Source organism: Schistocerca piceifrons, chromosome 6 (assembly GCF_021461385.2).
Source record: "Schistocerca piceifrons isolate TAMUIC-IGC-003096 chromosome 6, iqSchPice1.1, whole genome shotgun sequence".
Lineage (NCBI taxonomy): Eukaryota > Metazoa > Arthropoda > Insecta > Orthoptera > Acrididae > Schistocerca > Schistocerca piceifrons.
In genome coordinates this window covers 509,931,553-510,003,641 of record NC_060143.1, presented here as the reverse complement: position 1 = coordinate 510,003,641, position 72,089 = coordinate 509,931,553, and positions in this window count along the sequence as shown.

Below are 72,089 nucleotides of genomic sequence, written 5' to 3'. Positions count from 1 at the left end.
CTCACGCACTGTCTTCAGGCATCCATTTTTACTGCTTTGTGTGACAGCGTGAGCGAGGGAGTCCCAACATTATTATTTACATTTTGTTGTATGCTCATAACCACACTTGTACTCTTTTATCTGAGTACGAGCGCTGACAACCTCGCTGTTGAGCGCACCACCACCACCACCACCACCACAACCACCACCGGATGCGGAAAATGACCAGGCGTGAATAAGGACATCAAAAAAGAATTAACGAACGTATTTAACGTGGCCACATGGAATATACAGGGACTAAGATCAAATGAAACGGAACTAAAAAGAATTCTCAAACAATACAAAACGAAGTGGTCACAGAAACCAAGAGCAAGCTTACAGGCACAAAAGAGCAGGAGGACTATGTCATGCTTTAAGCGAAATGACAAAAAAGAATAACAAAAATACTTTGGGAATAGCAGCTTTAATAGACAGGGAATGAAGGGGTAAAATAAGAGAATGTTTTTTCGTTAAAAGAAAGTCTCTTAACAGTAAGATTAAAATTCTACAGCGGACATTTAACAGCAATAGGAACTTATGCACTAGACAAAGAGGGAAAGGAAGAAACAGACCTAAATTACAAAAAACTTCACAATCATCTAAATAAAACAAACAATAAGAACCACGTACTTTTAGTGGAAGATGTAAATGCTAGTATTCGTGAAGAGACAATTACCTATTTAATAGGCACCAATAGGAAAGATACTATACATCATATGGGGCAAACTTAAGGGAATTTGCAACATTTAACGAATTGAAGGCAGTCTGCACGAGATTACCGTTCAGTACCAGATTATATCGTAATTAAAGCAAAAGTTTGCTCCAAGGATAACAGACAAGAGAGTAAATGGAGATAGAAATAAAAGCACAGACCACTACCGTGTAAATTGAAAATTTCAGCTGTGTTTGACATGGAAAAAAGTAAAAATAAAGATGAAAACAATTTAAAGAAAGGTTCAAGGTACATCTTTTACAAGAAGAGAGTATAAGTAAGCTACATCATAACGGACTCACACAACTGCTCAATGAAATACCTACTAGTGAGATATAAACGAAGAATTAAGCAATATAAAAAAATCAATAAACCGGTAGGAAATGAAGGGCTAAGTGAAAAGCGTAGAACAAATCGGGAAACAGGTTTGAAAACTTGGAACGAACAGATACATAAAATCATAAACGATAAATAGAAAGCAGATAATGAATACTTACAGGAGAAATATTTAGGAGCTTAAGGACACTATCATCAGAAAAGAAATGAAGCAAATCCTGTATTAATATCGGCAAGTAGAACATCGTGGGTCAAGTTTAAAAGCAGAGTCGAACATAATAGCTGGATAGCTGGGCATAGCGAATGAGAGAATATAAGAAATCTTGTATGTGGATTTTAAGATTATGGGTAGCATAAAACCCATACGTAGAGGCAGCTGACACACCGTAAAACAATTTATTACATCAATATCGCTAAACAACTACAATGTACACATTAATAGTTTCAGCAGCTGATTACCATCTTCAAATGTGATTAATCCGCTAACAGCTTCGTCTTGATGTATAACGATGCCTGCTATGCACTTCGTATAGCATGAAGTAGTGTAAAATATGTCAATGAATTGTACAGTTGGTCGTCACGTAGTAAAGGAGACTGAAATTAAAACCGGGAAAGAAAGGAATCGAGCTCTTAACAAATAAACAGGATGAAAGCTAGTGTGTTAAGACATGATGGAACAGAGTCCATGGTAAAATAGGGAACTGTAGAGTGTAAAAACTGTAGCGGATGGTGTGGTGTCACCGCCAGACACCACACTTGCTAGGTGGTAGCCTTTAAGTCGGCCGCGGTCCGTTAGCATACGTCGGACCCACGTGTCGCCACTTATCAGTGATTGCAGACCGAGCGCCGCCACACGGCGGGTCTAGAGAGACTTCCTAGCACTCGCCCCAGTTATACAACCGACTTTGCTAGCGATGGTTCACTGACAAAATACGCTCTCATTTGCCGAGACGATAGTTAGCATAGCCTTCAGCTACGTCATTTGCTACGACCTAGCAAGGCGCCATTATCAGTTGCTATTGATATTGTAAAGAATGTACAGGCAAGAGCTACGTTGAACATTAATGGATTAAAGTTAAGTATTCCACCATCTGCGTCCGTTTTTCTAAGTTCTCATTTCCTTGTCCTGTTCCAGACCTCACGCCAGCCTGCGTGAGCTTAAACGCCTGCCTTTCGGCTTCCTCCAAACTCCGTGGGTTGGCTCCTGCCAATCCACAACAGATGGCAGAGATTGAAATATACACTGAAGCGCCAAAGAAACTGATATAGGCATGCATATTCAAAAACAGAGATACGTAAACAGACAGAATATGGCGCTGCGGTCGGCAACGCCTAAATAAGACAACAAGTGTCTGGTGCAGTTGTTAGACAGGTTACTGCTGCTACAATGGCAGGTTATCAAGATTTGAGTGAGTTTGAACGTGGTGTTATAGTCTGCGCACAGGCGATGGGACACAGCATCTCCGAGGTAGCGATGAAGTGAAGATATTTCCTCAGGATCATTTCACGAGTGTACCGTAAATATTAGGAATCCGGTAAAGCATCAAATCTGCGACATAGTTGCGGACGGAAAAAGATCCTGCAAGATCAGGACCAATGACGACTGAAGAGAATCGTTCAACGTGACAGAAGTGCAACCCTTCCGCAAATTGCAATTTAGATTACAATGTTGGGCCATCAGCAAGTGTCATCATGGAAACCATTCGACGACACATCAGCGATAAGGGCTTTCGGAGCACTTGGTTAATGCACGACACAAAGCTTTACGCCTCTCCTGTGCTCGTCAACATTAACGTTGGACTGTTGATAACTGGAAATATGTCGGACGAGTCTCGTTTCAAATTGTATCGAGCGGATGGACGAGCACGAGTATGGAGACAGCCTCATAAATCCATGGACACTGCATGTCAGCAGGTGAATGTTCAAGCAGATGAAGGCCCTGTAATGGTGTGGGGCGTGTGCAGCTGGAGTGATATGGGGCCACCGATATGTTTAGATAGGTGACTCGTACGTAAGCATCATGTCTGATCACCGGCATCCATTCATATCCACTGTTCATTACGACAGACTTGGGCAATTCCAGCAGGACAGTGCAACACCGCACATGTCCGGAATTGCTACTGAGTGGCTCCAGAGGCACTGTTCTGAGTTTAAACACTTCCGCTGGCCACCAAACTTCTCAGACATGAACATTATTGAGCATATCTGGGATGCCTTACAACGTGCTGTGCTCCACCTCCTCGTACGGATTCACGGACAGCCCCGCAGGATTCATTGTCTCAATTCCCTCCAGCACTAATTCAGACATTAGTAGAGTCCATGCCACGTCGTGCTGCGGCACTTATACGAGCTCGCGGAGGCCCTTCGCGATATTAGGCAGTTGTACCATTTTCTTTGGCTCTTCAGTGTACAGCAAATAGTTTAGGACGTAGGATGAAATTTCTGCGTCGGAGAAAAAAAAGAATAAGAAAGAAAGAAACAACATCCGAGTTATCATATTCCGGGGATTCTGATCGATATAGTCTCACACATTTCAGCGGGTGTTTCAGTTCAATAAGTCAGTCGAGGTGCAATAGAGAACCTGAGTTTTCGTGAAACTAGGAACAGGTGGGTGCAGTATCGTGAGCACGGCTGTCATCAGCTTGAATGATAGGAGTGTCTACAGCAAGATATCGGTGAAAGGATAACATTAGGACACTGAGAGTGTTGAAATAAACATGTTGATTCAAGCTTAATGTAACCGGAATGTGCCCCGAAAACACGCTCTACACGCTGCTGGTTAAACGAGCAAGTGGGATGTCTATGTCTTCCTCTAAAGAGGGAAAAATCCCCATTCTTCGGACACTACTACGAGCCTCTAGTGAGATGCTGTCCAGCCTCTGTGTTGTTTCGACCACTGTAGGTATGCAGCTTCACGGGCCCCTGTGAGTAATGGCTTTTTACAAGTTACTCGACTACAAATTTACATTGAAAGCTGTTTTCTTTGCAAATTTTGGTCCTCGAAATGGATAAGATGGACCTGCATTCACTGACGCCAGAAATTCCTATAGAGTCTGAAGCCGAATGCCATTGACAAGTAGTGACACTCATCTCTGGTAGGCCACTTTGCATGGCTAAGAGCGGTGCAACTACACCGTCAGAACTGCCTCTCTGGAGCTTTTCCCTTTCCTAAAACTAAGCTGACCGCCATCAAACAGATCCTCAACTTTAATTCCTATTCTTCTGTATATTATTTTTGTCAGCAACTTGGATGCATGAACTGTTACGCTGATTGTGTGGTATTTCTCGCACTTGTCGGCTCTTGCTATCTTGGGAAGGGTGTGGATGATGTTTTTCCGACAGTCTGATGGTACATCGCCATTCTCATACACTCTAAACACCAAAGTGAATAGTCGTTTCGTTTTGTTGCCATTTCCCACCAATGGTTTTAGAAACTCCGATGGAATGTTGTCCACCCGTTCTGCCTTAATAAATCTTAAGTCTTTAAAAGATCTTTTGAATTCTAATTCCAGTACTGGGCCCCCATCTCTTACTTGTCGACTCCTGTTTCTTCTTCTGTCGCAACGTCAGACAAGTCTTTCCCATCGTAGAGGCCTTCAGTGTACTCTTCCCGGCAAAGCGCTCTCTCCTCTGCATTTAACTGTGGATTTCCCGATGAACTCTTAATACTACCACCACCCTTTTAATTTCACGGAAGGTTGTTTTGACTTCCCTATATGCTGAATACGTCGTTCAGATATTCATTTCTTTTTAGATTTCTTCACATTTTTCATGTAGCCATTCTGCCTTAGCTTCTCTGCACGGTTTCTTTTCTATTTTTTTGTTTTGTTTCTTAGTGACTTGTATTCCTATATTCCGGAATTACTCTGAACATTTTTGTACTTCTTTCATCGATCACCTCAAATATTTCATCCTTTATCCATGGTTTCTTTGCAGCTGTCTTCATTGTAACCACAGTTTTCTTTACAACTTCCTCTTTAGACATAATCATTCACGTTCAATCGTAGTGCCTGCTAGGCGTATCTCGTCATTCTGTAGTACTTCCGTATTCCATTCTTTCCGAACTAGTTCTTCCTGACTAGTCTCTTAAACTTCAGCCAACGCTTCATTACTAAATTGCGATCCGAGTCTATTTCTGCTCCTGGGTACGCCTTAAAACCCAATATCCGATTCCGGAATCTGTTCGTGACCATGATAACTGAAATATTCCCGTGTCTCCCGGCCCTTTTCACTTACACCCCTCGTCTTGCGATTCTTGAACTGAGCATTCGCTACTTTTTTTTTGACCATCAATCTACTGACTGGTTTGATGCGGCCCACCACGAATTCCTTTCCTGTGCTAACCTCTTCATCTCAGAGTAGTACTTGCAGCCTACGTCCTCAATTATTTGCTTCACGTATTCCAATCTCTGTCTTCCTCTATAGTTTTTGCCCTCTACAGCTCCCTCTAGCACCATGGAAGTCATTCCCTCATGTCTTAGCAGATGTCCTATCATCCTGTCCCTTCTCCTTATCAGTGTTTTCCACACATTCCTTTCCTCTCCGATTCTGCGTAGAACCTCCTCATTCCTTACCTTATCAGTCCACCTAATTTTCAACATTCGTCTATAGCACCACATCTCAAATGCTTCGATTCTCTTCTGTTCCGGTTTTCCCACAGTCCATGTTTCACTACCATACAATGCTGTACTCCAGACGTACATCCACAGAAATTTCTTCCTCAAATTAAGGCCGGTATTTGATATTAGTAGACTTCTCTTGGCCAGAAATGCCTTTTTTGCCATAGCGAGTCTCCTTTTGATGTCCTCCTTGCTCCGTCCTTCATTTGTTATTTTACTGCCTAGGTAGCAGAATTCCTTAACTTCATTGACTTCGTGACCATCAATCCTGGTGTAAGTTTCTCGGTGTTCTCATTTCTACTACTTCTCATTACCTTCGTCTTTCTCCGATTTACTCTCAAACCATACTGTGTACTCATTAGACTGTTCATTCCGTTCAGCAGATCATTTAATTCTTCTTCACTTTCACTCAGGATAGCAATGTCATGAGCTAATCCTATCATTGATATCCTTTCACCTTGTATTTTAATTTCACTCCTGAACCTTTCTTTTATTTCCATCATTGAGTAGGGGCGAAAGGCTACAGCCTTGTCTTACACCCTTCTTAATACGAGCACTTCGTTCTTGATCGTCCACTCTTATTATTCCCTCTTGGTTGTTGTACATATTGTATATGACCCGTCTCTCCCTATAGCTTACCCCTACTTTTTTTCAGAATCTCGAACAGCTTGCACCCGTTTATATTGTCGAACGCTTTTTCCAGGTCGACAAATCCTATGAAAGTGTCTTGATTTTTCTTTAGCCTTGCTTCCATTATTAGCCGTAACGTCAGAATTGCCTCTCTCGTCCCTTTACTTTTACTAAAGCCAAACTGATCGTCACCTAACGCATTCTCAATTTCTGATGGAATGTTATATATCCCTTCTGCCTTATTTGACCGTAAGTCCTCCAAAGCTCTTTTAAATTCCGATTCTAATACTGGATCCTCTATCTCTTCTATATCGACTCCTGTTTCTTCTTCTATCACATCAGACAATTCTTCACCCTCATAGAGGCTTTCAATGTATTCTTTCCACCTATCTGCTCTCTCCTCTGCATTTAACAGTGGAATTCCCGTTGCACTCTTAATGTTACCACCGTTGCTTTTAATGTCACCAAAAGTTGTTTTGACTTTCCTGTATGCTGAGTCTGTCCTTCCGACAATCATATCTTTTTCGATGTCTTCACATTTTTCCGGCAGCCATTTCGTCTTAGCTTCCCTGCACTTCCTATTTATTTCATCCCTCAGCGACTTGTATTTCTGTATTCCTGATTTTCCCGGAACAAGTTTGTACTTCCTCCTTTCATCAATCAACTGAAGTATTTCTTCTGTTACCCATGGTTTCTTCGCAGCTACCTTCTTTGTAGCTATGTTTTCCTTCCCAACTTCTGTGATGGCCCTTTTTAGAGATGTCCATTTCTCTTCAACTGTACTGCCTACTGCGCTATTCCTTATTGCTGTATCTATAGCATTAGAGAACTTCAAACGTATCTCGTCATTCCTTAGTACTTCCGTATCCCACTTCTTTGCGTATTGATTCTTCCTGACTAATGTCTTGAACTTCAGCCTACTCTTCATCACTACTATATTGTGATCTGAGTCTGTATCTGCTCCTGGGTACGCCTTACAATCCCGTATCTGATTTCGGAATCTCTGTCTGACCATGATGTAATCTAATTGAAATCTTCCCGTATCTCCCGGCCTTTTCCAAGTATACCTCATCCTCTTGTGATTCTTGAACAGGGTATTCGCTATTACTAGCTGAAACTTGTTACAGAACCCAATTAGTCTTTCTCCTCTTTCATTCCTTGTCCCAAGCCCATATTCTCCTGTAACCTTTTCTTCTACTCCATCCCCTACAACTGTATTCCAGTCGCCCATGACTATTAGATTTTCGTCCCCCTTTACATACTGCAATACCCTTTCAATATCCTCATACACTTTCTCTATCTGTTCATCTTCAGCTTGCGACGTCGGCATGTATACCTGAACTATCGTTGTCGGTGTTGGTCTGCTGTCGATTCTGATTAGAACAACCCGGTCACTGAACTGTTCACAGTAACACACCCTCTGCCCTACCTTCCTATTCATAACGAATCCTACACCCGTTATACCATTTTCTGCTGCTGTTGATATTACCCGATACTCATCTGACCAGAAATCCTTGTCTTCCTTCCACTTCACTTCACTGACCCCTACTATATCTAGATTGAGCCTTTGCATTTCCCTTTTCAGATTTTCTAGTTTCCCTACCACGTTCAAGCTTCTGACATTCCACGCCCCGACTCGTAGAACGTTATCCTTTCGTTGATTATTCAATCTTTTTCTCATGGCAACCTCCCCCTTGGCAGTCTCCTCCTGGAGATCCGAATGGGGGACTATTCCGGAATCTTTTGCCAATGGAGAGATCATCATGACACTTCTACAATTACAGGCCACATGTCCTGTGGATACACGATACGTGTCTTTAATGCAGTGTTTTCCATTGCCTTCTGCATCCTCATGTCGTTGATCATTGCTGATTCTTCCGCCTTTAGGGGCAATTTTCCACCCCTAGGACAAGAGAGTGCCCTGAACCTCTATCCGCTCCTCCGCCCTCTTTGACAAGGTCGTTGTCAGAATGAGGCTGACTTCTTATGCCGGAAGTCTTCGGCCGTCAATTCTGATTATTTATCAAAATTTAGGCAGTGGCGGGGATCGAACCGGGACCGAAGACGTTTTGATTATGAATCAAAGACACTACCCATAGACCACGGGTATTGACCAGTTGCTACTACTAACTGATATTCATTGCAGAAGTCGATTAGTCTTAGTCCTCTCTCGTTTCTGTTACCAAACGAATATTGTCCCGTAAACCTTTCTTCCCCTGCAACTGTATTCCAGTACCGCATTTTGATCTCCCTTTAGGTACTGAATTACCCGTTCAATATCCTCATATAATTTCTCTACCTCTTCATCCTGGACTTGTGACGTCCCATGTATACTGTCTTGTCGCTCTCGGTTTGCTGTCAAATCTGACTAGAAAGAGCCTATCACTGAACTGTTGACAGTAACATACCCTCTGCCCTACTTTCATATTCATACAAAATGCTACTCCCACCACATCCTTAGCTGCAACTGTTGATATTACCCTGTACTCGTCTGACCAGAAATCCTGGTCTTCCTTCCATTTCACTTTACTGACTCCCACTATATCTAGACTGAGCCTTAGCATTTCTCTTTTCAAATTTTCTAGCTTGCGTACCACGTTCATATTTCTGACATTCCACGCCCCGACTAGTAGAACTTTATCCTTTCGTTGTTTATTCATGGTCACCTCCTCCTTTACACTCCCCTCCTGGAAATCCGAATAGGGCTATTCCGGAGTGTTTCGCCAATGGAGAGATCATCAGGACACTTTTCAATTAGAGGCCACATGTCCTGTGGACAAACATTGTGTCTTTAATGCATTGGTTTCCATTGCCGTTCATCACTCCTGAGTCTTCCGCCTTTGGGAGTAGTTTCCAACTTGAAGGACTAGAGAGAGCCCTGAATCTCTACCCGCTCCCCCGCCCTCTTTGACAAGGCCGTTAGCTGAAAGAGGGAGACTTCTTGGGCCGAAAATCTTCGGCCGCCCCATTGCTGATGATTTTTATTCAAAGTTCAAGCGGCGGTGAAGTTTGAACCCGGGGCGCCGAGCGTTGTGATTAGTAATCAAAGACGCTACCCTTGCACCAAATGTGCGGAGTAAGAACGCCGTACTGCTCATCAAACACACAGTAGCGACGGTACCATGGCCCCATTTTTCAACAGGACAATCTTCGTCTAAATTTGGTACTTGTCTCTACGAGCTGCGTAACGCTTGATGTGGTTGTACACCTGTGCCCAGCAAGATCCTCAGGTTAATATCTGAAAGTAGTTATGTCGAACCAGCTCTGTGCCATGCCAGTTACCAGATATCAAGGGCCAGTTTGCATCAGTTGTGGGAAAGTTTGCCTCAGGAGAGGCCATTGCGGTTTATAACACCGTTCCTAACCGAATCAGTGAATGGATCAGGGCCAGAGGGGGTGCAAAGTCATATTGATACGTGGTCTCATGTTGCCAAGTTTTTTTGTAAATTTGATTCCATTATGTAATTATTGAAATAAAATTACAAACCCTCTCGCCATGTGAGGTTGCTTTTCGTTCCCCCCTCTTCTTCTGGATGATTAATTTTTTCTCACACAAACACAAACACCACACACTGTTGGGTGGCTTGCGGAGTATAAATGTAGATGTAGATGTAGACACACACACACACACACACACACACACACACACACACACACACACACACACACACACACACATAAACGCACTCACACCTATTCCACACATTCCTCGCCTGATTCGGTTACCTTTACATGTTACTGTGTTCATACTTGCACCTTACCTTACTGGCACTACGGGTGCCTTAGCCCAACTGTATTTTTCCTAGTAGTAAATGATGTTTGATGGAATTGCTCGAGATGTTCCATAGAACGACATGTTCACTTCTCCCTTTCCCAGTCCCAGCCACAATCCCACACCCACCCCAGAAATACATATGCTAGGTGTTTTCAGTCCCACAGCAGTTGTCTCTGGTACTAATTCGTAGTGTACCAAGTTATCTAGCCAGTTCATTATGTATGCTGCAACATACAGTCCGACTATAGGTGTTACGTACAACGTAAAATAAGACTGGGCAAAACTTCTGCTCAATCGACCAACGACTAGGTGATTTTAAATGACATGAATTTACAAGGCAGTATACAAAGACGGTAATTCTGGTCAAATGTGGTAAACCATTTTCTGTTTTACTGTAAATGAAATATATGCGAACGCTTTCAGACCGCTTCAGCACTTGCATAAAATATTCTGAGCCAAATTTTTCAGAAATCTGGAGGTACATGAATAAACTAAAGAAATTAGGGTTATTGTTAATTCTGTACGCAAATATTATAAGGAAAATGTGTTTTTATTTGTAACTTCAATAGAAACGAAATATAAAGTGAGAGTACCGACGCAGAACATTATTTTTGTTAAATGGTTCAAATGGCTCTGATCATTATGGGACTCAACTTCTGAGGTCATCAGTCCCCTAGAACTTAGAACTACTTAAACCTAACTAACCTAAGGACGTCACACACATCCATGCCCGAGGGAGGATTCGAACCTGCGACCGCAGCGGTCGCGCGGTTCCAGGATATCTTTAGCAAGCACCTATAAAACAAATTGTTCTCACTTTTTTCTTTTGAAGTAATATTGTAACTTTGTATGAGGTAGATATCACTTTCTACAACCCCGTTTGCAACACTCGTATGAACTTCTTCACTTACACTTTAGTAACCAGAATCATCTGTGTAGAAGCGTTTTGATGGAGGAAATCGATGCAGATAGAAGATAGCCTGCAGAAAAGTTTTACCAGAAACTGAAAAGACGAAAACATGCATTTGTGAAAGAACAAAATTCACTTTTATGTAGAATGCACCTATTTAGTTGATGTTTTCCTTTCTCCTATTCAGTTTTGACTGCTTGCTGCGAAATTTACCTTAGGAGGTGGAGAATCATCATCAAAATAGAACCACAGTGTTACAGACTGATCGCAGGTTCGAATCCTGCCTCGGGCATGGATGTGTGTGATGTCCTTAGGTTAGTTAGGTTTAAGTAGTTCTAAGTTCTAGGGGACTGATAACCACAGCCGTTGAGTCCCATAGTGCTCAGAGCCATTTGAACCATTTTTTTTTTTTTTTACAGACTGAATACTAAAGATTATAGGAAACAATTTTAGCAGTGGCCTTTCTCGTTCCCAACTCAATATTATGAAAATTTATCAGTTCACACGCGAATAGGAAATTACTTCTTCTGTGGCAGGAGCCATGCTTGTGTGTGCATTTGAACACTAAATATTCTTTTTAAAGAGCTCTTCTCTCCATTACGTAAACATCTAAACTGCATTTGTGACCCAACTAAAATGACTTACATTTCCTGGTATACCAAAAGATGTCCCACTCGTTGGATCTGAGCCGAGAAAGATCATTATCAACCGAAAAAGTTCTCGGTGATTATGTCTCCTTTGTTTCTGGGTGGACATCATCAGGCACTTCACACTACCAATCAGCGATGTGTCACTTCCGTTCTCAGAAGAGGTCTGAGAAACATTCCGACATCTGTAGATCAGGTTCTGGACGTCTGCATGGTACAATGCACATCAAGATCAACACACTGTGTGAGCACCAGTGGCCGATCTAAAATCATCCGCGGAAGAAATCGAAGCACATGTTGCACCTGCTGTCACACCACGAATCATAAGGAACCGTTCTCTACTTGCAGCAGTACTAAGATTGCGTGTGCCTCTGGCCAGGCTACTACTGACACGAGACCGCCAAGCAGGCCTTCTCCGGTATCGTGAAAGAGTTCACTAGAAAGTGATGCGGCGCGATATTGTGTTCACTTGTAAAAACAGGTCCCGCCTGAATGCAACTGATGAACAGACACATGTGCGGTGTGGATCTGGGGAGCGGCCTGTTCCAGAGTGCATTCACCCACGATAAACGGGTCTCACCCAGTGCTTCATAATGCGGGGGGCCATCAGTTACAACTCCCGGTTAGATTTGATGTTGCAGAATAAAGTAACCAGTGTCCCTTACATAGCACAGGACCTTATCCCCGTGCTACTGCTACTTCTTCGACAGGAAGGTTGCGTGCTTTCACAATATGTGTCCATATACGGCTGCTGCGATACAAAATGCTCTTCGTAGTGTACAACGATTGCTCTGGCCACTAAGATCACTGGATCTATTGTTAGTGGAACACGAATGGGACATGGTGCAGCGGGAACTTACTCGTTCACCATGACCTGAAGAATCAAGGCCGAATCGCAACAAAAGCAGCAAATTGCTGGGACAGTCTATCCCAGGATTCCATTCGGCACCATTTATCATTGTTTGTACGTGAGTGCACACCCTTGCATTACCGCCAGAAGAGGGTACACAGTGTACTGATGGGACCGGGCATTGTTTACTGCGACCTGTTTATTTCGTTTGTCCTGAATCTGTTGTGATATACTCATACAACGATGAACTATCTGTCACGTGACGTGTCAATAAAATGGCCTCGTTTTTGAGGGTGTTGCACTTTCTTCCCGCAGTGTATATGCGGTAAGTAAAAATGAATGTGCGCGAGAGTGAGAGCATTACCGTGGTCCTCATTTTTCTGCTTTCTAGAATTGAAGGTTCCTCCTCCTCTTCAAATAGTCTCCTAGTCAACAAATAAACGATCTCTATAGAATTTTAGCTCAGTGCCACAACTCGAAAGCAAGCCCCAATGACCACAAAATTTGAAATTTTCATGTAGAAGGTAATTCTTAGACACAATTTTTTTTTTTTGCTATTTTAATAGAAAAGTTCCTGCAGACATAAGAAATGACGATTAATGTGAGCTTTAATTTTTTACTAGCATGTTATGTTTAATTACAGTCATAAATAATACCTCTTCTCAACGCTTCATAAGAGAATTGTGAGAAGTGAGAAGCAGAAATATGAGGCACAAATCTCACCTGAACGTCTGTCCAGAACTAGAGTGTCTTGCAGCCCTCACAACTGTTGAAAAGTTTAAGTGAGTGACGACAACAATAACTTCTTGAGAAGAGGAACGATTGCTGGGAGTTCTTGATATCTCAATTGCTTGAGGAGGAAAGCAAGTTACTGCTGTGTTAACGAGCAGTGAAAGAGTATGGTATAACTGTCAAGAGTGAAGCAGTTTGCTGCTACACAATCGCAAGTAAACCGGATTCACTTCATGGTGGCTGTACAAATCGACAAATTTTTGAGTCGTGACCTATTTTACATCTCCTGCAGTCCTCCAGTTTTTGAGTTAGTTATGTTGATCTTCTTTAGCACGTTGACGGATGTCAATCAGGTCCAGAAATCTTTTGAAACGATTTAGAGATCTGGGCGAAACTGGAGACGATGATTCACTTATTCATCCAAAAGATCTGCCATCTTATATTGCAATTCAGCAAAGTTCTTGCATGTTCTGTAGATAGGGTCAGTTCCCACTTCACCATGTCCAATACTTGTTCCGCTGGCGAAATACCTGGTGATCTTAGTGACCAGAGCAGTCGTTGTGCACCACGAAGAGCACTTTCCGTCACAGCAGCCGTATGTGGACGTGCACTGAAAAAACACCTCTCCCTCCAGTAGAAGAGGTGGCAGGAGCAAGGGGATAAGGACCTGTGCTACGTAGCTGGCGCTGGTCACTTTATCCTGCCACACCATATGTCACCACCACTTGTAACGCATAGCCCCCCACACTATGAAGCATGGGGTGCGACCTGTGTGTCGTGGGAGAATGCAATCTGGAATAGGCCAGGTCTACGTCGTATAAGCGTGCGTCTGTTTCTCGCATACAGACAAAATCTACTCTTATTACTGAAGACAACAGGGCGCAATTCCACTTTCCAATCAACTCTTTCAAGACACCAGAGTAGCTGAGCTTGGCGGCGTCATAGTGTCAGAGGCACTTGTCGCCTTAATTCCCAATGGTCCTTGATGACACAGAGGTGCAGCATGTTTTCGAACTTCTTCCCTACGTGATGTTCGGTTGACCACTACTGCGCCCACAGTGCTTCTGCTTTGATGTCCAGAATTTGGCCTACGGATGTGAGAATGTTCCACAGACCACTGAAACCAGCAGGACATCACCGATGTATTGTGACCATCATGTAGAGTAGTCCGTCGATACGTCCATCAACCCTCCCATAGGCCCACAATGCGACCCCACTAAGAAGTCAGAAGTTGTTCAACAAGAATACGTAGTCGTCGGCTGGGCACACTCGTATCCTGGGAAGCATGTCACACACTGTTCACCTCTAAACTCAGCACAGTTATTGCCTGCAGATTCAAAACAGAGGGTGCGAACGACAGGCCCCGTGGGCGCCACCCGATCGCCGATGACCGTGACAAATGAATAACTACAACCTCTCAGCATCTCGCATATTACACCCTGGCGCCAGTAAAACGGTCCTTGAGGACAACACACATTCTTTCCGGCAGTATAAGTTATAAGCAGTTATTGTATTATACCTTTATCAGCCACATCACATTTAACTAGGAGAGGTTAATCGGCTAATGGATAGGGTGCAGCGACAACTTACTGAATGTAATAATAAGAAGGAAAATCGCAGTATTGTAAATTTTTCGGCTTACGTCGGTTCTCTCTTAAAACAAATATGCTGCCGACAGGGGTGATAGAAATTAAAATAGCTGCCTGACTTACAATTCCCAGTTAACAGGTACAACTGGCCTTACTTTCTAATCTTCTGCTGTCTAGACCATGGCCAGCATCGGACATCATCTCTTCTAATAGCGGTTCCTGATTATTTATTAAAGGGCTGCAGGGTAATTCTCAGACCACAAACCGGACAGATCTTCTAAAATCTTGCCTGTATGTCCATAAACACACACATGGATATGCGGGATTGCCTGTTAAAATTAAAATATCAACTACTGCACACATAGGAAACATGACACAGAAAACATTTGCTGCGGTAAAATTGGAGGGAACAAATTGCAATACAATCGAGCGTTCTGTTAACTAGTCCTGCCCTAAATTAGAGAGAGACAGAGAGAGAGAGAGAGAGAGAGAGAGAGAGAGAGAGAGAGAGAGAGAGAGAGTGTGTATGAGAGAGAGAGAGAGGACTGTGAGATGAATTATAATGATTGTTATCCACGAGAAAGAATAGGCTGAAGTCCAATAGGACAAAGGATTATCGCGCAAGCATGGTTAGTATCGTCAGGTCTACCGATCGATATGCAAACTGTTGCATTGGTTCACGGCCGAAATGTTCGCGGTTGCATTACCTTTAATGCGGAACAGTACAAATCACAGTTGTATGGTCCATAGCTGCTACTGAGAACAGTAAGAGAGCACAAAGACACGCAAATGGTTGTGCTGCTAAACTCCAACGATCTGTCCCAACGAACGATGGCCAACAACTGTGGACGAGAGGACCTCTCCCATCAGTTTTGTTACTGAGACTATCGCAACCCAGTCACCTCCGTCAGAAGAAAGAGGAGCCCGTATTCAATCTAACCAGAGTGATGATTAAGTTTTATTCTGGCCAGCAAGGCCTAATTTCATAGTTGTGAATATGGCTTTCCTGGAATAGCAGCGATTCGTCAAAAAGAGGAAGGACTGACTGGTATCCCTCCGTCAGAGAAGCCGTGGTCTGGAATTCAAATTAACGCTTTCAACAGCCTTTGTGGCTGTGCAGATTACTAGGAATATTGAAGAAGAGGTTCAGAAAATCACATTGGCCGCTCAACTGTCCCCTGGTTTGACAAGCCTATGGTGGTATCTGAGCGATAGGGAAAATTAGTTAGATATGGTTTGACTCACGACTGACTTCATCGACTTTCTGAATATTAATCGGATACAACTTTTCGATACATCGAATTATTAGTAAATTTGCGTATACTTTTAAACTACCGTTAGAAGAGTAAGATGTACACTGAAGCGCCAAAGAACCTGGTATAGGAATACGTATTCAAATACAGAGATATGTAAACAGGCTGAATACGCCACTGTGGTCGCCAAAGCCTACATGAGACAACAAGTATCTGGCGCAGTTGTTAGATCGGTTACTGCTGCTACAATGGCAGGTTATCAAGATTTAAGTGACTTTGGACGTGGTGTTATAGTCGGCGTACGACCGATGAGACGCAGCATCTCCGACGTAGCGATGAAGTGAGGATTTTCCAGTACGACCATTTTACGAGTGTACTACGAATGTCAGGAATCCAGTAAAATATAAAATCTCGAACATCTCTGAGGCTGGAAAAAGATCCTGTACGAATGGGACCAACGACTACTGAAGAGAATCGTTCATCGTGAAAAAAGTGCAACCCTTCCGCAAATTGCTGCAGATTTCAGAGCTGGGCTATCAGCAAGCGTCAACGTGCAAACCATTCAACGAAACATTATCGATATGGGCTTTCGGAGAAGAAGGCTCTCTAGTGCACCCTTGATGACTGCACGCACAAAACTCTACGCCTCGCCTGGACACGCCAACACTGACATTGGAGTGTTGATGACTGGAAACATGTTGCCTGGTCGGACGAGTCTCGTTTCAAATTGTATCGAGCGGATGGACGTGTATGAGTATGGAGACAACCTCATGAATCCATGGACCCTGCATGTCAGTAGCGGACTCTTCAAGCTGGTAGAGGCTCTGTAATGGTGTTGGGCGTGTGCAGTTGGAGTGATACGTTTAGATACGACTCTGACCGTCTGAATCCATTCATGTCCATCGTGCATTCCGACAGAGTTGGGTAATTCCATCAGGACAATGCGACACCCCACACGTCCAGAATTGCTACAGAGTGGCTCCAGAAACACTCTTCGGATTTCAAACACTTCCGCTGGCCACCAAACTCCCCAGACATGAACATTATTGAGTATATCTGCGATGCCTTCCAAAGTGCTGTGCTCCCCCCTCCCCCCTTCGGTGTCTTACGGGATCGTAGACAGCGCTGCAGAATTCACGGTGTCAGTTCTCTCCAGCACTACTTCAGACTGTGGTCGAGACCATGCCACGTCGTGTTGCGGCACTTCTGCCTGCTCGCGGGGCCTTACACGATATTAGGCAGGTGTACCAGTTTCTTTGGCTCTTCAATTTATTTTGTTACGACCCTCTCTTTTCGTCAGAAAGAGTGGACAGCGTAGCACTCGTTCCTTCCGCCATCTTGAGGAAGGCTACAGAAAAGTCTCTGGTCTGTAGTATGTACAGGGTTATTACAAATGATTGAAGCGATTTCACAGCTCTACAATAACTTTATTATTTGAGATATTTTCACAATGCTTTTTCACACACATACAAAAACTCAAAAAGTTTTTTTAGGCATTCACAAATGTTCGATATGTGCCCTTTAGTGATTCGGCAGACATCAAGCCCATAATCAAGTTCCTCCCACACTCAGCGCAGCATGTCCCCATCAATGAGTTCGAAAGCATCGTTGATGCGAGCTCGCAGTTCTGGCACGTTTCTTGGTAGAGGAGGTGTAAACACTGAATCTTTCACGTAACCCCACAGAAAGAAATCGCATGGGGTTAAGTCGGCAGAGCGTGGAGGCCATGACATGAATTGCTGATCATGATCTCCACCACGACCGATCCATCGGTTTTCCAATCTCCTGTTTAAGAAATGCCGAACATCATGATGGAAGTGCGGTGGAGCACCATCCTGTGGTACGTTTAGCTCCCTGCTTCCTTTATTCGTCGACTTCCGCGGGCTACGCGTGAAACTTGCCCGCACGCGTTCAACCGTTTCTTTGCTCACTGCAGGCCGACCCATTGATTTCCCCTTACAGAGCCATCCAGAAGCTTTAAACTGCGCACACCATCGCCGAATGGAGTTGGTGGATCTTTGTTGAACTTCGTCCTGAAGTGTCGTTGCACTGTTATGACTGACTGATGTGAGTGAATTTCAAGCACGACATACGCCTTCTCGGCTCCTGTCGTCATTTTGTCTCACTGTGCTCTGGCGGCAGAAACCTGAAGTGCGGCTTCAGCCGAACAAAACTTTATGAGTTTTTCTACGTATCTGTAGTGTGTCGTGACCATATGTCAATGAATGGAGCTACAGTGAATTTATGAAATCGCTTCAATCATTTGTAATAGCCCTGTATAATAAGAAAAAGGGATGGGCTAATAAAAGCGGTCTTAGAAGAGTTTGTGGAACGGATGAGACGGCGAGAACTGAAGAGAGTTTCGGATGCTAAACAAGAAGCCGTTTAAAATCACATAGAGCAGCATTAAGAAGGAAACGACAGTCCACCAGAAATGGAGACGCAATGGGCCTACTGACATAGCAGAAAAATGATGAGGGTGTATCGAGTTCATCAGATAGACGTTTCTCCACTACTGGTAACACACAAAGCGTGTTGAATACGCACACACAGGACAGCATTGCATCTACGGATACTCCACAGAATCCTAAAAATCTTTATTTCTTCCTTCCCACGCGTTCCACGCAATAAAATTCTCCCCTTAATTCCTCCTTAGGTTCAAATTCCATGTAGCGTCAAGCGCCACTGTAAAATGAACCAGAGAACGGAAAAACTATTAAAATGCCCTGCGGGTAAACGAACAAACAATGTGCGGCGACCGTAGAGTGCAGTAGGCCACCTGTTTCTTCCGACGCGCGCCTCCGGTATGGCGACGTGTCAGCCGTGATTCCGTGCCACATCCGTCTCCACCTGCTGTCACGTGTTGCAGCGGCGCTAATCAGATTACGCCGCCGCGGCCAGTGTTACCACAAAACAGTGACAGGCGCAGTCTACCTTGACTCAGCGTTCAAACAAAGGAAAAACCCGCGACGGCTATCGCTAAGCGTGTGCGGCGACCGACGCGAGACATTAAAAGAACACAATGGTACGTTCTTCTGCAACGGGAGCGTTGCTTGAGTGGTTTCAGAGGGAGATTCCAGATGGGAAAAATTGTCGCTCGGCTGCAAGAAGCTGCCTTAAATGCTGATCACATACTGCAATTGTTTCATTGACTCGTTCACGCGCCAATACGCTCTAAAATATTAGAAGGAGAAGCGTTTTGTTTATTTTCTTCGGTTTCCGTGTATTATGAAGTAGGGACCAATAAACTCCCCGCGTATCCGATCGTTGATGGCCAGTTGCTTCTTTGCCTGCTTATGGCCAATTGAATAGGAGCTAGCGGCTTTGTTCGAGAGAGCCAACCCGTCGCCACGGTGAACGGAATAAGTCGATTTTCATGTGGCCGGAATTCCCGCATCCATTGTGCTTCCCATCGAAATAACAACTGCCAAAACCACGTTAGGGAGTTTATCCCTCTCGCCAACTGGGCAACATTTAGTCAGGTGTGGAGGTATTCTCGCAAAGTAGGGACCCCTGATACGTCTGCCCCCTATGAGTGTCACGAGAAGAGAATTTGCTGCAGGAAAGAACAGTGTTTCCACAGTAGCAGTCAAAACGATATGGTTTCAGAAAAAAAAAATGATTTTACCAGGTACACTTATTTCACATAATGACACAAATTAGAAATATGTAGTCAACAAGATAGACCTACAATATCTTAACTGCAGCCTTACAACGAAAGCAATGAAACATAACACTAGATTCTCAAACTTAAAAGTTCCCTTTCATAAAGACGGATTGTTACGGCGCAAATTCAAGCGCCAGCACGCCGGTCGGAAACGAGAGGGCAGAGGGGACTGTGTTGCACGCTGACCGACCCCTCTCCAGGACAACAACGCGACGACAGCGGCCTCTATGCGATGATGACGTAAGCGCCTCGCTGACCGGTCGCGGCCCAGTTCTGCAGCAGCATCAAGATTAGGCACATCAAGACCAGCAACTTAAGAGGTGTGTATAATGAAGAACATTGTTTATTTGGTCTGTCGTCCTTTGCTTATGACACATCTGTTTATTGTCATGTACTGTTTGTAATAAAACACAGCAATACGATTTGCTTGAATTTTTGTTTAGCGATCCGAGAAGCAGATATCCTAGACACCTCATATTTGACAACTAGGTGGGATTCAACACGGATGAAATGGTGAATGTTTTTGGCAACGGATGTAATTATGGAACTAAAACGTGCTCTGAGAGAAAAAATATTGTACAGTGTAATTGATATTGGATGATTGTATTTGTCATGTTCTAGTAGGATTGTGCATGTCCTCGTTGCTAGCCAGAGTGGTCGAGCGGTTCTAGGCGCTTCAGTCCCGAACCGCGCGACCGCTACGGTCGCAGGTTCGAATCCTGCCTCAGGCATGGATGTGTCTGATTTCCTTAGGTTAGTTAGGTTTAAGTAGCTCTAAGTTCTAGGGGACTGATGACCTCAGATGTTAAGTCCCATAGTGCTCACAGCCATTTGAACAATTTTTTGTCATTAATGCGGCAGAAATCACAGCTTAGAGAGGAAATTATTTTAACAGATGTCACATTTTATTATGTGATCTGTTTTTAGAATGCTAACAGTAATAGTTGTTCTTCTCGTCAGCGTCGAGTTCAAAAACCTGCGGTGGCATGGCATTTCTTGCTGAATCGGTCAATGGCAAGTGCCTTTGACGTCACGGTCCATGTCTATTAGCTTCTTCCATTCTGTTTTTGCTTCTTAGGCAAGAATACTACCAAAATCATTGTATTGTAGGGGTAGGTCGCTGGTAAGTAGATATCATACTATTTTCGCAGTTGGTCTGCACGTTCGTTGCCCCTAATTACAAAACGTTCTGGTACCAATTTTAGATGAATCAGTTGACGCAGCTCCATTGCTCGTTTGACGCTTCATAGTTCATTGTGTCTCAAAAGATTTACAGTTTTTCCTTCGGCTGTTTTCGTAAGAGATTGTAGGGCACTCGTTGAGTCAGTACATATTGGTAAAATCGACGCTTCTGTTGACAACAGAAAAGACGGTCCATACCCTGTTTGATTATCGTCATGGATATGACGGGGTATCTAGCAGAATACTGAAGTATTGTTCTATGTATGTTAGCCTGGTACTTAGCCATATCTGTAACTTTTCCTGTAGGAGTGGTCGTTTTCCCGACCGATTAAACTACTCGGTAGTGAAGCCACTTTATAAAAAGGGAGACAGGGATAATGTTGACAATTATAGACCTATTTCTATGCCATCGGTGTTTGCTAAAGTTATCGAGAGGGTTGTATATACAAGGTTGCTGGAGCATTTAAATTCACATAATTTGCTGTCAAATGTACAGTTTGGTTTTAGAAATGGTTTAACAACTGAAAATGCTATAGTCTCTTTTCTCTGTGAGATTTTGGACGGATTAAATAAAAGGTTGCGAACGCTAGGTGTTTTCTTTGATTTAACGAAGGCTTTTGACTGTGTTGACCACAAAATATTACTGCAGAAGTTGAACCATTATGGAGTAAGGGGAACAGCTTACAGTTGGTTAGCCTCTTACTTTAAGAACAGAAAGCAGAAGGTAAGCCTCCGCAATATTGAGAGTGGCAGTGATGTTCAGTCCCAATGGGCACTGTTAAGTGGGGCGTTCCCCAAGGGTCGGTGCTGGAGTTACTGCTGTTTCTTATTTATATAAATGATATGCCATCAAGTATTACAGGTGATTCAAAAATATTTCTGTTTGCTGATGACACCAGCTTGGTAGTGAAGGATCTTGTGTGTAATATTGAAACAGTATCAAATAATGTAGTTCATGAAATAAGTTCGTGGCTTGTGGAAAACAATTTGATGCTAAATCACAGTAAGACTCAGTTTTTACAGTTTCTAACTCACAATTCAACAAGAACCGATATTTTGATCAGACAGAATGGGCATTTTTTTAAGCGAGACGGAACAGTTCAAGTTCCTAGGCGTTCGGATAGTTGGTAAGCTGTTGTGGAAAGCCCATGTTCAGGATCTTGTTCAGAAACTAAATGATGCTTTATTTACCATTAGAACAGTATCTGAAATAAGTGACAGTTCAACAAGAAAAGTAGTCTACTTCACATATTTTCATACGCTTATGAAATATGGAATTATTTTTGGGTTAGTTCTTCTGATTCAAAAAGCGTATTTTTGGCTCAAAAACGGGCTGTTCGAGCTATGTGTGGTGTAAGTTCGAGAACCTCTTGTCGACCCCTATTCAATAGTCTGGGAATTCTGACATTGCCCTCACAGTATATATTTTCTTTAATGTCGTTTGTTGTTAGCAATATTAGCTTATTCCCAAGAGTTAGCAGCTTTCACTCAGTTAATACTAGGCAGAAATCAAATCTGCATGTGGAATGCACTTTCTTGACTCTTGTGCAGAAAGAAGTGCAGTATACTGCGGTATCCATTTTCAATAAGCTACCACAAGAACTCTATAAAATCTTAGCAGTAGCCCAAACACTTTTAAGTCTAAACTGAAGAGTTTCCTCATGGCTCACTCCTTTTATTCTGTCGAGGAGCTCCTGGAAGAGCTGAAAAATTAAGCATATTCCAGTGTTACATTGTTGATTACCTTTATTTAAACTTACGAATTGTCGCCTGAATATGTTTCTTATATTTCATTTTATCTGTTTCTACTATCGTGTTATAAATTCATGTATTGACTCGTTCCATGACCATGGAGACTTCTCCTTAATTTGGTCCCACGGAACTATAAATAAATAAATAAATAAATAAAATGTGGTTTCTGCACAGACACACATTTTGGAAAAATTCGTTTACAGTTTGTACCAGTCATGCCAGCTACGACGCCCGACAGTGTAAAGGTTCTCAGTTCACTCGGAGGTGCGTGTCGTTTAGTTGCATAATTCTCGTATATAGAACACTAAGTCTTGAAGAGAGATCGTTTGTTTATCGTCACGTGACGTCTGCGACACTGATTTCAGCATTGTGGTGTGGATGTTCCCGGAATTCAACATTCTGTACAACAGTGGTAGAATAGGTTTCAAGTTCTGCGATCAGTATGATATAGTCTGCATCATATACATTTTATTTTATTTTACTATTATTATTTTTTTTCAACTCATTGAATTCTAGTTCGTGCCCATGCAGCCATATCATTAGTAGATAGATGTACGATAGTGTTTCTGAGCAAACTTTCGGGTCAGGAATGACGATACGGCCCAACGGCCCTGCCGTATGGTAACACCGGTTCCCGTCAGATCCCCAAAGTTACGTACTGTCGGGCTTGGCCACCACTTGAATGGATGACCGCACTGTATGCCGAGCGCTGTTGGCAAGGGGTGCAAGGGGTGCATTCAATCCTTGTGAGGCATACTGAGGAGCTACTTGATTGAGAAGTAGCGGCTCCTCTCACAAAATCTGACAACATTTACATCTACATCTACATCCATACTCCGCAAGCCACCTGACGGTGTGTGGCGGAGGGTACCCTGAGTACCTCTGTCTCGTATGGTTCGTGGAAAGAAAGATTGTCGGTATGCCTCTGTGTGGGCTCTAACCTCTCTGATTTTATCCTCACTTTCTCTTCGTGAGATATACGTAGGAGGGACCAATATACTGCTTGACTCCTCGGTGAAAGTATGTTCTCGAAACTTCAACAAAAGCCCGTACCGAGCTACTGAACGTCTCTCCTGCAGAGACTTCCACTGGAGTTTATCTATCATCTCTCGCGATTACTAAATGATCCTGTAACGAAGCGCGCTGCACTCCGTTGGATCTTCTCTATCTGTTCTATCAACCCTATCTGGTACGGATCCCACACTGGTGAGCAATATTCAAGCAGTGGGCGAACAAGTACACTGTAGCCTACTTCCTTTGTTTTCGTATTGCATGTCCTTAGGATTCTTCCAATGAATCTCAGTCTGGCATCTGCTTTACCGGGATCAACTTTATATGATCATTCCATTTTAAATCACTCCTAATGCGTACTCCCAGATAATTTATGGAATTAACTGCTTCCAGTTGCTGACCTGCAATTTTGTAGCTAAATGGTAAGGGATCTTTCTTTCTATGTATTCGCAGCACATTACACTTGTCCACGTTGAGATTCAATTCCTATTCCCTGCACTATGCGTCAATTCGTTGCAGGCCGGGAGGACTGTGAGCTGTCTACACGTCCCTGCTAATCCGCACCCAATAACGCCTATAAACTGAGAATGACATGGCGGTCGGTCAGTACCGTTGCATTTTCCCGAGACCTTTTCGGATGGAGTTTAGTTCTGGTTAAATGACGATAATAATGTAAGGATGACACAACACCCAATACCCAAGCGGAGAAAATCTCCGATCCGGCCGGAATCGAACTCGGGGCCTTTAAGTTAGCAGCCTGCCGCCCTGACCGCGCAACTACCAAAGAGGACTGCATCACATCTGGCAATCGAGGAAATTTCCAGCGCAATGGATGATAGGTAGAGGGTCTAATGTAACGCACACACAAACTCGCACGGGTGCCTAAATCTACATGCGGTGTGTGACGGAGGATAGGTTGCGTATCAGCGTCGCTTCCCGCCTTTCCTGTTCCAGTCTCAAATAGTTCGCGGGAAGAACGACTACCCTTAAGCTTCCGTGTGGGCTCGAATGTCTCTAATCTTGATGGTCTTCTAGCGAGGTACACGTAGGAGCAGGCAATATATTTGTTGACTCTTCTAAGGAAGTACGATCTAGGAAATTTAACAATAATCCATGCCATGATACAGAACACCTCACTTGCATCATCTGCCACTGTAGTTGGTTCATCACCACTGTACCTCTTTCGCGCTTACTAAATAACCTATAACGTAACGCGCTGCTGTTCTTGTGGTCTTCTCTATCAGCCCTATCTGATACAGATCCCATATTGACGACCAGTATTCAAGTATAGGTCGAACGAGTGTTTTTCGAGCTATTTCCCTTGTTGGTGGACTACTTTTCCTGAGGATTCCCACAATGAATCTCAGTTTCGCATCAGCCTTACTCGCAGTTAATTTTAGGTGGTCGTTACACTTCAAATTGCTCTGTACTCACACTCCTAGATATTTTATGAATATAACTGCTTCCAGTGGTTGTCAATTGTGTAATAATACAATAAAAGGTCTTCCTGTCAATGTATTCGTAACGTGTTACATTTGCTCATGTTGAAGGCCAGTTATCCGGCCGGTGCGGCAGAGCGGTTCTAGGCGTTTCAGTTCGAATCCTGCCTCGGGCATGGATGTGTGTGATGTCCTTAGGTTGGTTAGGTTTAAGTAGTTCTAAGTCATAGGGGACTGATGACCTCAGATGTAAAGTCCCATAGTGCTCAGAGCCATTTGAAGGCCAGTTAACCAATCGCTGCACAAAGTGTCGACCGTCTGCAAGTCTTCTGGCATTTCGTTAACTTTTTTTCTAGTGTCGCCACTTCTCTGTGCACAACAGCATCATCCGTGAAATGACTAATGGAATTTCCGACGATGTGTACGAGATCATTTATATACCTTTGGGTTTCACGCAACTGCAATGCCATAAAAAATCACGTCCGAAATGTTCATATTCTCTCACTCGCTAGGCATAAACAAATAGTCCAGCATAAAAGGCAAATGGGACGTTTTTGTAGGTAATTTAGTGTACTTAAATTTTGTAGTGCGATACGCTTCCCCTAGAGGCTGTAGTTTCAGAATTATTCAACAAAAACGTACAAAATTGACCTTCAATCGCGTTTTTCATGAATGACTCGAAAACAGTGGCTTCCAGCGAAAACGTATCCCAGTACAAAGCTTAACTATGTTAAATGTCCTACAAAATGGTCCTGTTAATTTCTTCTGTAGGACTTTTTCCAGATAGCGAGTGAAAGAGCGTGTGAAAATCGTGTGCGAGGATTTTGAAGGGGTTGCGGGTTGCATAAATCCTATAGACAGGGTCAGCTGAATAACCCTGTATGTCGCGGAAAGTAATAGTCCTATACTGCTCCCCTGGGGCACGCTCGAAGTTACTTTCGCGTCTTTTTTCCATTCAGAATGCTACAAACTCTTCAGTCCAATCACACATTTGGTCTGATATTACATACGCTCTTATTTTGTTCATTTGTCATCAGTACAGGTCCGTACTGAGTGCCTTCTGGAAGTCAAGGAAGACGAATGTACATGGGCGCCTTTATCTATTGCTTTCAGGATCTCGTGGAAGAACAGAGCGAGCTGCGTTTCGTACAGACGTTGTTTTCGGAACCCATATTGGTTCCTACAGAGGAAAGTTTCGGCCTCCAGAAATGTCACAATACGCGAGCGTGAAACGTGTTTCAAAATTCTTCAGCTGATTGACGTCAGACATATAGGGATATAGTTATGTGGCTCTGTTCGACGACCCTTCTTCAAAAACAGGAATGACCTGTGCTTTAATTTCAAACCACTAGGAATACGCTGCTACTCCAAGTATCTACGGTACACTGTTGATAGAAGAGGGGCGATTTCTTTCGCATACTCGACGTGAAATCGTATTTGTGTCCAATAACGTCCAGTGACCTTTCCTCTGTTGAGCGACTTCAGTTGTTTTTCTATCCCATTGCCACTTATTTCGACGTGACCCATTTTGTGGTTCGTGCGACGTTTCATAGGAGGCGCTACAGTGTGCATACGCTCGAGCACACACACACACACACACACACACACACACACAAACACAAACATACCGACAGCTGACCGACTTTCTGAAGAGACGACAGGTAGCCCGTGAACAGCAAACAGAAACGTCGAAAGCCTCGCATCACGTCGTCTTGTCGGCAGCCAAAACGAAAATCAATGGGGTGGTGTTTTGGCTGCGAGATTGGCAGGGGAGACCACGGCGCTAGCTGTGGCGCAGGGAGCGAGGGAGGGGTCGAACGCTGCCAGAAATCAGCATGGCGGGGGAGAGGGAGGGATACGCCTTTAAGTGGCCCGTGTTGCGCACCCCACCCGACGGCAGGCACCGACGTCATCTCTGCGTGGCGTGTAAAGCTTTAATTTGGCCCAGCCACTCTGCGAGGGACTCCGAGAACCACCGTCATCTAATCACCGGCTGGCTCCTTCTTTGTCGAGATTTCTTCCGCCTACAGACAAGGCTAAGAATGTCAGAACTGTTGATGTTTTTCTTCCTTCCCTTCCTTCAAAGCTAATTTTTTCCCCTTTTACTAATCAAGAAGACGTTCCTTTCATGAAGTTCTCAGTTTGTTTTGAATGTTGAAAGCTATGGAGCCATCATTATTTACAGCTCTCAATGTTTATGTTTTCATTTCTTCTTAACTTTCGTAGGCCCTGTACAGTGTTTGAACTATACCCCTAACGGCAGGTAACTGCACTGCTCCACGTGGGCAGCCCACAACTGTAAAGTGGGCTGCAGTGGGCGTCAGTTGTGATTACTTTGCAACTATGTAGCCACAATATCGACACTACATCTACGTCTACGTCTACATCTACATCTACGTGATAACTCTGATATTCACAATGAAGTGCTGGACAAAGTGTTCAATGTCTCTCCATCGTTCCATTCTCGAACGGCGCGTGGGAAAAACGAGCACTTAAATTTTTCTGTGCCAGCTGTGATTTATTTTGTCGTGATGACCATTTCTGCGTATATAGGTGGCTGCCAACAGAATGTTTTCGCAATCGGAGGAGAAAACTAGTGATTGAAATTTCATGAGAAGTTCCTGTCGCAGCTAAAAACATCTTTGTTTTAATGATTGCCACTTCAATTCCGTATCATGTCTGTGGCAACCCCCCCCCCCCCCCCCACACACACACCCCCCCCCCTCTTATTTCGCGATAATATACAACGAGCTGCCCTTCTTTGTACTTTTCCGATGTCATCCGTCAATCCCAGCTGATGCGGATCCCACACCGCACAGCAGTACTCTAGAATGGGGCGGAAAAGCGCGGTGTAAGCAGTTTCTTTACCTTCTAAGTGTTCTGCCCATGAATCTCAGTCTTTGGTTCATTGGCAGTACACTTAAAAATATAGCGAAAATTAAACACTGATCTTGAGTCTAATAGATGATTTCGTAGCTCTTTGCCTTGTAGCAAAGGGAAAGCGCTGGTCCCTGAATCTTGCAGCGCTACAGTGTAATGGATATTGGAATCTGGGAGTGGTTTGGTTCTTCCATTAAGTAAGTTCGAGCCTTCGGGACGGAACGTGCTTTTGGTAGTTGCATAACTTCAAAGACATATAATGGTTCACAATATATTTATACAAATATAGAAAGGTTTTTCAGAGACCAGTCACATATTTTTGTTGATATACTTAAATTATTTAATGAACCACCATATTTAGAGGTACAAACAGAAAAAAACATTAACTGAGGTACGTATAAGGGGGGAAACACAACAACACTACACATTACCATGCCTAAAACTGTGTAAGAAAACGGTTAGCATTCAAAACAGCTTCCATTCTTATCGGAATGGATAAATAAAGACCATGTATGGTTTTCAAGGAAGCCTTCTACCATTCTTTCCGGAAAACAAGGCAATGCCAGGTAACGATAATGGAAGTGGATAGCAATCACTCGCCTTTCTGTGCAAAGTAGACTACAAAGGCTAAATAACATTTAGGTCTGTTGACTCTGACGGCCAGGGGTCTCGACAAAACCATTTCTGGACGATACGAGCTGTGTGAAGAAGGAAGCTGTCGTCTTGGGACACATCGTGGCATGGAATGTACCTGATCAGCCAAAATGGTCACATTATGCTTAGCAGTAATGTGACCTTGCAGAATAACCATGGGGCCCATCGAATATCACTACATGGCTGCCCAAGTCATAACCGAACCCCTTCAATATTTCGCTCTTGAAATGTAAACTCGGCCAAAAGTTGGAGACAGTATTGAAAGTCTTATTATCAAAAAATATTGTTATGGAAAGAGACGTACGGAAACATGTAAAGCTCTATCTCTGGCTATATTATCGTCGTCTACACTTTCTCTCAAAATACTGCTAAGCTATCTCGTGAAGCTTGATTACCGTTATCATAAAATCTGAAATGTACGTTACAGCTTGTATTATGAATACCCTTATTCCTATTCAGATATTTTCTGGAACTTCCTCCTATGGGCCATGGCAGTATTCTGATAGAGAACAAATAAATAAATAAAATAATAAAAACAAAACAGATGTTCATTACTTTTCCAATAAATTTTGAAAAACCAATTCTCTTGTATCTGACAGCGATTTTTAAAATATTCTCTAACATTTCCTAAGAATTATACTGTAATGTTCCCGCTCGCAATAGACGACTTACCTCGTCTTGCCGCTGCAACTACGTGAATATTCTGCATCCAGCAACACGCTAAAACAAATCAAACTAAATACTGCGATCCATGTAGAGTGTTGCTGATGCCACTACTCCGTGTGTTGTTTTTTTATAGAAATTAAATGATCGGGAGCGGTTTAGCCAACTACCCTCAAGTGCTGTAAAAAGTGAAAAGAATCATTAAGAAATTGTAATTAGCTGTATTCTGAAAACTGACTATTCACACGCAAAATGTACTCTGACCTTTTTCATTAGCGAGAACTTTAATTATTCCACAATGTCTTGACCAATGATCACGTATATGGCGACATCAAAGATAAGAATATTGCCTTCAATATATGCATATACAAATCTGACAAAATCTCTCCAGTGCACAAGCAAGCAACAACTACGCGGAGCAAAAAGGCACATTATCAAAAGTCATCGACTAATACGAAATATCCTCTGGCCCCACCTGCACGGTCAGGGCAAGCTGCGACCTCTCCTCACGTGTAGCTTATCCTCAGACCAGGATGCGTCTACTTACTCTCAACAACTGTTCGCTCGCTACCACTAGTGATAGTAACATCTCAGAGTTTGTATATGCACGCAGCAGCAGAATCAATGGCCAACTTTCCAAAAAAACGATATCAACGTCCAATTTTCAGTGTGACACATGACTCATCCGGCTAAATGACTTTCTTCCGTTGTTTCATAGTCCATGTTATATAGCTTCTGCATCACGTTCTCTTTGTTATGGGCATTTGCAGAGCTCCCTTCGTTTTCCCTTGTTTCTGACAGCGTTCGCGAATTAGACGTTCAGTTCGCAGTGACTTATTCAGACAAGGCTGTCATTACAGGTGATGTGGCGATTCGTTAACGAGATACAAAAAGTAATGAGTGATTACGGGAACACGAATAGCAGTTATGGGAACAGATCACATTCTTTACATCAACTATATGAATGCTATTGGTTGAGATCAATAAAATATCAGAAACACATTCACGTGTCAATACCTTTGGTCCACATGGCAGTGTTATTATAAGTGAAAGAGACTGAAATGCACTGAAAAGTTACATAGATTGTTCATGTAGAGAGAAATATAGTTTATGTAAGTGATCCAGCCATTCCGATTGCTCTCCATGGTGTTCCCAAAACATTCCAGCGAAATGCGTTTCATCCTCATTGATAGAACATGGAAGACACTCTCCCGCTGTCTTCATAAAAATTCGAGACTAGCATATGTCTTTAGGATGTAACTATTCACATCTTCGAGGCATTTTCTTGCGTTTACCTGTTTGGGGCTCACTTTACCAGATATGACGTCTTAATGGAATAAAAACAATGTACCCGATAGTGGTGTAAAAGCCGAAATCTACATTGTACAGAAGAAAAATACACTAATTTACACTCAAATGGTGGTGTATTCTTTCAAAAAGTACTGTGTGACCGTGGTTCAGCACCACCAAAAACTTTTTACTATGATGATTGTTGAATGAACTTTTTGAAAATCGTTTCTGGCAATATTCTGTACCTAGACATTCTTTGGCTGATGATGTAGACATAGAGGTCCAGTTTAAGGGCGCCACACCGTGGTTCAGGTCGAAAAAATCCGGTTTTCGGTTTTCTTCATATTTCGATGGATTAAGGTTTTATTTAAGTACACTGAAAAGAATTTTTCTGAAAAATTTTTTTTTCGAGCATTTTAATAGCATTTTCCTACCACGTGTGTTTATGTGCCACGCCCACTTTCTGTCACCCACTTTTCTGCAGATTTTTTCGATCTTTATATCCCCTACACTGCACGTTAGGGATTTTTTTTACTCCCGTGTGTGTTGGCTATCCTTGGAATGCAACGGTCGGTATTCTTTTGTTTATGATGTTTGTAAACAACACGCGTTTAGTTTTGTTCAAGTGTGATTGCGAGTAGTTGTTATACTTACGTTTGCAGTGCTTATTTACAAATGTACTCACCTCCTTCACAGCTATTTATATAGAAGCTCTTGCAAGATAAGCCTATACCTACTGTCGCCAACACAGAGATTGTGAACATCTATAAGCCCCAGCACAACCATGGGTAAATGGAGCTGCTCAAAATATGATGATAAGCCATGTCATGGATTGTGTCCATCAGGTAGACTAGCCTCCAAGTGGTGTATCCCGGGCAACGTAACTAAGTTACGGCTAAATAGTCTACAGATATAGGCTGCTGGACCTCTGGTGGTTGCAAATTACCTTAGGATATCCCAGCTGTTAGAGGATACATAGCAATGAAGCAAAACATTTCTGCCAAGAACTACCTGACAAAGGACCCTCCGGCTCTTACAGCTAAACATAGAGAGAACAAGCAGAGCAAAAAGTGAGTATCTCACTCAAATATTGATTGAAAACAAGGTGGACGTTGTTCTACTACAGGAAGCCCACTGCTCAGACGAAACCCAACTACATTCCAGGTGTAAGCTCCCTGGCTACACGTTAGCTGCTGCGACATACCATGCAAGTTACGGATCTGCAACATATATCAAGAATGATGTTGAAGAGGTAACAGATGTCCAAACAAAAACGGAAAATAACATCCATAACATCAGGCTGAAAGTCGCAAACACAGAGATTGTGAACATCTATAAGCTCCCAGCACAACCATGGGTAAATGAAGCTGCTCAAAATATTCCCCATCCAGGAATAGTAATTGGAGACTTCAACAGCCATAACACACAATGGGGCTACAGAACCACGAATGAAGATGGTGAGAAAGTATCAGAATGGGCTGAAATGGAACGCCTTTTCGTACTATTTGACGGGAAGGACACAGGGACATTCTGCTCAGCTAGATGGGCTCAGGACTACACTCCCGATCTCTGTTTCGTTACCACTAACAACAAAGGATTACCCTTTCAGAGCAGCAGGAAGGTGCTCAGTGATTTCCCTAGAAGCCAACACCGACCTGTACTGGTGAGAATTGAACTCGAAATCACAGTTGTGAAGTCTATACCAAAACCACGATGGAACTTCCAAAAAGCCAAATGGGAAAAATTCTCTGAAGAGGTTGATCATATTATTCAGTTTATTCCACCTAAAGTTAGGCACTACGACTGCTTTGTTAGACTAATTCATTCCATTGCCAGAAAACATTTTCCAAGAGGCTACAGAGAGAACTACATTCCTGGGTGGTGCCCTAGATGTCAAGAATTGTATGACGAATTTAAAACGACTCGAGACACCAAGGTAGCAGATGAATTGATTTCGGCCCTAGATTCAGCTAGGCAACAGAAATGGATGGAACTAACTGAAAACATGTCTTTCCAACACTCGAGTAAGAAAGCTTCGAATTTATTAAGAAAGCTTGGCAGTGCCACAAAAGTTAATATCTTATCAGACAAAATACATCCTAACAAAATAGCAGCCAGGATTGTTAATATAACAAGAACACCAAGCAACAGCAACAAACAGAAAGCCAAAGAAATAAAATATGAGCTAACGTCTAAAATGTCATAAGCACAGCCTTCCGAATTTGCACAGAAAATCTCTGCTGCCGAAGTTGTTTCAGCCCTAGATACTCTGAAATCTGGTAAAGCGGGTGGTTGTGATGGTATATACCCGAAGTTCCTTAAACATGCTGGCCAAGGTGCAGTGCAGTGGCTAACTGCACTGTTTAATGAAATTCTCGCAACAGGAAGACTGCCAAATCTTTTTAACAAAACTAAAACAATTGCCATCCTGAAACCGTCAAAATCTGGTAACAATCCTGAAGACTATAGACCCATTGCACTTCTTAGTGTCTGCTATAAGCTGCTGGAGAGAGTATAATAGATTTGCACCAACTATCCTGAAACACATTCCTGTAGAACAGGCTGGCTTCAGACCGCAGTTGTAGCGATCAAGTGCTAGCGTTGGCAACATACATAGAGGAGGGCTTCGAAGACCTGAAGAAATCAATGGCCGTGTTTATTGAGCTAACATCAGCATATGATACAGTGTGGCGGAAAGGCATGCTTCTTAAGTTCTTAAGAATAATTCCATGTAAAAGAATTGCACAACTACTCAACAACATGCTGTCCAACAGGGAATTCCAAGTTCACCTAAAAGGTCAAGTAAGCAGGGTATACAATTTAAATGACGGACTACCACAAGGATCAGAATTGGCCCCCCTACTTTTCAATTTATATGTCGCTGACTTGCCAGAAACGAAAGCAAGAACATTTATCTATGCTGATGACATAGCCTTGGTGACGCAGGCTAACGATTTTACAACTTCAGAAATGACTCTCACTCAGGATCTACGAATTCTAGATGAATTTTTTAATGGATGGTGACTCAAAGTAAACAGAAATAAAACTGAATCCTCCACCTTCCATCTGAGTAATAGGCATGCTCGCTATAAACCGCAAATTTCCTTTAGAAATCAGTTGCTGTTATATAACCCATTCCCAAAATATCTCGGCGTGACCTAGGATCGTTCGCTAACATATAGAAAACACCTAACTGAAACAGCTTTAAAAATGAGAACCAGGAACATATATTACACAAATTCTCCGGAACAAGCTGGGGAGCTAAGGCATCAGTACTCAAAACAACTGCCCTCTCACTTGTATACTCTGTTGGGGAATACTGCAGCCCAGTATGGCTGAACAGCGCTCATACAGCCATGGTAGACACGCAGCTGAATGTAGCCTTGAGAAGCGTATCCGGGACAATAAAATCCACACCCACAGAATGGCTACCTGTTCTGTCTAATATTGCACCACCGAAGTTACGACGTCAAGCAGCGTTGAAAAGGGAATGGGAGAAATGCTCCAAGAATCTCGAGTTACCGCTACACCAGGACTGTGATGCCACTCAAAGGCAACGTCTTAAGTCCAGGAAACCCTCCTGGAGACTTGGAAAAAGGCTTACTTCTGAAGGATTCCAGCCAGAAACAGCAAGGCGGGAAGAATGGTTCGCGGCCAATCCCGATTCTGCAGGTCTCATTGCTGATCCTACACGAGTCCCTCCTGGATTCCACTTACAAAGGAGGTCGTGGACCACCCTAAATCGCATACGCACCAAGCACGGAAGATGCCAGGTCTTGAAGCATAAGTGGGGAATCGCTGAAAGTGCCAAGTGTGACTGCGGACACCAACGACAAACAATACACCACATAGTCACAGAGTGTCCCCTACGGAAATACGCTGGAACTCTGACCAGCATACATGAGGTCTCAGAGGAAGCAATCTCCTGGCTGGGTACTTTAGATATTAACCTATAATTTTTATTACAACTTGAAACTTTGTTTGTAAATATTACTGTTTATAAAAACCACATTTTCTCTTTTACATGTAACTCATCCTAGTGTTTTTTATCCATATGTATATTATTGATTTATCGATCTAATCTAAGACTTTTATTACCATAAATGAATGTAATCTATTTTATTTGTAGTATATGCATATTGTGTTACCAGTAACATCATTGCTGTTCAATTCAAGCAATGTATCCTTGATGCCAAACGAAATAATAAAAATCAGGAAAAAATTCGTGGTGCAAATGCAATAGGGCTCAGGCAACTGGAGAATCTTATTCTCACCAGCATTCTCTTCTTGCTGCTGTTATTACCGCAATTAAACCTATTTTCAGAGGCTTGGCTCATCCTGACCTTCTAAGAAAATATCTGCATGGGCAGACACAGAACCCAAATGAATGTTTCAACAGCATAATTTGGAACCGCCTTCCTAAAACTGTATTTGTAGGCATGCATACAATGAAACTAGGGGTTCATGATGCTGTTATTACATTCAATATGATCACTGGGCTGCAACATTCCGATAAAATGAGGATAGCCTATGCAGACAGGTCTGCATCTAATATGGCCAAGAAAGCAAGACAAACGTGCAGGAAGGTGAAAAAGAAGCTGGAAGACCTGCTAGAGGCCAAAGAAGGGTCATATTATGCAGCAGGACAGTTTTAATTAACTGTAAGTAACAAATTTCAAAATTTTTTTCTTTAAAGTCAATTTCCCGCAAACTAAAATTTTCAGTACATATCCCCCATTACATCAGAAATTATCATAGATAAATGAATGAAATTTTCAGAAACTCTGCATAACATAAAAAGCCACCTCTGGTACTACATTCATTAATTTTTCCCCATTAGGAAGTTCACAAAACAATATTTTCAGCAGAAAAAGCTTGACATTTTTGTTATTAAATTTAAAAACGTATTTCTTAAAAACTATAAAATGGATAAAGTAGATTTTAGTACAGCTGACTCTATTAGCATCATTTAACATACAGTAGAAATATTAAGGTCCTGCATCAAATAGTTTTTTCAGAAATTGATCAAATACTTGCCTAAATTAACATGGGTTAGATAGGCAGGGTGTTGTCCCCTCAGTAAAACTTTCGTAAAATAAAGGAATAACATGAACATCGCCCCTGTATAATGTTTGTTTTTCTTGTTGCACTAACTTTTCTATTTTGCTACGCTACAGACACCTCAATGATATGAGAAAAAATAATCGGGACAGTGAATATGTTCACTATTATCAATCTCAAATGCTATATACATAAATGACATGCCGGGTAATCAGTTTCGCTGGCAGCATTTTCTTTTCTCATTCTGTACAACTTACTCTTCATGTAGAATCCTAGCATTTTGTTGTGGTCGACATGGAGTGACAGCAGTCATGCAGCTGTCATGTCAACGAGCAGGCCAGCAGTAGGCCGTTTATTCCAATTTCCAGTGTCATCACCGTAACGCCGTTAGCTTCTAGTTGTCTCTTGGATGGAAACAAACTAAACGCTGACTTCATTTTCGTCCACGTTCCGTATAAAAAAGTTTGACACGCGGACCTCGTGATTGGGTCATTCGCTGTGTGTATTAAAACGGGCGCTAATATTCCTGCTCAAATGTCATTACAGAGATTGAGTTGCACATTTTAAGCCTTCATTTTGCACAGTGGATGTCGAATTGTTCCATTACTCGTTCATAGCATCACCCGATGCTCGGAAAAGGTATTTTATAGTTTGAATAAAAATTAAGCGGCGTGAAATTGAAAACAAATGAGGTTTCCTCTGTGCTAAACTCCACATGATGGAATGAACCACTCACATACGGTTGGACTCCAAACAGAGCATCTTCAAATTATCTGATGCGCCAAACAGGAAACATTTGTTATTATTTATGATTGTTTCCAATAAAAAAGGCGAAAATCAGACTACCTTAAAAATTTTAGTAGTATTATGAAAAGAATAGTTGCTACTCATCACACAGCAGAGATGCTGAGTCGCAGATACGCACACAAAAAGACTGTCAGAAAATGAGCTTTCGGCCGTTAAGGCCTTCGTCGGAGATAGAACACACACACACACACAACACACACACACACACACACACACACACACGCACACGGCGCGCGCGCGCGCCCGCCCGCGCAGACGCAACTCACACAGAAATGACATAGTCTCTGGCTGCTGAGGCCTTGTACGTTCTATCTCTGACGAAGAACTTGTTAGCCGAAAGCTCATTTTCTGACAGTCTTTTTGTTGCGCCTATCTGCGACTCAGCATCTCCGCTATATGGTGAGTAGCAACTATCGTTGTGATAATGTTGTTACGTTCCATCCTGGCTTTTCTGTTGTTGAGAATTTTAATATTTTACCAATATAAGTGGGGTGACTGCTTCTGCATTTTGATAAGATTTCTACTACAATACGTGTCCTAACAATATTAAAAAAGTATGTATCATCTTCTGGCTGTTTAGGTATTAAGCATAACTTATTTGCTAGTGTAAACTATTTCTCGCTCCCTACTTCTTTTGTAGAATAATGATCATACGGGTTACTTAAAAGGCTCAAAGTGAACATTACTTCTAGTGACGTCTTTTCTCGATAACTCGCAACTCAGCAGACGGACAACGCCTCACAGTCTATTTGATACCCACTTTTACCGAAAACTGAAATTTCTGCAATTTTACTTGCATATCTGAAAGAACAGGCGTTATCGATAGTCTACAGCTATACGAAGTAATTCGAAATTTATTCACTGACAGGGAATTGTTTTGAAATCATCTGTATTAGCTGTATATCTACTATCTATTGGCGACATATGAAGATTTGTTCCGGACCAGTACTCGATCTCGGACTTATCTCTAGCTGCAGCCATAACCACTTCGACTATCCTTGCACGCTTCCCGGCCGGACACAAACCTCCACATGTCACATTGTCTACATACTCTCTGTTATATCGGAAAAGCACATAAATATCAACAGTGGTCTTCATTACACGTAACCTCACTTTCCGTGTGCGGAAATCCATGTTGTCGAGCATTAGATAATTAATGTAAGGGACTATGGCATAAGGATGTGACATGGAGGTTTTGGTCGGTGTGGGGAGCGTGCACGGATGACCGAAGTGGTTCCTCCTTAGTGAAGAGAGCCCCGTATGTGTATAAATAGCTGGATTTTGTTTAATTTGAGTTGTTTCCTTTCCAAAAGTGTTTTGATCCCTCTCCTGTATTTGAGCTGAGAAAAAGTGATTAAGGAGACCGCTCGCGATAGGCGGGGTATCCAGTCTAATACAAATTTTCATACGTCACTAACAGATAGTGCATCTGCATTTCACACAACTGATGTCAGAAGAATTCTGCAGTTTTACTTCCACTTTTAATAGAAGCTGTACTTGGTGAAATCCCTGTTACTGCTATCGTCAGGGCTGCGCACTGTTAATTTCTGAAAGGTATATATTCATAAGAATAAAAATGAGAGAGCTGGTCTAGAGTGGAAAGTCTAGTTTAATATCTGGATCAGAAATCGCCATCGTAACAATATCATGACGATCCACGCATTTGTCTGTAAATACTGGTATTTTACAACCACTAGTAAAATGGAAATGTCGTGTGGCTAGGACCTCCCGTCGGGTAGACCGTTCGCCTGGTGCAGGTCTTTCGATTTGACACCACTTCGGCGACCTGCGCGTCGATGGGGATGAAATGATGGTGATTAGGACAACACAACACCCAGTCCCTGAGCTGAGAAAATCTCCCACCCAGCCGGGAATCGAACCCGGGCCCTTAGTATTGACAGTCTGTCACGCTGACCACTCAGCTACCCGGGCGGACACAACCACTAGTGAAATGGTCATACATTTGGCGAATTGCGATGACATTCTGTTCCAAACGTCTCTCCTGCCTTGGCGAGTAGATGAGATGTAAGACAGTGCTGTTGCAGCGGAGAGTTAAGCATTGCTATAATTGTGGTGAAATACGTTGAGCGAAATGGGAAGTGTTACGTCATGAACATCTTGACGTAGCGCTACCAAGCTGATACGCCGGTATTCTCATTCGTGTGGTATGGGTTGATTAAAAGTTTATTGTATGCGAGGTAATTTTTAGTATTTTCAGGTTCAAATGGCTCTGAGCACTATGCGACATCAGTCGCCTAGAACTTAGAACTAATTAAACCTAACTAACCTAAGGACACCACACACATCCACGCCCGAGGCAGGATTGGAACCTGCGACCGTAGCGGTCGCTCGGTTCCAGATTGTAGCGCCTAGAACCGCACGGCCACTAAGGCCGGCTAGTATTTTCAGGATGTACGAGTAAAAGAATTCCTGCGTATGAAGAATGGTATCACTACGTAATAGATGTGTCTAATGTTCTTGGAGCTTTTCAGATGGAGACTCTGTGGTCGCAACGCTGGTGGATGCCAAGGAGATGGTGGGTTCCGTGACAGAAAGCAAAATGATGAGACGTGTCTGATTGTTTTACTCAGCTTTTATTCCAAATGCAAGTCCACATCAATATACAGTCCCAGTTCGTATAACCGCTATAATAACAGAGACTGAGAGACGGCGTTTACACTTGACAGAAGGACCGAACTGAACTGGCAGACAGACTAGACTAGAGCCACAGTCGCACAGAAACTCTATAGGCCAGAAAACTGCAACCTACTGAATCAAGTTACTACCGACTAGCCTCTTGGAGCGCTAGAACGCCTTCAGCTGTCAAAAATTATTTCCAGTTGAAGCGATGTTAGCGCTCCAAGCGACTGGTATCTAGTAACAGAAGAACGGAATGAAATAAACGGAGGCCTAGCTATTTTTAATAGTTTCCTTTCAATATTTACCACTCACTGAACGTGGCGGTGACTTTTCTAGTAAGAAAAAGAAACTCTAATAATAATCGAAAATCGTTTAAGCGCGAAATTAATTGTGACCCGATGTTTTCGAGTTCAAAAGGAGTAGATTAAGAGAATATCCCCTTCGTTGGTGTACATTCTGAATTCTCTTTGCGCCGATTGTACTTCATTTGAGAAGTTTCTTTGCGGATTTCAGACTCATTTCAATACATTCAACAACAGGCAGGTTTTATACGATATTGGAGGTCTTTTATTGCTGCTTCAACTTATAGCGCCACAATTAACTCCGAAATACTACCTCATTTGCGTTTTGAACGTGCTTCTACATTCCATACACACATTACACAATCGCTCGCAGTGTTTCTCTTTTTCTTTCTTAAAAAAAGATCTTTTTCATCAAAAACAGTTATTATACACGATAACCCACCACCTGAAACATTAGTGGGTTCTAATTACATACAATGTGTTAGTTAACAAGCAGCATTTACTTTCCTTTTATCTACTTAATCTTAACTACAGGATGGAAAGCTAGCTACTCTGTGGGCAAGCCTACCATTCACCCTAATGTACTATCTACTCTACCAAGCTACATCCTGCAGCGTCACAGGCGTACCAGCAAAATACAAACCTACCATCTCTTGGCCATGCTCACCGAGCTAACACCAGTGGGCGTGCCCATGGCACTGGGCTGGCCTTAACTGGAAATCGCTGCAGGTCTTTCAAAGTTATACAGAAACTACATTCTACTAATAGATTCTAACTACTAAGTTAATCATTAGTGTGTGGTGTCTAGTTTGGGTAACTTCACACCCTCCCGCTAATCCAGGACGTGGCGGATTCCAGTCGTCACGGCGGTCGACCAGTCCACGCCCCGACGGAATGGGATAGGTGTGGAATGTCTTTTCATTGTTCACCAATCACTCAATATCCCTTCGGTATTCACGCAGGACCTTGGCGGATACCTCGCTGGCAAGACTGTCAATGACGTTGAAGGTGACCGGATTCCTAATCAAGTGAAATGTATCTGTATTGGGTAGTTGGTTCCTTAATTCGGTAGCAACGTCATCAAACATGGGACGCTCATAGACCACATGGTCCAGTGTACGTATCCCAGCACCACAGTCACACGAGGGAGTCGCCCTTTTCCCGAACCGGCAAAGACATGCCAGATACGGACTATGCCCCATGAGTAAGTGTAGCAATCCCTTACTTGGTTGAAAATGTTTAATTTGGAGCTGTTCTCCGATGTTTGGAAGCAATTGGTAGGTTCTTCTGCCTGTCTCGTCCCTATCCCAGAACTCCTGCCACTATTCTTCCTCCATTCTTATAATCAAAACTTTGTGCCCCACTCACACCCCCAGAATGCCCTCAGTATTTTCAACTCGTCCCCTTTTTGCCCAATACCACGCTGCCTGTTCCCTGATTTTAATATCTAGGGGGCACAGCCCCATGAGAAACAGTAGTGCCACCCTGGGGATGTACGGTAGGCTCCAATCGATCGCAATAATACGTTGCGCTGCACCCTCTTCACAGCCATGCCAGGCACAACCCTCGTGAGCCTGTGAGCTCTGACTCCAGACCCGTAACCCACGTTGGAAGCAAGGATGGTATTGTGGTACAGTCTGATGAGTTGTGGAGGAAGATGAAATCGCCTGTGCCCTATCATGATAAGATTGTTTAAAACCTTTAACGACCTATGCGTTGAGAAGCTCCATCTCTCGTCTAGGATAACACTCACGTAACGTGCCTCGCGATGGCGTATAACCGGTATGCCCTCAATCCGAATGGTTGGGTTCCTGGCCAATTGGCCCTTTAAAAGCAACTATATTGACTTGTTTGGCGCAACTTTGAGTTTAGTCCTGTGACACAATTGCGACAATGTGGTCATTGCTCTCTCAATTTTGGGTTTTAGTTCCTCTCAGCTTCGGCCGCCAACCAATAGAAGAAGGTCGTCAGCGTAGGCTATCACTTCTAGCATATCAGCGCTGTTCTCCAAGTTGTCCAGGAGAGGCCCAGAAGAGTGGCTCCAGGACAGAGACCTGTGGACACCCCTTTCTTATCCTCTTACCCACTCTCCCACTAGGGGGTGATAGCCAGACCTCCCTTTCCATGCAATAGCTCCTAAGACACCCATATAGGGCGCCTGGACACTCTTTCTCCCTTACTTAGGCGAAGAGCGAAGGCCACCACAGGTTGTCAAAGGAGCCACTGATATCAACCATGATGCCAACTAAGTACCCACAGACCTCAGCCGCCAAGGCAACTGCGTCAGACGCAGATCGCCGTGGCCGAAAGCCAAATTGCCTGCTGCTCATCCCACAGAGTGGTGTGCCATCAGCCCGTCAGCTAGTAATCGCTCCGACAGTTACCTGAGCAGATCCAAAAGACAGATCGGTCTGTAGGACTTAACTTCTTTGGGATATTTATCCTGCCCTTTCTTGATGATTACCACGTTGGTTTATTTCCAGATAGAAGGAAACGTTCTGAGGCTCAAAGCCTCATTGTGTACTCTTTTTAGAGGTGTTGTCAGTTGAGGAGCGAGGTATTGTCGTCTGGTCCTGGGGCTTTTGAGTGATTTAATGCGTGTCGCCACCTCGTTCTCAGAGAATGGATACATTATGTTGTTGTTCAGGTATTCTTCCCGAAGTGCCTGCCTAATTAGGCCTTGTTCTTCAGTATCCTCCTCTTACTTGTCATCAGGGAGCAGGGACCAGAGGAGGACCTGGGCAGTTTCCTGCCAAGACCCCGTCATCCGGTTCACATCCCTAATGGTTGAAAGTACCATTGGCGACCGTATCTGTCCCCTTACTATTTTGTAGGGTATGCCCCAGGGATCAAAAGCCAGTTGGCTTTGGACATTTTTTTCCCAACTCAGGAGCCAGAAATTTTTAAATTCCTTTTGAAATTGTCTCTTGGCATCCCTGTAGGTTTGCAACCATCGCTGTTTCTCTTTCCAGACGACACTTCGCTGGTAGTACCTCCTCGCCCTCCTGATAGCCTGACGCATCTGCCCTCGTTCCGCAGACACATGGTGACGGAGAGGCCCCCTAGTTGGTACAGCTGCGTTCAATCAACGCTCTAGTAAGCTTGAAAAAAGAGACAGCATTGGTCGTATATTTTTTACTATTGCAAAATCGATTTTCTGTCACTGAGTGACCATCTTCAGTGCTATATTGTATAACTTAAATTGGGATGCACTGTTGTCACTAAGCTTACGGCAGTCACATAGACTGAGCTCCCACTAGCTGTTTGGAATGCTTGTTGACGGCTTCGTCACCATCTGGCCATGTCGGGACGTCAAACTCTCTTGCTAGACTCTCCCAGATGGTTTTGTTGTAATTAAGCTGAACTTCCCACCCTATGTCCCAGTGGCACTCTCTGTCAGAAAGCGTGAAGGTAATTAAATTATGATCACTTACAGTGACCTCCAATTTTGCAACTAGCCAGCAATATTAACTGACACTAGCGTTATGTCTACATTCGTACCTTCACCTCCCCCACCAGTATAGGCGGCGGGATTTCCAGCTCTATTGGCGACGATGTCCTGCAGAGACATGATCTTCTCCTCCATTTTCTCACCTCTTCCATCCCGAGTGCCACGGGGGGGATTTCGCATTAATGTATGCCACCACCACCATCCTGCGACCTCGCAGCGCCGTGGTTATTTGTACAATTTGGTCGAGGTACACTTCTATATCGTCACCGTACTGAAAGTACATGTTCACTAGGTGTATGACTCCCACGGGCGACTGGAGCTCGACGACAGTACAATGGTCATCTGAGAAGTGTGCAAGCACTGTTACTCTTAAGGCTTTGTTTATTATTATGATGGTGGCCTTCGGATCATTTCCGAAGCTTACTACTTGCCAGTTTACCGCAGCGAAAGCTATGTTTCCCGCAAGAGAGTATGGCTCCTGTAAACAGAGTACGTCGACTCATCTCCTCCACCACCCTCTGAAGCTCCTGCATGACCAGTCTACTATTATGTGCGTTTACCTGCCCTAACTGGGTCGTAGTAGTCATGGAAAATACGTATGAACGTATGAATCTGGGAAGGTCTTCCTCCAGTCGTATGCTATCCTTCCGTTAGCTAAGACAGCCTGATTGTAAATTTCATCAAGATCAAATGTTTCTTCCTTCGAATACCTTTTTGACGAGGTCTAGCACGGCGCCAAAGTTGGTGGGGAGATTCATGGTCTTCAACTCTATTCTATCAATAGCCTCCATGGCCGAGAAGGTGACTTTGCGTCTGACTTATGTCCTTCCCTCACTATGTGCTGTTGTCAGGACAGCCGGCTACTCCAGGCAGGATAACTGCAAAGAATGTTCTAAATTAAGATAAATTCTTATAGGATCATCTTCCAAGCATCTGATCTGAGGATGACCTGAGATTACTATGACATTCGGGCTACTAACTGCATTCACTTGCACTGGTTCTTCACGTGTGGAGCTACCTTTCACAAATACTGGTTGGCCCATCTCAACAGAACGCCTAACTCGCAGTGCCCGATCTTTCGGCAATTTCTGGTCCTTGGGGGTGTGAAAAGGAGCGGCCAGCTGCTCCCATGGATCCGTCTGTACGCACGCGTCCGCCTTTTTCATTCTCAGCGATTCGCTTTCTGTAACAAAAGTTAAAAATTGTTTGAACTTAACAGCCCTTGCCGTATCCCTTCGTCTCTTGCCCAGGAACTTCCTTTTTGTCATCCTGCACGCCGACATGGCTTCAGCCATAATTAGTTCTTGAGATCAATCTTTGCTCCAACATCCAGTAAGTTGGCCAATTTCTCCCAGTGGCATTGTAGATCTTCTTGCCTCTTTAAATGCAAGGAATTGCCAATTCCAGATCTCACACAGTTTTTTTGACATGGTCCTCTGCTCCACACCTGGAGCAAGCCTGCTTCCGATCACAGTATTTATGGATATGGTCTAGTCCCACACATTAACGGCATGGAATCCAACGTAGATCCTGCCCACAGATGTGAGCCTTTTCCACATAGATCCAGATACCTCTGCAACATGATGTACGATATCTCTTCCTCCTGGTCCTGTCATAAATCTTCGTCTAAATTCATTTTTGAAACCCTCATCAGCTATGTCATCAAAATTTTGACTTCTGTTTCACAGAGTTCACTGTTATCCACTGTAACAGGTACATCATACAAAATCACAAGTGGGTTCCTCTTTTTGGGAGATTCGCACGTAACTGCTCTACATAACTTCAGGTTGTGCAGTATTTTCTTCCTATCCTCTTCTGTGGCAACATGTACAATTGCAGAGTTCTTAGTTGCCTTAACTTTGTTTACTTTTATTTTTTCCGTAATGGGATTGACCATTGTGGTAAAAATCTCCTGCACTTTCTTCGTGTCCTGACCAGGCAGAGGTCTTAAAAAGACCGCCGTGTCCAGTTTCTGTGACACTTTCATGATAGTCTCTCTCGTGTTTTGTGTCTTTGGTGCAACTTGAGCCACTACAAAGCCCATGACTTGATCGGTTGTCCGTAATCTGTCATTCTCTTTTTGAAGTTCTTCAATTCGCCCTTCGAGCTTCGTATGAGCGATGGCCCATGAGGCGAGTTCATTTTTCAGTGCCAAGATAGCAGTTTGGCTAATCTTGCCATTTTTTACATTGGACTCCAATAACTGTGTGGTTAAATGATGATGGCGCACTCTTGGGTAAAATATTCCAGAGGTAAAATAGTCCCCCATTCGGAACTCCAGGCGGGGACTACTCAAGAGGACATCGTTATCAGGAAGAAATAAAAACTTTTCGGTTCACCGATGACATTGTAATTCTGTCAGAGAGAGCAAAGGACTTGGAAGAGCAGTTGAACGGAACGGATCGTGTCTTGAAAGGAGGATATAAGATGAACATCAACAAAAGCAAAACGAGGATAATGGAATGTAGTCGAATTAAGTCGGGTGATGGTGAGGGAATTAGATTAGGAAATGAGACACTTAAAGCAGTAAAAGAGCTTTGCTATTTGGGGAGCAAAATAACTGATGACGGTTGAAGTAGAGAGGACATAAAAGGTAGACTGGCAATGGCAAGGAAAGCGTTTCTGAAGAACAGAAATTTGTTAAGATCGAGTTCAGGTTTAAGTGTCAGGAAGTTGTTTCTGAAAGTATTTGTATGGAGTGTAGCCATGTATGGAAGTGAAACGTGGACAATAAATAGTTTAGACAAGAAGAGAATAGAAGCTTTCGAAATGTGGTGCTACAGAAGAATGCTGAAGATTAGATGGGTAGATCATATAACTAATGAGGAGGTATTGAATAGGATTGGAGAGAAGAGAAGTTTGTGGCACAACTTGACTAGAAGAAGGGATCGGTTGGTAGGACATGTTCTAAGGCATCAAGGGATCACCAATTTAGTATTGGAGGGCAGCGTGGACGGTAAAAATCGTAGAGGGAGGCCAAGAGATGAAAACAGTAAACTGATTCAGAAAGATGTAGGTTGCAGTAGGTACTGGGAGATGAAGAAGCTTGCACAGGATAGAGTAACATGGAGAACTGCATCAAACCAGTCTCAGGACTAAAGACCACAACAACAACAACTATGTAATCCTCATATGTCTATCACTAACACTCCCCTAGATCTGCCCCGTTCCCCCTGTCAGGGAGGGAACAAGAAGCACTGAAGCTATCGCAGGCGCACACAATTCGCTTGTCTCTTCGTCAGCCATGTTTAGACAACCAAAAAAAAATGGGTTGGGAGCCTGTCTCCTCTGGAATGGGGGGGGGAGGGGGGGGGGGAGACACTACTGCAGCTCGCCCACCAACCTCGCCCCTAGGCCAAGGGCGCTCCTGAGCTACCAGGTACAACACACTTTTGCCAACGTACTGGTCCCCTTCAGTGGCCCCATCATCGACGATTTCACTCAGCGCTCACAGGCAAGTGCACCCCACACTCCGGAGAAGCGGATGCACTCCTCGTTCTTCGCCGCCCACTTGCCCGAGCGGCCAAAGACTCGCTCCTCCTAAGGTGGCGGGCCGGCCACCCAGTCGTTCGGCGGTCTGGACCCAGGTAACCTGGCCCAGGCAACGTCATCACCTCCTGACTTCTGCAGAACACGCCCCGGTTACCCACAGGCGCGGCGAAGCACTTTTGCCGACTCGCGCCGAGATCCCACGCCGACAAACGGGGTCGCCGGCATTCAGAGCACCAGCTGGTCTGCGCTCTGCGGAAGGAGAGGGAGGGGAGTAGCAGCTGCCCAATGCAAAGGGGTCGCACACAGAGTGAGCAACGTCACCCGCAGCCGAACAGCCCCACTCAACCCCCCCCCCCCCCCACCCCCCAGTCACAGGACACAGCTCCCTCTGCGCCACACACCCTTTGCTTTCGCCTTGGGTTGGGAGACTCTTAACGTCGTCCAGGACGTGAGGAACTGCAGCAGCCAGGCCGCAGGGCCCCTGGATCGTCTTTAGACTTTCCCTCATACCCTCGCCCAAACTGCCGAGCTCGACTTTCGCAGTATATTTACACAAGTTAGCCGATTGGCGGTGCGGCAGCAATGGTTGGAAAAAGAAGAAAACTGCGAGAGTTTCGCGACCTTTTGTCATAAACTGTGCTAGACCGGCTGAGGAATCATTTAACCCTTTCGTGACCGAATTTGTGAGAATTTCGCATATTAATGTAAAATTAGTGTTCTCCTTTAGAAATGGACACTGAGTCAGGCCATGTTTTTAATTTTCGATTCTTTTTTCATATACACATCAAAAAAAGTTTGCATCACCTCGGTTCCGAGAGTTCCGGAACCTGAACTGTAAATTGGAATAGAGATCAACAAAAACATCATTTTCGCCCTTTTTATTGCTCATGAAAACCACACATTGCATGTTGCACCACCACATACCGAGACCTTCAGAAGTGGTGGTCCAGATTGGTGTACACATCGGTACCTTTAACACCCAGTAGCACGTCCTCTTGCACTGACGCATGCCTGTATTCGTCGTGGCATACTGTCCACAAGTTCATCAAGGCACTGTTGGTCCAGATTGTCCCACTCCTCAACGACGATTCGGAGTAGATCCTTCAGGGTGATTGATGGGTCACGTCGTCCATAAACAGCACTTTTCAATCTATACCAGACGTGTTCGACTGGGTTCATGTCTGGAGAACATGCTGGCCACTCTAATCGAGCGATCTCGTTAACTTGGAGGAAGTCACTGACAAGATGTACACGATGGGGGCGTGTATTGTCGTCCACGAAGACGAATGCATCGCCAATATGCTGCCGATATGGTTGCACTATCGGTCGGAGGATGGCATTCACGTATCGTACAGCTGTTACGGCACCTTCCATGACAACCAGCGGCCTACGTCAACCCCACATGAAGCCACCACAAAACAGCAGGGAACCTCCACCTTCCTGCACTCGCTGGAAAGTGTGTCTAAGGCGTTCAGCCTGACCGGGTTGCCTCCAAACACGCCTCCGACAATCGTCTGGTTGAAGACAGATGTGACACTCATCGGTGAAGAGAACGTGATGCCAATCCTGAGTGAACCATTCGGCACGTTGTTCGGTCCATCTGTACCGCGCTGCAAGGTGTCGTGGTTGCAAAGATGGAACCTGTCATGGACGTCGGGAGTGAAGTTGCGCATCATGCAGTCTATTGCGCACAGTTTGAGTCGTAACGCGATATCCTGTGGCTGCACGAAAAGCATTGTTCGAACATGGTGGCGTTGCTGCCAGGGTTCCTCAGAGCAATAATCCGTTGGCAGCGTTCATGCACTGCAGTACTACCCCTGGGGTGGCCTGAGCGAGGCATGTCATCGACAGTTGCTGTAGCGAGGAATGTCTCTCTGTATCTCCTCCATGTCCGAACAACATCACTTTGGTTCACTCAGAGACGCCTGGACACTTCCCTTGTTGAGAGCCCTTCCTGGCACAAAGTAAAAATGTGGACGAGATCGAACTGCGGTAGTGACTGTCTAGGCGTGGTTGAACTACAGACAACACGAGCCATGTACCTCTTGCCTGGTGGAATGACTGGAACTGATTGGCTGTCGGACCCCGTCCTTCATATAGGCGCTGCTCATGCGTGGTTGTTTACATCTTTGGGCGGCATTAGTAACATCTCTGAACATTCAAAGGGACTGCGTCTGTGATACAATATCCACAGTTAACGTCTATCTGCAGGAGCTCTGGAAACCGGGGTGAAGCAAAACTTTTTTTTATGTGTGTAGTTTCATAATTATTTTAAATGGAATGCATAAGGACCCACAGAATAGAGAAGGCATGAATGGTTTATTACTCTGAGAGTCCAAAGAGACATTTACGTTCCGCTTAAAATAATTTTTTGTATTAGGGATTGGTATCTGTAGAAACAAGAAAGTAAGTACTATTAGTAAATCAAACAAATTAATTTATTCACGGCTACGTTTTTATGAAATTTTTCAAAACATGGCTGAATACATAGTACTACTTTGCAATAGCTACATATGAAACTAGTCCTCTCTTGCTTCCACGTGGTGCATTGTCTGAATCGCCTTCTTGTGGTCTATGCTGGAAAATGTTTCACAATTGCATATAAGTGCGTCTCATCAGCGGCTTCGCTAGATCTCTACATATGAAATATATTAACACTTACCGACACCTTGGGCAATTTAGTGGTGCATATGTCATGTAAGTGTTGATGTATTTCGTGTGTATAGATCTAGAGGAGTTTTGGCCGTCTGTTCTTCAGACAGAGAAGGGTATTCAGTTGCTAGTAAATGGAAATGTTTCAGATCCTAAACTTTAATCCTTCAGGAATTATTGGGCAATGGTTCGACATAGACTCCGAGCTACGTTCATGTGTACGAGGTGCTTTCAAGTTCTAAGGTCTACGATTTTTTTTCTAATTAACTACTCACCCGAAATCGATGAAACTGGCGTTACTTCTCGACGTAATCGCCCTGCAGACTTACACATTTTTCACAACGCTGACGCCATGATTCCATGGCAGCGGCGAAGGCTTCTTTAGGAGTCTGTTTTGACCACTGGAAAATCGCTGAGGCAATAGCAGCATGGCTGGTGAATGTGCGGCCACGGAGAGTGTCTTTCATTGTTGGAAAAAGCCAAAAGTCACTAGGAGCCAGGTCAGGTGAGTAGGGAGCATGGGGAATCACTTCAAAGTTGTTATCACGAAGAAACTGTTGCGTAACTTTAGCTCAATGTGCGGGTGCGTTGTCTTGGTGAAACAGCACACGCGCAGCCCTTCCCGGACGTTTTTGTTGCAGTGCAGGAAGGAATTTGTTCTTCAAAACATTTTCGTACGATGCACCTGTTACCATAGTGCCCTTTGGAACGCAATGGGTAAGGATTACGCCCCCGCTGTCCCAGAACATGGACACCATCATTTATTCAGCACTGGCGGTTACCCGAAATTTTTTTGGTGGCTGTGAATCAGTGTGCCTTCATTGAGCTGACTGGTGCTTTGTTTCTGGATTGAAAAATGGCATCCACATCTCATCCATTGTCACAACTGACGAAAAGAAAGTCCCATTCATGCTGTCATTGCACATCAACATTGCTTGGCAACATGCCACAAGGGCAGCCATGTGGTCGTCCGTCAGCATTCATGGCACCCACTTGGATGACACTTTTCGCATTTTCAGATCGTCATGCAGGATTGTGTGCACAGAATCCACAGAAATGCCAACACTGGAGACGATCTGTTCAACAGTCATTCGGCGATCCCCCAAAACAATTCTCTCCACTTTCTCGATCATGTCGTCAGACCGGCTTGTGTGAGACCAAGGTTGTTTCGGTTTGTTGTCACACGATGTTCTGCCTTCATTAAACTGTCGCATCCACAAACGCACTTTCGACACATCCATAACTCCATCACCACATGTCTCCTTCAACTGTCGATGAATTTCAATCGGTTTCACACCACGCAAATTCAGAAAACGAATGATTGCACACTGTTCAAGTAAGGAAAACGTCGCCATTTTAAGTATTTAAAACAGTTCTCATTCTCTCCGCTGGCGGTAAAATTCCATCTGCCGTATGGTCCTGCCATCTCTGGGACGTATTGACAATGAACGCGGACTCATTTTAAAACAATGTGCATGTTTCTATCTCTTTCCAGTACAGAGAAAAAAAATCGGAGGCCTTAGAACTTGAATGCACCTCGTCTATAATGGTCTACCTTATACCTTTTAGATAGAGGATTATTTTGTTAGATCTGTAATAATTCCAACTGCGCTGTTGTGTAAACGAAAGATTATTGAATTTCTACTAATATCCTCTTTAATCTCAGTATGTAGGCAGGAGGTAGCATACGCTGTTGTTGAGGCAGTAGGACGTCTCATAATTCGCTAATATTCATTCAGTATTTTTTGCACAATGGTTCTAACGTAGACAGTGAGCGACAAAATTATGGCCTTTTACTCTTCAGATACAAAATAGTATTATTCTGTTGCATACAGGTACTAGGAATCTACGTCGAGCTACGGTGCTGTAATAAAACGATTTAATAAGGAAAACCTCTAAGTATTCACTTTTGGCTTTTTCCAGGTCTGTGGCATATCTTATGGGTTTTTCAAGTTTCCATCCTTTTTATATGTTGGTGTATGAAGACAGATGTTTGGCTACATTATTGTATTCCCAGCTATTAATGTATATATTAGTCCATAACTCATATTAGTATAACAGAATTAATGAGCTTTTGTTGGTTTGCGAATAAGGATGTTTCTCATGTTCATAATTCTTTAGCTACAAACGTTTACGTACTCATTCTAAGATACGGACTGTCATTATTTCTGGTGGTTTTCCACTGGTATCCTACATAGTATTAATGGACCTGATATAGGCTATCACATCGCCAAATTTTTTGGGGCACTAAATATGAAACGTTGCTCTATATTGGCATAATTTTCAAATTGGTTGCGCTAGCTGCAGATATTAAGTTGAACATCTGTGTATTTTGATTTCAATAATGCACTAAAAATTCTTTTAGCACATAGTCTTACTTTACAAAAAATTGTTTTTCTTTTGAACTATGTTTGTTGCTTACTTAGCGATACTGTAGAAAAAAGGTACTTGCAGATTTGTAGTGATATAGTGCATATTTCGTAAATATGATATATTAGGTTTCTAAGCACTATTCTGTCATGAAGAAATCATCAAAATATTTCATAAACATTTCAGAATTTTTTGTATACGTGTATTTCGAATCATGGGTGTTTTTAAATCACGTATTTCACTTTCACTGATAGAATCTATGTACAGTACCGCAGCGACACCTGCTGTGCTTGTGGTCAGTTCGTCCCATGCATTGGCTGTTGACAGTTTTGTGCCGCCTTGGTAGACTTGATGTGCTATGTCAAGGGAACGATGTTTTGGCGAATTGTGACGTACATAGTAATTTTAGTTTTGACGTGCCAAAGCATCGCCCATATTTCATTTTATGTACCTGGAAATTCAATGGAAAGATTTTGTATGTAGCTAGCACAAGATGTTTGCAATAACCTTTATGAGAATATGTTGTCATTTGATTGTGCTATGGGTTAATTTTGTACTATTTGTGTAACAATTTGTAGCAATTCTTGTAATTTTATTTCTGATCTGACGATGGTAACTTAGTTTTACAAAAGCTGGTTATCTACAATAAAGTTTTTATAGCGAACTCGGCTAAGAAGTGCTTCTTCTCCTAAGTAATCACTACAGATCGCCCCTTCGAGCTCTGAACATGAGTAAACTAATCGATATTCGTACTACTTTTTATTATTTAGAATCAACAGCCACTATTGGTACAATGCAGACAGTTTGTCTAATCGTTCGGTAGTTGGTTTTGATATTCTGATGAGTTTAGCAAACGACAGCACTGCTGCAAACTATCCAAGAGGTACGACAGATTGTCTCTAAAGTGTTTTATATATGTTAGTAATAGCAGAGGACATATAACGCTTCGTTGAGGACGTCCAGGTCTCTTAACTTCAGTTTCACTAAATGACTTCCCAGTGTAAGATTACCACTTTTTTATTTGTGTAAACGAACACACCATCTGACAGAAAAGGTGAGCACCCAGAAGGTGAGGAGGAAAGGAAAGAAATCTTCACGAGTCGCATTGGTATGTGACGTTATTTCAGTGGTTATAAAATGAAGTCAAATTAACAAAGAAACTGGCAGTAGGACGATGGGCCCTCTCTGGCTTGGATGCGGATAGAATGAAAAGGGGATCATAAGGCCATTGTATCCTCTCCTGAGGAAATCTGGTCCACATATAACTGGCCCTTGAACATCCTAGATATGGGCACTGGGATGGAGCTGATATCGGAGCTGGTCCAAAACATATTCTGCCGAGGACAGATCAAATGATTTTGCTGGCCACGGCAGTACCTCACCATCACAGTTCAGAGAGAAATGTGAAATGTGTGGCCGAACACTGTGCTGCTGCAAAGTGGGACTAAGATTCTGAAGTACGAGAGGTAGCCCGTCCGTGACGTACCGTTGTGCTGTCTCATTTTCCTTAATCATAACCAGACGTGGCCTGAGGTCATGCCCGACGGATCCTCACACCATCACGCCAGCAGTAACGCAGCTGTGTTATTCCAAAACACACTACTGGCCATTAAAATTGCTACACCACGGAGATGACGTGCTACAGACGCGAAATTTAACCGACAGGAAGAAGATGCTGTGATATGCAAATGATTAGCTTTTCAGAGCATTCACAGAAGGTTGGCGCCGGTGGCGACACCTACAACGTGCTGACATGAGGAAAGTTTCCAACTGATTTCTCATACACAAACGGCAGTTGACCGACGTTGCCTGATGAAACGTTGTTGTGATGCCCCGTGTAAGGAGAAGAAATGCGTGCCATCACGTTTCCGACTTTCATAAAGATCGGATTGTATCCTATCGCGATTGCGGTTTATGGTATCGCGACATTGCTGCTCTCGTTGGTCGAGATCCAATGACTGTTAGCAGAATATGGAATCGCTGGGTTCTGGAGGGTAATACGGAACGCCGTGCTAGATCCCAACGGAATCGTATCACTAGCAGTCGAGATGACAGGCATCTCATCCGCATGGCTGTAACGGATCGTGCAGTCACGATCCCTGAGTCAACAGATGGGGACGTTTGCAAGACAACAACCATCTGCACGAACAGTTCGACATTTGCAGCAGCATGGACTATCAGCTCGGACACCATGGCAGCGGTTACCCTTGCCGCTGCATCACAGACAGGAGCGCCTGCGACGGTGTACTCAACGACGAAGTTGGGTGCACGAATGGCAAAACGTCATTTTTTCGGATGAATCCAAGTTCTGTTTACAGCATCATGATGGTCGCATCCGTGTTCGGCTACATCGCGGTGAACGCACATTGGAAGCGTGTATTCGTCATCGCCATACTGGCGTATCATCCGGCGTGATGGTATGGGGTGCCATTGGTTACACGTCTCGGTCACCTCTTGTTCGCATTGACGGAACTTTGAACAATGGACGTTACATTTCAGATGTGTTACGACCCGTGGCTCTACCCTTCATTCCATCCCTGCGAAACCCTACAGTTCAGTAGGATAACGCACGACCGCATGTTGCAGGTCCTGTACGGACCTTTCTGGATTCAGAAAATGTTCGACTGCTGCCCTATCCAGCACATTCTCCGGATCTCTCATCAATTTAAAACGTCTGGTCAATGGTGGCCTAGCAACTGGCTCGTCACAATACGCCAGTCACTACTCTTGATGAACTGTGGTATCGTGTTGAAGCTGCATGGGCAGCTGTACCTGTACGCGCCATCCAAGCTCTGTTTGACACAATGCCCAGGCGTATCAAGGCCGTTATTACGGCCAGAGGTGGTTGTTCTGGGTACTGATTTCTCAGGATCTATGCACCCAAAATTTGTGAAAATGTAATCACATGTCAGTTCTAGTATAGTATATTTGTCCAATGAATACCCGTTTACCTTCTGTATTTGTTATTGGTGTAGCAATTCTAATGGCCAGTAGTGTATTTGAAGGATGAGACCTTTCCCCAGGTTGCCTCCATACTAGCCGCCAATGGTCATCTGGAATAGTGCAGAATCGCGACTCATCGCTGAACGCAGCCGTTTGTGTTGTGGTGTTAACGGAAACCGACGCACTGGACAGTAACTGTCTATTTCGATCGCTGCTAGTCTCTGGCCAATGGCGTGGGATGATTCAGAGTGTTGCAGGGAGCCCTTTACTGGTTGTCGGGTAACAGGTGCAGAAGTCAGACGTGGCCGACTGCTACCTTGACGATGAACATGCCAGCCCCCACGTCCACACGTGGTCCATCGTCAGACCACTCTCACTTCTGTATGCCACGCAGATATTCATACTGCGCGATGCGAACAGTTGGCCAAATGGACGTCCACAATAAGACCAAATGGTTCAAATGGCTCTGAGCACTATGGGACTTTACATCTATGGTCATCAGTCCCCTAGAACTTAGAACTACTTAAACCTAACCAACCTAAGGACATCACACAACACCCAGCCATCACGAGGCAGAGAAAATCCCTGACCCCGCCGGGAATCAAACCCGCGAACCCGGGCGTGGGAAGCGAGAACGCTACCGCACGACCACGAGATGCGGGCAGTAAGACCACCTTTCAAACTTTCTTAGTACCTGATATCGCTCATACACATGTACGCGGCACATTTGCATCCTTCACAGTTACCACCCAACGTCTGACGCTGTTCATGCACCTCGTGTTCCCTACCGGGCCTGGTAACAACGCTAAATGCCAACTGCAATGATGCCTCTGGTGGCCATTCGAGCTGTCGCAAAGAACTGCAGCTGTAATGGTGTACCAACCCACCGATTGTGTTTAAGTTTACGGGTGCTTCACTTTTTTGTCAGAAGTGTATATAAATTAATCATTGAAGTCAGTGTCCCTTTGATGTAGCTGTCTGGTTATAGAAGTACGGTAAAGGAAAGGGACTATACATTTAATTGCTGTCAAGTTCTGCGAGATGTTCACGTGATCAAAGCGTGCGACGCAAGTAAGAGTACCGGGTCGGACAGTGGGTGTGAAGGTAGTGACGACCAACGACTTGAGGGCGATAAAATTAAAATTTGGGGTGGAATGTTTGGGTGCAAGAGAGAGCGAGTATTACAAGTAAAATAATAGAACCGGTACAGAAATTATGTCAATGTTCAGCAAGATGTCTAGCGAGATTAATCAAGGATGTGTAGTCAGTACTAGTATTGTATTTAACAGCTAGGGCCAAAAAACTAAATGAACAGTAATAGGCACTTGGTGCAGGAAGTGGCAACTCACCCCTAACATAGACAAATGTAATGTATTGCGAATACATAGAAAGAAGGATCCTTTATTGTATGATTATATGATAGCGGAACAAACATTGGTAGCAGTTACTTCTGTAAAATATCTGGGAGTATGCGTGCGGAACAATTTGAAGTGGAATGATCATATAAAATTAATTGTTGGTAAGGCGGGTACCAGGTTGAGATTCATTGGGAGAGTCCTTAGAAAATGTAGTCCATCAACAAAGGAGGTGGCTTACAAAACACTCGTTCGACCTATACTTGAGTACCGCTCATCAGTGTGGCATCCGTACCAAATCGGGTTGACGGAGGAGATAGAGAAGATCCAAAGAAGAGCGGCGCGTTTCGTCACAGGGTTATTTGGTAACCGTGATAGCGTTACGGAGATGTTTAACAAACTCAAGTGGCAGTCTCTGCAAGAGAGGCGCTCTGCATCGCGGTGTAGCTTGCTCGCCAGGTTGCGACAGGGTGCGTTTCTGGATGAGGTATCTAATATATTGCTTCCCCCTACTTATACCTCTCGAGGAGGTCACAAATGTAAAATTAGAGAGATTAGAGCGCGCACGAAGGCTTTCAGACAGTCGTTCTTCCCGCGAATCATACGCGACTGGAACAGGAAAGGGAGGTAATGACAGTGGCACGTAAAGTGCCCTCCGCCACACACCGTTGGGTGGCTTGCGGAGTATAAATGTAGATGTAAATGTAGAATAATTTACAACTCAAAACGACCAATAGTGTCTTACATCTTCCCACGAAACATCGTCATTAAAGGATCGACGCACTCAAACACGGCTTGCCTCCGTGCTGCTGGTAAAGCAGAACACATTATTAACATTTTCTGGCAACGGCCTTTGCAGCCTTAGAAGGCAGATTCAGTGCCCAAGAATAAACACGGCTTGTCGAAGAATCACTAATACAGGGGTGGGCAAAAATATGGAAACACCATAAACACGACACATTTCCATGCCCAATACGGTGTAGGAAATTCGTTGCCATTGAAAACAGTTTTCAGTCGTCTCGGAATTGGTAAATATAGGCCGTGTATAGTTTCCAAGGGATCCTACACCGTTCTTCCTGCAAAATGTTCTCAAGTTCAGGAAGGAGTTGGATAGATATCAGGAATCCTACTCTCCAAAGTAAACCATAAAGGCTCAGTCTTGTTACTGTGGTGGCCACGGGACAATCGGCACTTCGTGCTCACAAAACCGGTCCTGGACGATACTAGCTACGTCAAGATGGGCCCTGTCCTCTTGCAGAATAGCATCGCCATTGGGAAACGAACACTGCACAATGGGATGGATCTATCAATGAAAATGATTCCTTTTTCCTTGGCAGTAATGCGACCTAGCAGAAGAAGCATTGGCCCCACGTAATACCACGATATTCCTACCCACATCGTCACCGATCTCCGCTATGTTTCACTCTTGTGACGTAAACTCGGTCAGAAGTTGGAAACAGTGTGAAACAAGACTTATTCGACCAAATGAAATGTTTCCATTGCTCTATAGTCCAGGCACAACATTTTCCTGTTGCGGGCATTTGGTTCTGGAATTCCAGATTGTGAAGCTCCCTCAGTATTGTTTCGGTACTGACGGGATTCGGGGGTTCGACATTCCGTTCTGCAGTGACTTCTGCAGCGTCGCCTTATTTTCTCTCAATCGTTTTGAACGACCCTCCGTCACGATAAGTGAACAGACACTGCCGTCCCCACTGTGGCTGAGCGGAAGATATTTATTCTGTTTTCCTGTATGCGACATAAATGATCAGTAGGGTGTCTCTTGAAACTCCAAACACTTCGGCTACCATTATTGCGGAAGCACCCACCGTGCGACACCCAGCAGTATGCGAACGTTCGAAGTCATTCAGCGCCGACATAACGCACTCACAACTACACAGAACACTGCTCTGCTACGAGTGTTACTTGAAACGTATTCAGGACACTGTACAGGTGCCGTTGGTGCTCAAATAATACAGCACTACCTGCTGGCTTGGCTGGCGTCTGTACCTATGTTCAAGCATGCATTTCTCACGGTGGTTCCCAATTTTTGTTCAAGCATTTTATTTCTTTTTCCAAGCAGTTTACGTCACACAAGGATATAACTGTTGAGCAAATAGAAAGTGAAAAATTTATGTTTACAAAGCATAAAGAATGGCAGCTAACTCTAAATATAGACAAATGTGAATTAATGCAGATGAATAGGAAAAAGAATCCTGTAATGTTTGAATACTCCATTAGTAGTGTAGCGCTTGACACAGTCACGTCGATTAAATATTTGGGCGTAACATTGCAGAGCGATATGAAGTGCGACAAGCATGTAAGGGCAGTTGTGGGGAAGGCGGATAGTTGTCTTCGGTTCATTGGTAGAATTTTGGGAACATGTGGTTCATCTGTAAAGGAGACCGCTTATAAAACACTAATACGACATATTCTTGAGTACTGCTCGAGCGTTTGGGATCCCTATCAGGTCGGATTGAGGGAGGACATAGAAGCAATTCAGAGGCGGGCTGCTAGATTTGTTACTAGTAGGTTTTATCATCACGCGAGTGTTACGGAAATGCTTCAGGAATTCGGGTGGGAGTCTCTAGAGGAAAGGAGGCGTTCTTTTCCTGAATCGCTACTGAGGAAATTTAGAGAACCAGCATTTGAGGCTGACTGCAGTACAATTTTACTGCCGCCAACTTACATTTCGCGGAAAGACCACAAAGATAAGACAAGAGAGGTTAGGGCTCGTACAGAGGCGTATAGGCAGTCATTTTTCCCTCGTTCTGTTTGGGAGTGGAGCAGGGAGAGAAGATGCTAGTTGTGGTACGAGGTCCGCTCCGCCATGCGGAGTATGTATGTAGATATAGATGTAGATGTAAACATCGATCGTGATGTAATTAATTAACTATACACGAACTAACTCCACCCGACCACGCTTCACTGTCGCTCAGTCTGCTTAAACAGGAAAGAAAGAAAATAGGAAGCTCGCGTTTCTAATATATATGGGAATTGGATATAAGTCGTAATCTCCTTCTCTCCCCTGTCTCTGCCCATCTCCTCTCCCCCTTTATTTGTCCATCTTCTCTTTCTCACCATCTCTCTGTCAATCACCTCCTCCCCTCTCTATCTCCTCCTGGAACCTCCTACTCTCTCAATGTATCAGCTCCTCCCCCTTTCTCTGTCCATCTCCTTCTTCCCGATTTCATAAGCCAATAAGCCATAATTACGACCTTCCTATTTGTCATCAAGGTTTCTCTATTACTTATAAGTCTAAACGTTTATTACAGTAACGTGTGAACATTTGAAATGAACCGGGATGGTACATTTTGAGATTTTTGGTAACAATGTTTTCCCTTTATATATTACGTGTACACGTATACATGACTGAGACCTAGGTAATTGAGGCAGGTAGGATGGGTTACGATTGTGGACGGGGCCCGAATCAATTACTGTTGGTTTGCTTTGCAATTTCACACACTTATTTTAATAAATAATTTTTGGAAACAAACAAATGAGGTCGCAATCAGTCTTATAAGACACGCAACCACAGACACGGCTGAAGGCCTTTAACGCAAAAAAATGGTTCAAAAGGTTCAAATGGCTCTGAGCACTATGGGACTTAACATCTGAGGTCATCAGTCCCCTAGAACTTAGAACTACTTAAACCTAACTAACCTAAGGACATCACACACATCCATGCCCGAGGCAGGATTCGAACCTGCGACCGTAGCAATCGCGCGATTCCAGAGTGTAGCGCCTAGAACCGCTCAGCCACCCTGGCCGGCTGACGCGAAAAATGGCAATTAATTAAAATTTAACAAATACATAAAATATAGACAGCCAATAATTTTGAAGATAAGCTGGCCTTTAACGCCAAAACGGAAATTATAAAAAAATCTTAACAATATACTGTAAAATGGTGAATGGCATAGCAAAAGTTAATTAAAAAAGAACAAACAAATAACAGATCACCAAACAGGTGAGACAAATGATGGTAACTTAATAATACAGTTATAAAATAAAACACAAAGGCCAGTGTCAGACGATGGTCCAGCAATCGAACTCTAAGTAGGTCACACTAAAAACACTTTCGCGAGCTAAAGACAATCAACGCAACCATGTCAACTGAACGATATGGTCTGGCATAGCACGGATCAATTATATCGACTAAAATATACATATATTAAGGAATTACGTACCTAAAACACGTCCGTATTGGAATCCAACGTTGTGTCAAAATTTCAAAGCAATCGGCCAAGAACTTTCGAAGATTGACGATTTTGAACAAATCAACACTTTTATAACATTTTTCTTTCATTATACGAGGCCTATTCGGAAAGTAACGTCCGATCTGTCACAAAATGGAAACCACTGTGAAAATCAAAAATGTTTCATTTTCAACAGTTAGCTACACATGCCAGCTACTTCTCTACATAGTCGCAGCTCCGAATTGACATTTGTCATAGCGCTGTACTGGCTTTCCCATACCCTCGTCAAAGAAGCAAGCCGTCTGCCAATTCTCTATGCTGGTTTACAGCTCGTTGTCTGCGCCAGGATGTTGTCTTCATAGCTAACGGTTCATGTGAGCACAGATGAAACTCAGGGAGAGTCAATTACGGGCTCTATTGTGGGTGATCAAACATCTCCCATCGAAAACGCTGCAGGATCATATTCGTTACACCTTCAGAGTGCAGCTGAGAATTGACTTGCAGAAGGAAACGTAAGACAATTGTGTTATGTGGGCTGCATGGCATCAGGCGAAATCTCACACTTGACGGGAGACACGGTTGTTGTAAGCATCTCACTGTGAGCTCAGAAATGAAAAGTGCCGTGTGACGCGATCGATGGGCATACTAGAGACACTGCCCAACACAACTGTGCAAAGCTTCATCGTATTTTCACTGTGGTTTCCTTTCCACATCCCACCGGACCTTTCCGAATAGTCCTCGTATACATATTACATATATACCACATGGCGTTGCAGGAAATACGTAAAAATACTTGAGTATTCCAGTGCAACATTTTGTCACGATTTGAAAGGAGTCCACGAAGGACTTTCGGAGCTTTGAGCTATTGAAGAAACCAACATTTACGCTTGTTCTTACATAGAGTATGTATATGTCACTAATCGCAAATTTCCGAAAGTCATTTTTATTAACCTATTTTTTAAATGTATTGAAAAATTACTGTCAGACCTCCTTGCCTAGAGACGCCAGATGAAAGTTGATGTCTTCAAGCCCTGAATGAAAACTGCACAACGGATAACGGGACGGGAGCTTGAGAGCGGTACCTAGAGAGCGTGACCTATTCTGTACGATACTGGGCAAGGGGATGTAGGGCTCACACTTTGATGTGTGGGTCCCTGCATTCTATATCTTTTATTTTAAATGAATTCCTTTAACTTGACTCCTTTGTGATTTTTAGGGTATGTTAAAAATTGATGACAATTGATTATTTATTTATTTTAAACATTATTACTCGACTTAACAAAGATTGCAGCAATCGACTCAGTTTACAGATATTACAATTTTAGAACTTATAGCTCGGGTATATTATATACTAATCTGCACGCACATATCTACGGGAAAGACGGACTTGCGTTGGTCAAATGTATACCACCAAAGTCTCCCAATATTTTACATGGGACATCCAGTGTATGAGGAGGATAATGGGCAAACTGAGGACCTGATACATTAACACAGGGGGTCAAATTTCCGAAATTAAACGAGATCATTCACTTCCTTACACAATCCGAAGCTGGAAATAAAAGAATTAGTCCAAATATTCAAATACCTCTCTTCCACGCGTGAACATCAGACAGACGCACTGAGGGCACGACTGCTCACTTACCCGTCTTCTGTAACACTCCCAGAAAATCGCGGGCACCCAGAGGTCTTCCTGGGCCCCGGTGGAGGGGATGGTCGAACCACTTGTCCGTGACCAACCTCTCCATCCCAAATCTTGTGACACTGGAACGTCTTAGACGTTGACCTGCCTGTGCTGTCTCTCTGATCCCCTACCCAGGAGTAAGGTTGGCACTACTGTACTACAGAACTACTTCCCAACTAACATTTGGTCACGCTTTATGGAAACGCGTACCGAGGATTAGGAAAATTCATGTGCAGATTCACATTCACGTACAAGAAATGCATAATACACGACACATATAAATATGAAGCCTGACACATTTCTTTCCACCCGTCCACATGCGTTCAGTTGCAGGTGCGGCCGGCGGCGTCGTGCAATAAAATTGGCGGCGGAGCCGCCTCCGGTTATGTTTCCCAGTGCGAGAGAGCAGCGAAACCTGCTACTTATGGAGCGGAAGCTACTGTACCGTTTCAGTATGTAGTATACAAATTATTAAAATTTATTGATGGGGTTGTTACAAAAAAATCTCAAAAAGTAACATATACATTTATTATACATCGTATATTAAAGAAGTAGGTATCTAAAAACACACCCGTTTTAGAATTCGATGTTGTGTCAAAATTTTGACAGCAATCGGTCAGGAACTTTCAGAGGTGCACGATATTGAACAAAGCAACATTTACATTTTTATTTATACAGACTGCAGTAACAATTTCGTATCGCAAAGCAGCAGTTGCAGTACTCCTTCAATTACTGCGGACAGTGAGCTTTTTGACAGCAAATCACAAGAATAGACGCCCAACTGAGACGACACTGGCATTTAATTTAATTAGAAATCGCTGTTGATATCAGCAGATATTTCGCGATCACGCGTTCCACACACATTAAGAAGCGACCTCATTTGGCAGAGATCGTTCAGGTACGAGGGGCGTTTGAAAAGTCCGTGCATAGATAAAAACTAGTTATGTGTTTGGGGTAAACCTTTTTTATTTTTCGTCATAGTCTCCTTTTAGACTTATACACTTCGTCCAACGCTGTTCTAATTTGTTGATCCCTTCTGAATAATAGGAATTGTCCAAGTCTGCTAAATAGCTATTAGTTGCTGCATTCAACTCCTCGTTTGAATAAAATCATTGACCCGCCAGCCATTTCTTCAAATTGGGGAACAAACAGTATTCCGATGGAGCCAAGTCTGGAGTGTAGGGGGGATGTGAAACGAGTTGGAATCCTGTTTCCATTAATTTTGCGACCACAACTGCCGAGGTGGGTGCTGGTGCATTGTCGTGATGGAAAAGGACTTTTATGCGGTCCAGTCGCAGGCGTTTTTCTTGCAGCTCGGTTTTCAAACGGTCCAATAACGATGAATAATATTACCCTTTTCCAGATAGTCGATGAGGATTATCCCTTGCGAATCCCAAAAGACAGTCGCCATAAACTATCCGGCCATAGGAATGGTCTTTGCCTTTATTGGTGCACATTCTCTCTTCGTAACCCATTGTTTAGATTGTTCTTTGTCTCAGGAGTGTATTAATGTATCCGTGTTTCATCCACAGTGACGAAACGGCGCTTAAAGTCCTGCGGATTCTTCCTGAACAGCTGAAAACCATCCCCGCAACACTTCACACGTTTTTGGTCAAGCGTGAGCAATCGCGGAACCCATCTTACGGATAGCTTTCTCATGCCCAAATGCTTATGCAAAATATTATATACACATTCATTCGAGATGCCGACAGCACTAGCAATCTGACGCACCTCTTCCGTCATCCATCACCTATCATAGATTTTATCAATGATTTCTAGAGTCGTAACCTCCACAGGGCGTACAGAACGTTGAGCATCACTTGTGCCCATATGGGCACTCTAAAAATTTTGAAACCACTTATAAACTGTTCTAATCGAAGGTGCAGAGCCACCGTAATGTTTATCAAGCTTCTCTTTAGTCTCCTGAGGCGTTTTGCCTTTCATAAAGTAATGTTTAATCACCACACAAAATTCTTTTTCGTCGATTTTTTGACAGTCACTCGACGATTCACACGAATGCCAAACACAAACAAATAGACGCATATGTCTGAAACCGAGCCCCTACCACGCCGTAGCGGGGAAGCGAGGCAACTGTCCCCCAATTGAAGCAGCTGATCGCCACCATTTGCAGGGATGAATCCTAGTACTGGGGTTGTGATTTGACGTATATGAGACGCAACACGTGCAAATTGAAGCACAAAATAAACCCATGTTTGTTTAAAAAAGTACTGAGTATTCGAATCTACACTCCTGGAAATGGAAAAAAGAACACATTGACACCGGTGTGTCAGACCCACCATACTTGCTCCGGACACTGCGAGAGGGCTGTACAAGCAATGATCACACGCACGGCACAGCGGACACACCAGGAACCGCGGTGTTGGCCGTCGAATGGCGCTAGCTGCGCAGCATTTGTGCACCGCCGCCGTCAGTGTCAGCCAGTTTGCCGTGGCATTCGGAGCTCCATCGCAGTCTTTAACACTGGTAGCATGCCGCGACAGCGTGGACGTGAACCGTATGTGCAGTTGACGGACTTTGAGCGAGGGCGTATAGTGAGCATGCTGGAGGCCGGGTGGACGTACCGCCGAATTGCTCAACACGTGGGGCGTGAGGTCTACACAGTACATCGATGTTGTCGCCAGTGGTCGGCGGAAGGTGCACGTGCCCGTCGACCTGGGACCGGACCGCAGCGACGCACGGATGTACGCCAAGACCGTAGGATCCTACGCAGTGCCGTAGGGGACTGCACCGCCACTTCCCAGCAAATTAGGGACACTGTTGCTCCTGGGGTATCGGCGAGGACCATTCGCAACCGTCTCCATGAAGCTGGGCTACGGTTCCGCACACCGTTAGGCCGTCTTCCGCTCACGCCCCAACATCGTGCAGCCCGCCTCCAGTGGTGTCGCGGCAGGCGTGAATGGAGGGACGAATGGAGACGTGTCGTCTTCAGCGATGACAGTCGCTTCTGCCTTGGTGCCAATGATGGTCGTATGCGTGTTTGGCGCCGTGCAGGTGAGTGCCACAATCAGGACTGCATACGACCGAGGCACACAGGGCCAACACCCGGCATCATGGTGTGGGGAGCGATCTCCTACACTGGCCGTACACCACTGGTGATCGTCGAGGGGACACTGAATAGTGCACGGTACATCCAAACCGTCATCGAACCCATCGTTCTACCATTCCTAGACCGGCAAGGGAACTTGCTGTTCCAACAGGACAATGCACGTCCGCATGTATCCCGTGCCACCCAACGTGCTCTAGAAGGTGTAAGTCAACTACCCTGGCCAGCAAGATCTCCGGATCTGTCCCCCATTGAGCATGTTTGGGACTGGATGAAGCGTCGTCTCACGCGGTCTGCACGTCCAGCACGAACGCTGGTCCAACTGAGGCGCCAGGTGGAAATGGCATGGCAAGCCGTTCCACAGGACTACATCCAGCATCTCTACGATCGTCTCCATGGGAGAATAGCAGCCTGCATTGCTGCGAAAGGTGGATATACACTGTACTAGTGCCGACATTGCGCATGCTCTGTTGCCTGTGTCTATGTGCCTGTGGTTCTGTCAGTGTGATCATGTGATGTATCTGACCCCAGGAATGTGTCAATAAAGTTTCCCCTTCCTGGGACAATGAATTCACGGTGTTCTTATTTCAATTTCCAGGAGTGTATTTTAAAAGTATACTTAAAGGAACGAAGTTTCCTAATTTCCGAAATACGTCTGCATAGAGAAGCGAAATTTACGAATGCAAGGCTCTTTCCTGACGAGCTGAATCGAGTTTACATCGAGTTATTTGCATTAGATAATTACTTGAAACTTTTAAAGTAGCAGACAGTACGATTATTATTTAATTCACATATTTTTCCTGTCAGGTCCTGTTTGCTTTTTGCCGACTACTGTGTACATTTTGCTCGCTTACTTTTGTTAAGCACAGTATTGTCTACAATCGAATTTTGGTATGATTAATTGTAATAACTCATATCACTTCAAATACCGTTGGAATTTCATTCGCACATTAGTTTTTAACGCTGATAGCACCTCCGAAAGTGGTTGAGTTTGCAACATTTAGTCAAATATTTGACCATTTACGAAGTATAATCACCACCTGACAACACATGTTAAGTATCTAAATGCAATTATTCGACCTACCCCTGATTCATACTTAATATATATTTGATTGCCTTGGTAACCTGGAAAAGGAACGTTCAAAATTATACACACTGACCGTATTTCCACACTATTTAACCTAGGCCTATATTGCACGATTTCCAGGACACTGTACCTTTTCCAAATGAGTTGGAAATCCAAATACTGACGGTATAGCATCGTCCTTCAGTTGACGTCTATTTACATAACTTTCCATGTAACAATTCTCTTCAAAATGAAGAGAGCACAGCAAATGCTTTGCTGTCGGTTGGAAGTTCTCTCTTCGAGTAGCAACTATCCATTTCCGATTTAGAAAATCATTTGTAAGGGGAAACCTAAACAAAAACAAACGCTCATAATGTATTATTTCTCCATGAAAATACTATATACAAGTAACAGGAAGTAACAAACAACCATAAATGACTGACCCGTGAAATGTAACATTGTTTCCATCTTCGTATTTGCTTCCATTATACTGTTACAATTAAAAGCAGCACACGAACGAACCCTGTTTACGCACTGTTTCCCTACAAATGGCGGCTTCTATCACGTTCAATGTGGGGACGCGACACCAGCGCCAATGCGCGGTCTAGTTTTTATTTAGTAAGTCTATAGCGTTCTTTCCAAAGATGGTACTAACTAAACATGGCCTCGATACGCACCGTTGGTGCCATCTCTCGGTCTTTGCACAGACTTTACAAACGCCCGTCGTAGCTACGTGCCGTCCGACATTCCACTTGGCGGAACTGCCTGGGCGACGTTCAGCTACCGCGGTGCAAGACGGGAGCCGTGCGGTGGCGAACCGAATCCGAGCGGGCAGCCCGCGGCGGCATTCCTGGCTGCGGCTGCGGCAGCGGCAGCGGGCTGCGCGAATGTAAATTTTTACGACCTTGAGCGGCTGCCGGCTGCGGCTGCGGCTGGCGCTATCTCGCATCTCGTGCCCAGTGGCCGCGCCGCCCCGCCCCCCTCTCAGATACGCTCCGTCCGTCTCTCGCGGCGTCGCCTCGTCTTATTGGCGGCGTTTACCGGCGCGCGTTCCCGCCGGCTCAGGCCGGCCCAGATCCTCTTTTCTGCTCGCGCCGCCTAATTATTTTAAGAGGGTCCCCGCTGCGCTGCTTTCTGCCCGGTTTATTCCGCAGCGCGAGTTGGCCCGCCGCTCCCGCCGTTGACTTCGCCACACCACCAGTCATCGCTCCCGCGGTTTCGTGAAGTTCAATACGCGTCTTGAAAGTCCGGTGAACGATGTCGTAAGACGAACATATCCAGAAATTCCAACATATTAATCTTAATTCAAGCTTTTGACAATGTTGACTGGAATACTCTCTTTCAAATTCTGAAGGTGGCAGGGGTAAAATACAGGGAGCGAAAGGCTATTTACAATTTGTACAGAATCCAGATGGCAGTTATAGGAGTCGAGGGGCTCGAAAGCGAAGCAGTGGTTGGGAAGGGAGTGAGACAGGGTTGTAGCCTCTCCTCGATGTTATTCAATCTGTATATTGAGCAAGCAGTGAAGGAAACAAAAGAAAAATTCGGAGTAGGTATTCAAATCCATGGAGAAGAAATAAAAACTTTGAGGTTCGCCGATGACATTGTAATTCTGTCGGAGACAGCAAAGGACTTGGAAGAGCAGTTGAACGGAATGGACAGTGCCATGAAAGGAGGGTATAATATGAACATCAACTAAAGCAAAACGAGGATAATGGAATGTAGTCGAATTAAGTCGGGTGATGCTGAGGGAATTAGATTAGGAAATGAGAGCAGTAAAGGAGTTTTTCTATTTGGGGAGCAAAATAACTGATGATGGTCGAAGTAGAGAGGATATCAAATGTAGACTGGCAATGGCAAGGAAAGCGTTTCTGAAGAAGAGAAATTTGTTAACATCGAGTATAGTTTTAAGTGTAAGGAAGCCGTTTCTGAAAGTATTTGTATGGAGCGTAGCCATGTATGGAAGTGAAACATCGACGATAACTAGTTTAGACAAGAAGAGAATAGAAGCTTTCGAAATGTGGTGCTACAGAAGAATGCTGCAGATTTGATGGGTACATCATATAACTAATGAGGAGGTGTTGAATAGGATTGGGGAGAAGAGAAGTTTGTGGCACAACTTAACTAGAAGAGGGATCTGTTGGTAGAACATGTTCTGAGGCATCAAGGGATCACCAATTTAGCATTGGGGGGCAGCGTGGACGGTAAAAATGGTAGATGGAGACCAAGAGATGAATACACTAAACTGATTCAGAAGGATGTAGGTTGCAGTAAGTATTGGGAGATGAAGAAGCTTGCACAGGATAGAGTAGCATGGAGAGCTGCATCAAACCAGTCTCAGGACTGAAGACCACAACAACAACATAATCTTGATTTACCAGAGAGACTATTCGTTCTTACAAGGGAACCTCCGCATCGTGCCCCCCTCAGATTCAGTTATAAGTCGGCACAGTGGATAGGCCTCGAAAAACTGAACACAGATCAATCAAGAAAACAAGAAGAAGTTGTGTGGAAATATGAAAAAAATTAGCAAAATATACAAACTGAGTAGTCCATGTGGAAGATATGTAATATCAAGGATAATGTGAGCTCAGGGGCGCCTTGGTCCCGTGGTTAGCGTGAGCAGCTGCAGAACGAGAGGTGCTTGGTTCAAGTCTTCCCTCCAGTAATAAGTTTGATTCTTTATTTTCAGACAATTACTATCTGACAAACTGTTCTGTTTTCATCATGTTTTTGGGAGTGATTATCATATCCACAAGAAAACCTAAATCGGGCAAGGTAGAAGAATCTTTTTACCCATTCGCCAAGTGTACAAGTTAGGTGGGTCGACAACATATTCCTGTCACGTGACGCACATGCCGTCACCAGTGTCGTATAGAATATATCAGACGTGTTTACCTGTGGAGGATTCGGTTGACCTATGACCTTGCGATCAAATGATTTCGTTTCCCATTGGAGAGGCACGTCCATTCGTCTACTAATCGCTTGGTTTTGCGGTGCGGTCGCAAAACACAGACACTAAACTTATTACAGTGAACAGAGGTGTCGATGAACGAACGGACAGATCGTAACTTTGCGAATATAAAAAAAAGTGAACTTTTCACTCGGGAGAAGACTTCAACTAAGGACCTCTCGCTCCGCAGCTGCTCACGCTAACCACGGGACCACGGCACTCCTGAGCTCACACTATCCTTGAAGTTGCATATCTTACGCATGGACTACACAGTTTGTATATTTTGCTTATTTTTTTCATAGTTCCACACAACTTCTTCCTGTTTTCTCGATTGATCTGAGTTCAGTTTTTCAAGGCCTATCCAGTGTGTCAATTTATAACTAAATTTGAGGGGGTCGCGATCGGGAGGTTCCCTTGTTACATTGAGCGCACCGGACTGGGATTCGTTTCGTAACCTTGGCTTCTGCAAACATTGCCTGTGACAGGCATATATGCCCTACCCCAGCACACAGTTTATACTGAGGTACAAAATGTCATGAGATACCTCCTAATAGCGTACAAGACCCCTATTTACCCGGCGTAATGCTGCAACTCGACGTAGCATGGACTCAGCCAGTCGTTGGCTATCCCCTGCAGAAATATTGAGCCATGCTGCCCCTACAGCCGTCCGTAATTGCGAAAGTGTTGCCAGTGGAGGATTCTGTGCTGAGTCGTGCAGACCCCGGCTTATGCGTTGCTTTAAAACTTGGCTGTTACTCTGCGTTTGGTTTCCCGCGGTTATTGCGGTTATGCCGTGGTTACGCCTCTTTCTACGTGTGGCAGCAGCGATGTGTATCGATATTTGCAGCGAATACCATCTTTGGCCTGGTCGTTATAGTTCCGGCTTGGCGGTGTGCTGCCAGTCGGTCGGTTGGAGCGGATCAACAAGCAAGTCTGTGCGCGGCGCAGTCGGCCGGGCCCGCTGGCGGTCTCTATGCAGTGCCGCAGTGTGAGGGGGCTGTTCCAAGTGCTACGAAGTTCGTGGCTCACCGACCCAGGACATGGAAGTTGAGTGGTGATTTAATTACCGAAGGCACGTCCGTTCACGTTGTTCTCCTTTGCCGGTGGTTCGCTGTTGGCGGTATTTCTGGGAGCAACAGTGAGTGTTCGAATTGGTGAAGATTTAGCCGCCATTTGTCGGTTTGAAATTCAAGTGCACCCTCGGAATTGTCCGCCTTGTGGTCGTTAGTGTTCCGGTTACCTGCCCTGGTCGCTGACGTAAATTCAGCCAGTGTCCTTTCCTCACCTGTTGTCGTTGTCCAACATGGTGTGTGGTTTTGACAGCTTAATGTATTTTTGATTGTGGGCAGCTATGTCTGTAACGTTTTGGCTTTGTAATTCTCATATAATGGTCAGTGGTTAGGAAGTCGTCTTGTCAGTAGGTACCTGATTGTCTCTAGGTTGTGTTGCCGGCGGATCGCCTATAGTTGGGCCGACTTCTTGTTTCACCTAAGCGAACGTTAAATTTTTCAGGGGCAGACCGAGCTCCCTGGAAACTTCTGAGTGCCATTGCCTATACTCCCTTTCTTGTCGATAGTCCAGTTTAGAGGTTGCGTTGTAACGTTCGGACAACTAAACAGAGTTATGTTTGGAGTGTAACTCACAGCCGCTCATTCTGGCCCCCTTCCACAATTCGTACTACTTGTCCTGCCCTGCGGGTTTAGCAGGGCGTCTGACGTGCATAAACTGATCTCTCTATTATATCCTATAAATGTTCGATAGTATTCATGTCCGGTGATCTGGATAGCTAAATCATTGCTCGACTGTCCACAATAGTGCTCAAACGATTCTCGAACAAATGTAGCCCGGTATCACGGCACTGTCATCCATAAAAATTCCACCGTTGTTTGGTAACACGAGGTCCATGAATGGCTATAAATGGTCTCCTAGTAGCCAAACATAGCCCAGTCCCTTCCATGTAAACATAGCCGACACCATTATGGAACCACCACGAGCTTACTCAATTTAATGTTGACAACTTGGGTCCATCGCTTCGAGGGGTCTGCGCCCCAACAGACCTTACCATTATCTCTTACCATCCGAAATCGCGACTCAGCTGACCCGGCCACCGTTTTCCAGTCGTCTAGGGCCCAACAGATTAAAAAAAAAAAAAAAAAAAAAAAAAAAAAAAAAAAAAAAAAAAAAAAAGTGAAATCCTATGGTACTTCACTGCTAAGGTCATCAGTCCCTCAACTTACACACTACTTAATCTAAAGTATCCTAAGGACAAACAAACCCACCCACGCATGAGGGAGGACTCTAACCTCCGCCGGAACCAGCCGCACAGTCCATGACCGCTCGGCTAATCCCCCGCGGCCCCAACAGATTTGTTACGAGCCCACCGTCGATCGTCTGCTGCCATAGACCATTAACGTCAGATACGTTCATCATACGCCCCGCGTTGATTTCTGCGCTTATTTCATGCAGTGCTGCTTGCCTGTTAGCGCTGACGGCTCTACGCAAAACGCCGCTGCTCTCAGCTGTTACGTGAAGGACTTCGGCCACTGCGTTGCCCGTGGTGAGACGTAATGTCTCTTATTTGGTGATCCCGGATTACTATTGACACTGTGGATCTCGAAATACTGAATTCTCTAACGATTTTCGAAATAGAATTTCCCACGCGTCTACCTCCAAATATCATGCCACATTTAAAGTCTGTTAATCCCCGTCGTGGGCATATCCACCTAAGTGTATACCTTTCAGGACTTAACATTTATCCACGTTCTTCACATCATACACACACTGATTACAAGTTCAAAATGGTTCAAATGGCTCTGAGCACTATGGTACTTAACATCTAGGGTCATCAGTCCCCTAGAACTTAGAACTACTTAAACCTAACTAACCTAAGGACAGCACACAACACCCAGCCATTACGAGGCAGAGAAAATCCCTGACCCCGCCGGGAATCGACCCCGAGAACCCAGGCGTGGGAAGCGAGAACGCTGCCGCACGACCACGAGATGCGGGCTGATTACAAGTATCGGGGCACCTACGTGACGGCTTGAACTCTACTAACGACAGGCTGAATGACTGTGGTGGAATGGATGACAATTCTTCCTCAAGAGCCGAAATCAGAGAACGTACCGATTTGGACCCTGGGGCCTGAGCGTAATGGACGTTCCAACTCATCCCAAAGCTGTTGCATTCGATTCAGGTCGGGACTCTTGGCGGACCATTCCATTTCATGAACATTATTATCCACAAACCATTGTGTCACATATGGTGCTTTTGACAGGGTTCATTGTCATCATGATACGACTGTAGTCTCCGAACTGATCCTCTACTGAACGAAGTATATGATTCCGTAAAATGTGTTCACACCATTCGGCATTTAGCTCCTTCTTACGAGAAATACACTACTGGCCATTAAAATTGTTGCACCACGAAGATGACGTGCTACAGACGCGA